Below are 72,089 nucleotides of genomic sequence, written 5' to 3' on the forward strand. Positions count from 1 at the left end.
TCTGGATAATATTATCTCTAAGGTCCATTTCAACTCCACATTTCTATGAAATGCTGATTTTAAAAATCTAGAGTAATTAAACTTATCACATTAGGACATTATGATGGGAGATCTCTTTCAGGAAGTATGTGAGAGCCTGCTGCAGAAGTCATGGAATCCAAGGGAGGTGTTAAGAGAAAATCATCAAGATCACCTCTAAGATTTTCCATTGTGATTTTTATCAGTAAAGATTTTGTTAGTTGCTTGTCCCTTCTTTAGTCCTCACATCCGTTGTTAATGGGTTATTTTGGAATTGAAGTATTTTTTAGATAATCAAAAAGCACTCCCTTTTGATGGCTACTGTTCAAAAATAAAGTCAAAAACCATACACCTCTTTATATTATCTTTTTAAAAATCTCATTTCCTAATCTATCAGCTGAGGAGAAACACCATGGAAGCTACTCCTCAACTATGAAGTTCCACCAACATTTTTCATGATTCTTTGCATGTTTCATGATGTTCAATCTCCAAGGATGTCCTCAAGACCAATTTAAATAAATGAAATTAAAAGGTAGCAAATTCCAGACTGACTAAGGGTCACTGTTGTTTTAAAATATCTCTACTGTTGAAAAGGGAATTGAGGGGAAAAAATTCAGAACGTTGAAATCCAATGTCAATAATAACAAAAAAAGGAAATTTAGCTAAGATAGCTCCCTGTCTGTTAAATTAATAAACTTCTTATATCTGCTATCCAGGATATATCCTAGTCAGTCATACCCAGCTAAGTCTCATCAGGTATTTATGACCACATAGATAATACATTCATGGAAGACATTATCTTCGACATCATGAGGAATTACCCAATAATACATTTAAACTGTCTTTCGAGATTGGTTATGGAATTTTATATGCTCTATGTCTTCATTCCTCCAATCGTTAGCTCAGTATCATGGATCCTGGAAAATAATACTGATATGAATAATTTTCTCAGATAAGACAAGAAATCTTTGTTGTTGCTATGTCCCTGAGTCATAAGGCAAGGGACAAAGTAATATAAAGTTTTGAAAATAACACATATATCTCTGTCTTTCTTATATAACACTGCCATCAAGACTGATTCAATAACCTCAAGTTTTATCATTAATACTACTTCATTGACTTCGGCATGAAGTTTGAAACTTTGTAGCACCTCATTCACAGGTTAGTTGTGAATGATGAGAAAGCCAGTTTTTCTGGTGGTACCTTTCTCCCACCTTTTCATATGTCTACATGTAGCTGTTCAACGACAAATCACAAACAATGTGATTTGAAATTTTCACAGAAACAAACAAGTATCATCTTTGTGGGTTGAAACAAGTTCAGAATGCATCTGTAAAAGTATATAATTTGTTTAAAATAGGTTCTAAATGAAGGGACAAAGGGGCAGCACTGTAAAAAAACTGCATATACACAAAGTGAGAGATAAATGGACAAATATGAACATCCCCTCTGAAAATCACCCCACAGTAAATATAAGGTGGGGCCTGGGCAGGAAGAAGGAAGACTTCCCTCGCTCTCTGGTATTTGGTCACTAACATGAAATTACTTACAGCTCCACCACAAAGAAAAAATATCTGAGATCTAAGTTATCTGCATTAGACTTTTAAAATCTTTAAAAAAACTAAGTGCTGATTTCACTTCCCATCTAGTACTTATTCTATAGTACAGTGAATATTTTCAAAGCTAGAAATTTCCCAAAGGCTTTTTAATTTTATCATGTATCTTTCCTCAATAGCTTGAAAAAAGAGTTGAAAACTACATACACTGAGCTTCCTAGTCCTACAAACCAACAATCTTACATACATTCTGAATCCACTTCCATTTACTTCACTGCACTACTGAAGGAAAAAGTTCATCTCTTCTTTCACAAGGCAGATGTCTCCTTGTTTACTGTATTCTACATGCTTCCCCCACTTGCTTGGGTATTTTTCACCATCAATTATTCTCCCTCTGTCTTTTATTTTTCAACTGCTTATTTCCATCAAATCATAATCCTTAGTATAAACATATTTTCTTCACGAAGGAAAAAAAAAAGCAACTAAACATACCTGACATCTCTGGAACATAGCTCCCAATAATAGCAGAATACACATTCATCTCAAACGCACATGAAACATTTTACAGAATAGACCACATAGTGGTCACAAAACAAGTCTCAATACATAAAAAAAGAGTGAAATCATATAAGGTATCTTCTCCTACCACAGTGGGATGAAGCTAGAAAGCAATAGCAGAAGGAAAACCAATACGTGGAAATTAACCAACATTCCTAAGGAATACATGAATCAAAGAAGAAAATACATGGATAATTAGATAATATTTTGAGATCATTGAAAATAAAAACATGACATACAAACTTTCCCCTTAAGATCAGGAATAACACAAGGATATCTACTCTGGCCACTTCTACTCAACACTGTACTAGAGATTCGTTCAAACAGGGCAAGTAGGCAATAAAAGCCAACAAAGACATCGATTTTGGAAAAAAGATCAGGGGTAGTCATTCATTAGTGATTCTTAGTTCATGTTTGTTTGGTTTAGTTTTCACTCATCATGTTTGACTTGTATGGTGATATTTATAGATGACATGACTCGCTTTCACTGCAATACAATAAAAATAAATGTTTATTTATCGATTTCAGTGTGGGCCAGCATTATTGATTGTTTCCAATTATTTGCTATTATAGACAATAATACCATGATATTCCTATACATATAACCCGTGTAAATGATTTGTTAAGGTTTTTAGGTAAGAGTCAAATTGCTGAGTCACAGGATATATAAATATAACCAACCTTAGTTGGTGGTAGAAAACTAGTTTTCAAAATTGGTTAAAGTAATTTACATTTCTATTAGCCATGTGTTATGACAAGTTGGTGTTTTCATGATTTATGCCAATCAGGAGGATATCAAATGGCATCATTTTGTGATTTTAATTTGCACTTTCCCTTTTTCCTAATGAGCTTGGGTGTCTTTTTTTCATATTTGAGGTCCATTCACGTTTCTTCTTCCGTGGGAAGTCTATTTGTGTTTTTTTTGAAAATAATGTCATTTACTTATTTGTGTTTTTCTTATTAATGCATAGGTATTTCTACATATTCATTATACTAATATTTTGCCAATTACATTTGTCATAAATATTGTTTTCCAATATTTATGTCTTATGTCTGAAAGAATTACTCATTTTCAGGTGTCTTTAGTTTATAATTTTAAACATTTTAATATATTCAAATAGCTGTCTCTTTTTTTCTATTTGGTTTTCTTCTTGACTTAAGGAATCATTCATTACAGTTCATGAAGATATTTTCTTATAAAGGTTTTAAAGTTTTTGCATGTCACACTGAGTACTAGTCCATCTGGAACTTATTGCTATTTATGATATCAAATAGGGATTTATTTCATTTTTTACACAAATAACCTATTATTATCTAAACATTATTGAATAGTGCAGTCTTTCCCAACTGATTGATCAGAGTTCTTATATACTTTTTGGGGACTTTTAATCTTGTTCCACTAATCTCTTTGCATATCCCTTCACCATTATCACACTTTCAAATTTGCTATAGATTTAAAATATTTATTATTTCCACCAGTACCCGATTCTTCTTTAAGAGAATTTTGCTTTTTGACCTTCTGGAAATGATTTATATATAAGTTGAAGTTTTCTAGTAGACTATCCTATCATCAGTGGACAATGACTGCCTATTTCTTCTTTTGTAATTATTTTCTTCTATTTTCCCCTCTTCTTATAGGTTGTGTTTGTGCCCTAGGGCTGCCATAAGAAATTGCTGTAAACTCGGCAGTTTAAAACACTAGAGATATATTCTCTCACAGGCTATGAGGCCAGAAGTCCAAAACTGAGATACCAGAAAATCAATGCTGCCTCCAAAGGCTCTAGGAGAGAATCCTTCCTTGCGTTTTTCAGCTTGGTGGCTCCTGGCATTCATTGGCTTGTGACAGTCTAACTCCAATCTCTGTCTTTTTCTCCTGGATCCAAATCTCCTTCTTTTTTCGCTAATAAAGACATTAGTCATCAGATTTAAGGTCTACCCCAAATCCTGGGTAATTTCATCCAACATCCTTGACTACATCTGCAAAGACCGTATTTCCAAATAATGTCATATTCTAAGGATCCAGTTGTGGACATGAACTTTGGGAGGATGCTATGAAACATTTTAACAATTTGACAGCAAATATGATATTTTGCTGTAGCTGTTGCAGGTCTTCTTTACCAACACAAGGACATTTTCTTTTCCTCCTACCTTGTTGAAGTGTTTTTTAAATTAATATGCTTATTAAATTATATCAGATAGTTTTTTGAATCTATTGAGAAGATAATGTTTTTCTCCTTTAATCTGTTTCTTAGTAAATTACAATAATTGTCTAATATTGAACCAAAAAAATGCATTCATATAATAAATCTAACTTAATTATGGTATACTAAAATAAAAATGAATTTAGCACTGAAACTTATTTTCCAAAAGTTTTATTTTTTCTGAAATTTTTGGTAATGTTGAATGGCCTTGATGCTTTTTTTGAAAATGTTGATTCAAAATTGTAATAATGATAATTGGATCACCTATATAATGTTATTTAGATTCTTTCTAAAATTAATCTTTTTACTGGGAATTTGATTGAACATTTGGCTTAGTTGCTCCTCTTTGTTGTAGGCTTTCTCTTTAGTTCAGTAGTAGCTATGGATATTTTTATATTTCCTTTTTCTACTTCCTTTGCATTTATTTTGTTCTTTTGTCAACTTATATAGTTCTTGTGTAATATTAGCTCGTAAGCTTGTAAATTTCCCTCTCAATACATCTTAACCATGTCCCATAGTTTGATAAGTAATTATTTATGACTCAGTTTTAGGAAACTCCTTATTTCTACTAAAATAGCTTTTTAACTTGTGGATTACTTAGAATTTTGTTAAAGATATGCTCATATATTTGTTATTGTTTTGTAATTAATTGTATTTATGTTGGAGAATGCGAGACTCTTGTAATTTTTTTTAAGTTTTGCCCTAATGTCTATTTTGTCCAATAATAATAAAATTACGCCAGCTCTCTTTTGGTTATTTTTTTTGCCTGATGATTTGCCTGTAAGCCTTTTCCTTTTAGTTTTTCTGAGTTTTGTTTTGTTTTAGTTGTGTCTTTTACAAACAGTATATATTTAAACTGTGTATTATTAATACAATCAGATAATCCTACCTTTGAGAGAGCATAGCTGTTGACATACTGAACTTACTTTGTGTTTCTCTCTAACCCACATTTTCTATGTATGTTTTTCTTCCTCTTTCTTGCTTTTTTTTTGGACTGATTGATATTACTATCCTTGCCTCCCTTTCCTAATTTTCCACAATTTCTCCCTGCACTGTTTTGGAACTTATGCACTTATTTTCTATTCTTTTAATAGTTATTCCAGAAAAAAATGTAACATAAACATATGTAACTTATACTTTAATGTTAAGCAATATGTTTACATTCAACACAAAGTAATACTTTATTTTTGATGAATACCGTCACAAAATAAATGATAATTTTGTCCAGGATTTCAATTTTGTCTTGATTTGTTTAGAGGTGGAGTCTCACCATGTTGCCCAGGATAGAGTGCAATGGCTGCTCTCAGGTATGACCATAGTACACTATATCCTCAAACTTTTGCATTGAAGGGATCCCAAGTAGCCGGGACTATAGGTTTCTGCCTTGATTTTTTTAACCACATAAATTAGGCATGATCATTATTCTTTTATAAAGTCCATGTTTATGTACTATTTTATACTACACACTAGTGTTAATTGTCTCCCAGTCTTCTCTATTAGGTTTATTTTCTTTTTTCTTGATGTACATCCTGTAGAAATGTTATCAGTGAGAAATTGTTGGTAGTAAGCTCTTACAGTTTGTCTTATAATTTTTTTAGTTTGTTCATGTCTTAAAAGAGTTCATTGAATGTACAATTCCAGTTTCTCAGCTAATTTCTCTGAGTGCATTGAAGTTAATATTGCCCTGTCTTCTACCTTCCACTGATGCTGTTGAAAAGTTAGCTGTCTAATAGTTATTATCTGTAAGTTGTCCTTTTTTTTCTCTGTTGGTATCGAGGTCTTCTCTTTATTTTGATGGTCTTCAATTTTTCTATAATGAGTCTAAGTTTGAATTTGTTTTTATATACACCATTTGGGGTCCTTTGGGAATCCTGTATCTGAGGATGGTTGTCTTTCATCAATTCTGGATAATTCTTAGACATCATCTTTTAAAATACTGCCTCTCTGCCATTTTCTACATTACCTCCTCCTGCAACATATAAAATATGTGGCATATACCGTATATATGCAATTAATATACTCTTGTACCCTGGACACCTTTTAATTGATCCAAGATATTTTACATTTTTATTATTTGATATAAAATATTTTACATATTTATGAAGTACATGTATTTGTTACATGCATAGAATGTGTAAGAATCAATGATCAAGTCAGCGTATTTGGGAATATCTATCACCTTGAGTATTTATCATTTATATATGTCATTGATCCTTCAAGTCCTTTCATCTAACTACTTTAAAATATACAATACAATATTTCTAACTATAGCCACTCTGCTATTGCAAATTAAGCCTTATTTTTTCTACTCAACTCTGTTTGTACCACTAATCAACCTCTTTTTATCACCCCCTTCCAACCACACACCCTTCTGAGCCTCTGATAATGGTCATTCTATTCTCTATCTCTATGAGATCAATTCTTTTCAGCTCTCACAGATGAGTGAGAACATGTGGTATCTGTCTTTCTGTACCTGGCTACTTTCACTTAACATAATGACCTCCAGTTCCATCCATGTTGCTGCAAAAGACATGGTTTCATTCTTTTTATGTCTGAATAATATTCCTTGTGTGTGTGTGTGTGTGTGTGTGTATCATTTTGTTTATATATTCATCTGTCGATGGACACAGTTTGATTCCATATATTTGCTCTTTGCAGCAATAAATATGCCAGTAAGTTATCTCATACACAGATTTCTTTTCCTTTGGATAAAAACTCAATAGAAGAATTAATGGGTCATATGGTAGTTGTATTTTTAGTTTTTTGAGAAACTTCCAAAATGTTTTCCAGCATAGTTGTACTAATTTACATTCCCACCAACAGTGTATAAGAATTCCCTTTTCTCTGCACCTTCACCAACATCTGCTATGTTTTGATTTTTAGTAATAGCCATCTACTGGGATAAGATGGTGTCTTATTTTAGTTTTATTTGCACTTCCCTGATCCACAATGATGCTAAGCATTTTTTCACCTCCTGACCATTTGTATGCTTTCTTTTGAGAAATGTTTATTCATGACTTTAGGCAATTTTTAATGGGATGATAATGCTGATTATTATTTACTGTTGAGTTATTGAAGATCCTAGTATATATTCCAGATGTTGTTCCCCTGTTGGATGAATGGTTACAAATATTTTCTCTCATTCAACAAGTTGTTTTTTTCACTTTGTTGATTATTTCCTTTGAGGTACAGAAGCTTTTTAGTTTAATGTAGTCAAATACAGAAGGTTTTGGACGGATAATTTAAGTTTTTCTAGATATAAGATCACATCATCAACGAAGAGGGACAATTTGACTTCTTCTTTTCCAATCTGGATACCTTTCATTTCTTTCTTTTGGCTGATTGCTCTGTCTGGGACTTTCAGTACTATGTTGAGTAGGAGTAGTGAAAGTGGGCACCCTTGTCTTGTTCCAGATCTTAGAGAAAAAGCTTTCAGTTTTCCTCATTCAATATGATGTAAGCTGTGGGTTTGTTATAAATGCCTTTATTATCTTATGATAAATTCCTTCTATTCCTAGTTTATTGAGAGTTTTTGTTATGAAGGGATATTAAATTTTGTTAAATGCCTTTTCTGTTTCTATTGAGATGATCATACAGTTTTTGTACATCATTCTGGTGATGAGATGTATCATGTTGATTGACTTGCATTTGTTGAAACATCCTTGTACCCCCGGTATCAATCTCACTTGGTTATGGTGTATTATCTTTTTGATGTGCTGTTGGATTCAGTTTGCTAATATTTTGTTAAGGATTTCAAATCTAAGTTTATCAGGGATATTGACCTGTAGTTTTTTTTTTTATGTTGCATCCTTGTCTGGTTTTGGTATCAGGGTAATTATGGCCTCATAAAATGAGTAAGGAAGAGTTCACTCCTCTTTAAATTTTTAGAATAGTTTCAGAATTGGCATTTGTTCTTATTTATATGTTTGGTATAATTAAGTTGTAAATCCCTCCAGTCCTCATTGTTTTCTTTGTTGGGAGACTTTTGTTACTGATTCAATCTCGCTACTCATTTTTGGTCTATTCAAAGTTTTTAATTTTTCCTTGATTCAATCTTGGTAGGTGATATGTTTCCAACATTTTATCAATTTCCTCTAGACTTTCCAGTTTCTAAGCATATAGTTGCTCATAATAGTCTCTTTTTTATTCTTTTTTATTTTTGTCTGACTAGATTATCTTAAAAGACTGCTCTTCAAGTTCTGGGATTATTGCTTTGGCTTGATCTAGTCTATTGCTGAAGGTGTGAATGTATTTTGAATTTCATTCGATGAATTCTTTAGCACCAGATTTCTGTTTGTCTATTTTTTAAAATAGCTACATCTTTGCTGAAGTTTTCATTCACATACTGAATTGTTTTTCTAGTTTCTCTGTATTGTTTTCCAGAATTCTTTTGTATCTCACTGAGTTTCTTTAAAATCAGTATTTTGGATTTTTCATCACAATTTCATGAATTTCTTTTTGATTCAGATCTGTTGCTGGAGGATTATTGTGTCCTGTTGTAGATGTCCTATTTCCTTGCTTTTTCCTGTTTCCTGTATGCTTATGTTGATATCTGTGCATCTGCTATAAAAGTCACTTCTTCCAATTTTTTGAAGTTGCTTCCATGGGGTGGATATTTTCCTGAAGTTGTAAAGATGTTTTTTGTTAGATAGGGCACTTTGGCTTTAACTTTGGGTGCATGCAGTAGTGTAATCTCTGTGTGATTTCTTCAGCCATAAACAGTGTCAATGGTGTCAGTGATTTCCTCAGTCACTTAGGGTGAGTTATTAGTAGAGGCTATGGTGAAGTTTTTCTGAGGATTGGGATGCCACGTGAGCCAAACTTGGGGCCCCAGTGCTTGCAGAAGTGAGTTAAGCATGCCTGTCCTGGGGACCCAGGGAAGAATACACTGGTGCAAGTGTTAGGGTGTCCCAGAGGGCCAATTCTTGGGCCTCCAAGTAGCTTGCTCAGAGCAAGTAGTGATAACAGTGGCTCAGGCCAATGGGCAGGTTCTCTGATCTCTGGGCAGTGGGTATGATGTGAGTGAAGGTAGTAACAGCCATGGATCAACCCACTGGAACTCAATCAGACAATGCTGGTGTTGACGGTGGCTGCAACAGGTTGGTTAGGCAGGTGCCCTGGCCTGCTAATAGGATGTATGGGTGGCTGCCAGATGTTTTCATATCCATAGGTCCTACCAGCCTAACCTCACCCTCTAGGAGGAGTGTACAGGCATCAACAGTGCTGGGGTATGTAGGGCGATCCTCCAGCACCTGATGGCATGCTCCAATACTTGGGGGATGGACCCCGGCAGGTGGACTTGACCTCAGGCTGCCAGTAGTGAATTCAGGTACTGTCTATGGTAGGCAGGGGTGGGGTGATCCCCAGGCTTCCAGCAGAATGCCCATGCATCACAGTGAAAGTTGTGCTGCGGGCCTGCTACTGGGGAGGACGGGGCCACTGTCAGTGAGAGCAGACTAGGCAGATAGCTATGGGATGCACAGTATCCTCGTGCCTTATTCCCACAGCAGCAATCCACAGCAGTGACCTGTAGCAGTAGCAGTGGAATTTTTCCTAGAAGTGCACGAAAGTGCTGGCTTCCCTGTCTCCCTCTTTGGCCTGGAAGTCAGTGGCAACATCAACACTGGCTCCTGGGCAGGATGCAGACGTTTGGAGGTTGGGCTCTCAGAATGGTGCTGTCTGGGTGCCTACCACTGGGAAGGTGGGGTCACTTTCAGTGGGAGCAGGGTAGGTAGGTGGCTGAGGGAATGTGGCTTGCTTGCTCCTCAGCACCCCTAGCAGCCCACAGCAGCAGCGGCAGGATTTGTCCTTGGAATGCATGAAGGTGCCCATCCTTTCTCTTCCTCTTTGGCAGGAGTGGCAGTGTTGCCATCAGGGCAGGATGCAGTCCTTTGGGGTCTTCACTGTCATGATGGTGCCAAGCTGCAGTTGCTCAGGGCTCAGAGGCCTGTGGGGCCCAGTGTGAGTTTCCTCTCTGTAGTAATTCTTCTGGATAATCTCTAGGCAGCTTCCTATGTTAGTCTCATAGTGCTTGTGGTTCAAGGGACACTCATGTAGCTAGGTTTACAAAAATCTGTGGCAGGAATGTGGTGTCCTAAGGGTCTCCACTTACCCTTTCTCCACATCTGGGAGCTTCCCCAGGCTGCCAGTCATTCCCAGACAAGCACACTGCCTCGCTTCTCTCTCCTTTGCTTTTAGTTCTTTCTGTGATTTTTCTATTGAATCTCAGTACTCCCTCTTAGGCAATCTATTCCAAGGGTACATATCTACTTGTTACTTTGGTTCCTCTCCATGGAGGAAGAGCCTATTGGCTTTATATAGTCAGTTATCTCTATCAGTTCTCCTAAAATACCCTGTTTATTTCATCTCAGTCTGGTGTTCCTAGAAGGCTGAAGTTGTGACAAAGGTTTGCTTGCAGCTAAATCAACTGGGTAAAGTGATTCCAAGAAACATAAGGAGGTTACCAATAAAAGAGAAAAAAAAGTCAGTGTCAGGTTGTTCTTTCAAACTGGTCAGTATTATGTAAAACTGGAGTATGATTCCACCAGGACTACATTAGGAAGTGTGTAGAATAAACTTTAGGGTCATTTACTTGAGGAATTGTATAAGGGAAAATTAATCCACTAGTTCCTATTTCTTCTTTTTTCAAGGGATGTTAATTCCCTATATTTCCAGTTTGGGTATGAAAGAATGAGTGTTAGGCGAGTGGAAGCTGTTAAGAGAAGTAGCCTATGCTCTTATGTCCAGGGAAAGTCTCCAAACCTGATAATATTACTGTTCTATCAATAGGCTTATTTCAGACAACGCTGGGATGGCCAATGAAAGAGACTGACTAACATTCACTGACAAGTCACCTGGTCAGCTGGTTAGTTGAGAATTTTCTCTGCAGTGGGTTCTTTCTGGTGGATATTAACATGAAACCAGAGATCTGCACCATTTGTACCCACTTATGTGGGTTCATCCTCATATCTCTTTCTCAAACTCCCATGTCTCCAATATTCTAGTGTTGTTCCTTCCAAACCTGTGCTAATCAGTTAAACGTCTACCACTGTCCAGGAGTCCACATTTATCTGTACCTCAGGCTATGTTTTCTTCATATAAAACAAATTTCCAAATGCACTATTTAATGTTCTTTCTACTAGGGGCATTCATTTTCACCACGGTCCTTCAGGCACCATGGGATCGGGACACAGTAGCACTGCAGTCCACTGACAGGCCACTGACACTGGTGTCAACATATCAGACCAATTCACTTTTTAACCAAAACTGAGTTTTCCACTCCCTGTCAGTTGGTCATGTAGAATCCCTCCCCTACTCACATGAAGGAATAGGTGTAAAATGAAGGAGAGTCACAGATACAGCAGAAGTGGGTAACAGAGGAGTCTGGTCACCACTTAATGCATCTTATTCATGCTTTTTGGAACTTCTTGGTCCTAATCTTGAGGGCACAAATCATTTCATTGCACAATGGGTAGTTACTGCACTCAGCTGACTTTAGGACTTACAAAACCCAGTTCATGTCAGGTCACTTTGGTGAAATAATCAGTTGGTATCTGTATTAGTTCATTTTCACACTGCTGATAAAGACATACCCAAGACTGGGTAATTTATAAAGGAAAGATGCTTAATTGATTCACATCTTTTAAGCATCTTTAAATGGCTGGGGAGGCCTCACAATCATAGTGGAAGGCAATGAGGAGCAAAGTCACGTCTTACCTGGATGGCAGCAGTCAAGAGAGCTTGTGTAGGGGAACCACCCTTTATAAAACCATCAGATCTTATGAGACTTATTCACTATCACAAGAACAACACGGGAAAGACCCACCCCCATGATTCAATTATCTCCCACTGCATACCTCCCACAACACGTGGGACTTGTGGGAGCTACAATTCAAGATGGGATTTGAATGGGGACACAGCCAATATCCACCCAAACCCATACTCAGTTTCTCAGAGTAGAGACAATAATATTCAAGAAGCTGCTTCCAAATAGTGAGTAGTTCTCTGCTATAGAGAACATTTATTTTCTTCAGAAATGTAGGGGTCTGTACTGTGACTCTTCTATTGGAACTTGCTAAAGATTCCAAACACAATATTTTCCACCACAGATATTCCTAGCACTGCTATATTTGCTCTATGATGTGCCCTAAGCAGCAGGACAGCCTGCAGTCCAACCTGGTCCTGCTGCAGTTCTCTCTTGCTCTTGGCCTCATTCAAAATCAACTGTTTTTCAATTCACTCAATAAATAGGTCAGCACAATACTCCCAAAGACAATGCCTCTAAAATCCAAACAGGATTTTAAATCTTGTCTCTAAAATCCAAACAGATTCACCAAGGACTGTATGGGTAAAAGTTTCAACAACTTGTTCTTCACTTGGAAGGACTTTCCTGACAAATTCCTAAAAGCTTCACTGATGTGACAGACCCTGAATCCAGGTGGCACATATCTGTCTTATTAGGCCATTCAGAGTATACATCCATTCCTGAACACCAGGTATGACTAGTGTGGTATTAACATAGTGAATAAGTACAGTATTCTGATGTCCATCAGTATGAACAAGGTGTTTTTAACCTACATTTTGAGAGCAAATAGGAGAGTTAACAAACTTGAAGGTGGACAGTGAATATATGTTACTATTGCTCCCATATAAAAACAAAGTGCCTTTGAGCCTCATTATGAATAAGGATTAAAAAGAACACATTTGCCATATCTACTCTATGGACCAATTGCCAGAAAATGAGTAACATTATGATGTATTTTCGTTGTGATATTGTTTCAAATATATTAGGGATCAGAGGAGGTTGTAATTTTAGGATTTTCACTTGGCCCTTCTAAGCATAATGGCTCTTAATGCAGAGGTCAGGGAACAGATGTCAGTATCTCCAAACTACAAAGTATATCCTTTCCAAGTATCCAGGAGGGGCCAGAGAAATAGTTCCCAGGTGGCTTCACAGGTCCATGGCTCAATGTGAAATCAGCTTGAGCTAATCTCCATTTATCATTTGGCCTCCACATTCCTTCACTCTGGACAGGGGACCAGGATGGTCTTTGGAGTCTCCTAATACACATATCAGCTGAAAACCTTTTTCTCCAGTGTTTAGTTAATTTGGTACCACAGGTCTATTCCGGGAAGATTAGGAGACCATTTGTCATGTATAGTTGTAGCAATATGCCATGTTTTCCATTCAAGGGGACCCAATCTCCACTTCAGTCAAGACGGAGTTGAAAACCAGCTCATGTCTAAAACTGATGAAGGGCCCTCATTTTCCATTGTAGCAGCTGATGTCACCCTTCACTTTGCCAGCTCTCAATTTTTGCTGGTTCAGTCAGTCAAATAACACCCTACTTGACTGCCCATCTCTGTAACCCCTAAGAATACAACAGGCTATTATCTATCACCACAGGTTCCTGCTGTTCAAGTCATTCATCTGCCACTTTGGTCTTGCTGGCATTAATATTATATCCACCTTGCCTCTGTTGGTTAACTGTCACAACCTGGTCTCTGAATTTTCAATCATTTTTCCTATTACCAAGGAACCCAACATTATGACACCACATGTAACTCTTAATTCTAGCATGTAGAGGATAGTTACCACCTAGTTTCTCAAGGAAACATTCCCTTAACATTGCATTACTTATTAACTTATTGAATTAGTGAAGTAAATCTTTTGTACCTTCTCAAGGAACCCAAGTGATGGGAATTCTGATCTCATGTAATAAATCCTTTTTATGATTAACATGTCCCTGAGACTTCTGACTCCTCTTCAACACTTTGCCAAGGCATCTCCTGTATCTATTCTTTATTTCATTTTCTTGTTTATTACTTTTATTTATTTTGTTTTGTAGAGATGGGGGGTCTCAGTATGCTGCCTAGGCTGCTCTCAAACTCCTGGCCTCAAATGATCTTCCTTCTCTGACCTCCCAAAGTGCTAGGATTACAAGCTCTACTTAATTTTCTTCAAGATAGAAGCACGTCCATGCATCAAGGATCCAATAAGCAGCATGAAGATCACTTGCCAGGACTTTAAAACCTGAGTCATGGGAAAATACTCCCATTACAATATCCATCCAATCTGCCACCCTCAAATTCCATTCAACCACGTGTTTTTGAAACTCCTGCTGGTATGTGCCTGTAGTATGGGGATGTATATTCTATTTCCTCCCAGAATAGGGACAATGTTTCTCCATTTGGGCTATCATGAGATCTGACTCTGGTTATTGGTCTGGAGGCAATGAGGAAAGGCAGTGCTAGAGCTTGAGGAAGCCATATCAATCTATGAGGCCCCAGTTGTGGCCTTTCCAGATTCTCCAGTTGAACAAAGCCTAGTTTAATTTAAGGTTCAGAAGAATCTGTGGCTTAAGATTTTCCAGCATATTCAACTCATCAGATGTCCTCATGCCAGTTCTGAAGATCCCACTCTTTATCTATTAGGGTTCTGCATTTAACACAGTGCTGTGAAGGCTGTGCATTGTCTTCTTTGCCATTCTGTTAACCTTACAATTAAATTCTGGGTCTGGCTTTTATCAGTGTTTGCTCTATGGCTATATGAGATTATATGAGATAAGAAGCCTTTCAAACAGGAACATACAGACCCTGTTACTTTCACAGCACACCTTGAAATGATAGTTGGTTAGCCTGAGTCTGTCATTTTCTTTCTTTCCTAGGCTGCTAAAGCAGATAACAAAAAGCAGCATCCTCCACAATTTTTTTCTTTTTTTGAGATGGGGTCTCACTCTGTTGCCAAACTGGAGTGCAGTGGTGCAATCTCGGCTCACTGCAACCTCTGCCTCCTGGGTTCAAGCGATTCTCCTGCCTCAGCCTCACAAGTAGCTGGGACTACAGGCGCGTGCCACCACGCCTGGCTAATTTTTTTGTATTTTTAGTAGAGACAGGGTTTCACCACGTTAGTCAGGATGGTCTCTATCTCCTGACCTCATGATCTGCCCACCTTGGCCTCCCAAAGCACTGGGATTACAGGCGTGAGCACTGCACCTGGCCCACAGTCTTTACAATTATCACAGCCCTTATATTTTTCAAGTGCCATTGCTACTGCATAAGCCTTCACTCACATTTTATTTTTATCTGCCAATGACAGTCTTAGTACTTGTAATGCTACTGCATGCCAGCAGTTATGCCACTCCACCTTTTCTTGTCAATGATAGCTCCAGAATTTCATCCTGATGTCTGTTTTTTAGGGCCACTTGCAATCCTAACTCTCTAGCCTAGGTTCCTCTTCCACCCATAGAAAGCAGTGTCTGGGTCCCTTCTCTTCTTCCATAAGCAGACCTGAGACACAGCCTTGTGTGAAAGTAGCTGCACACAGCTAGGGAGATGGGACGGAGATGGGAAGTTTGAAAGAAGCAGCCAATCAAAAGGCCTGCCATCAATAGGATCGCTGTTGTGGGCAATTGGGGTTTGCTCCTGTTCAGACCTTCTGAACAGCCATGTAGAAAGTTCTTCAGGATTTCTTCCTCCTCTCTCCCCACTGTGAAGAGATGAAAGAGAGGAGCATGTCCTTACTAGCTCCCATCCCTAATTGGTCAAAGCCTGCTCTCATACACATATACATGTGAAAACACGCCCAGTGGGTATGTGCTGGCATCCTACATTTGGCATCAGAGATGCCTGCAGATGAAAGCAAAAGATACATAGTTCAGCTAAGGCAAGACATATTCAAGTTATACCAATTGAAAGCTGGTTAGTGCAGTGAACCAAAGGTAGGCCAAGCCAATGTCAGGCAGGATGCGGGGCTGGGGTAATACCTTTATTTAAACTTTTAAAACATGTTTATTTTTGCACTCTGTATCTGATAATCCCAACATCCACAGTTCTTGCTGGTCAAATTCAGCATTTTGCTTTGCTAACTTGCGTCCATGGTAATTGTGACATCCTGTGTTTACTAATTTTAAATTGTGAGTTCATGTTTCTTGAAACTATCTGTGAGATAAATTTAAGACTTGCGTTTAAAAAGTGTCCCTCCTGAGAAGTTATCAATTCTCCACTAACAAATTTCTGTGGACATTATCAACCAGGGTCTACAATAAACTAATTTTTTTTGCTTGTGTTTTATTGGACATGTAAATTGTGTAACTTTCAGTCCAATCCTATTGTGTAAGCTTGGCATTTTTTTTTCTTTGCTGAGAGGCAAGTTAAGATAGATAAGTATTATTACCACCTTCTATTATGGGCAGATTGTTTTCTAGGTGCCCACTATAAATGTCACTTTGGGAATGCCAACTTTTAGGAACTCTCCATTTTATCCCACCACCTCTCTCTTTCACTGACATTTTGTCTCCTGACCCTACAACAGGTTGGCCCCTTAGCCCAGCCTCTAAGATGCTGAGGAATAACTGACTCCATTAAGGTCAAAACAGGCTCTACTACTCAATTACCTCTCCAGAGTCATGCTTTTTCACAATATCTCTACCAATTATTTCTTTGACTTTGCTAATACCTCAGTTATATTTTAAAAAATATTTTAACAGTATTTTCAGTGAGTTTTCTCTGAATATTTAATGTACCATATTGCCAAAATACAAGTTTCTAGAACTTGAACTCCTTGAATGTCTCATATAAAGTTTTAAAACTTCATGTCTAAAACTATACTCATCCCTTTGCTCAACAAACCTGCTCCACTTCCTGTATTATCTTCATCAACGTTAACCCCACCTGCTTAGTCACACATGAATTTCAGAAGCTCTTATATTGCTTTCCTTCCATCATACTACCACGTTAATTTTTACCACTTACATATCTTGAGATTCCCACACTCTACACTAGCATGCCACTGCACTTCTAATTCAACTTCCTTAATATTTGTCTCCTGGACTATTAACATAATCTAATAAATAGCCACCATATTTTCATTTATTTTCTAAACTGTTCTCCAGGTTGTTGTCATAGTGATATTTCTGGCACTTAATCTAGCCATGACACACACTTGTAATATCTTCGTCCACATTCTTCCTACAGAATACTGTCCACACAACTTAAAATGATCTAGGGAGTAATTTCTCACGTAGCTTCTGGACTTGCATACCACTACGTTTTGGTCTCTGCTCTTCACTGTGACTGCAATGCCCTTCTCACACCCCTTGATATACCTTGAATTCTGTCGATCATCCTTTCAGTCCTCCCTCTATAGTTTTAATAAGTACCCCTTTCTCCGGGCTCTCATGACAGTCTTGGCATAGCTCTATTTCAGTGCTTTTCACCATGTGGTGAAAATTTAGTCATTTGTCTGCCTCCACCACTAGGCTACAAGTGCCTTTATGTTTTGTACCCCTAACACATAGCAGAAGCGGTGGATTCTGGTATATTCAATTAATATTTGTTAAATAAATACATAAATGAATGAATAGGCTTTATATTTCCTCTGAGATCTAATGCTAAACAAGGTTGGAGGTGGTTACTGTTGAAAAGGAAGAGATAATACACGTTTATCTAAAACAAAAGATAAATGAAAAACACTAAAAGTATATCTTTATGTCCCGTACATTTCATTTTTATTCAATTTTGTTTCCTACATATTTTCAGTCTTTCATTAAATTTAATCATATTAGATTTTCATTTTAAAAAGACTATCAGATGATAGCATTTGTTTCTTGAAAATTATTATCTAGTGTATTTTTTCCAGAAATTACAATTTATACTACCTAATAGAAACACTCTTTGAGTAGAATATTTTCACATTAATGTAAGTTTAAATTCTTTTACATGAAACAGTGGCAAGCAATAATGTTCTAGCGTTACTTTAATGTATCACAACGTTAAATTTTTCTCTCTGATTTCACAATGCAACTTACAATTATATAAAAAAGAATATTTAAAATGATTTTTGTATTAAAATTATGTCAAATGTTGTTATTTTATAATAAGGATAATGAGATTAAGCAATAATAAAAATATATGGGATACTAAACCTCGTGTATAGGTTCAGAAGAATAAAGAAGATAAAGGGAGGTAGAATTCACACACTATAGTACATAGCATTACTACAGAAATAAACAGAAGATAATAATACCAGTGGATATAAAGTAAATGATGGGAATAAGCTCACCACATGACCTTAAAGAATATAATTAAATCTCTCACTAAGGTTGTTGCTTTATATGTAAAATTGATTGTAAATATAGGTAAGATATAATGCATACACACATATATACACATATGTATTTAATATGCCAGTCAACATTATGAAACACTTTCTTTCACAATATAGTACTGCTAAAGCTTCACTAATGAATGCATGTAGGATAAGACCCCTCTCGCCTTAACAGTTCCTATCTTCCTTTTGTTGCTTTTTGTTTTCCAAAGCATTTTTACTCTTCCAACATATGATACAATTTACTCATGTGCTTTCATCATTACTCTCTCCTCCATGCACAATTTATGTGCCAAGAGCTTACAAAGTAAATGTTCAATTAGTATTTGTTGAATAAATGCATATTGTTGTTTCACTCAGTTAGTCTTCAATCCATGCTTACTATGTGTCTATATTACTCTCCTGCCTTAACATTGCCTATCATTCTATTAAACTGAGAAAGGTAAAACAAATTTTGTATGTAAAAGTAAAATGTAAAATATATTGTGTAAGTATTGTATAAAATATATTGTATATGTAATATACACAATTATTTATGTATAAAATTAATATATAATATATATTAAATTTTATATATAACATGTAAAAATATATATTATATGTAATTACTATATATAATTTTATAAGTATATTAGATATTACCAAATATTTAATTGTTTTCTAATTACCTAGAGTGAAATGAACAAAATTCATCCCTCATATTTTTAAACAAAAAGAAGTAATGACTACAGTAAAAGCAGATGACTTGGCTAGGTATTTGTAGGGTTCTAATGAAATCACCACTTACGTCGTATGTACTTAATTGTCAGTTTTAAAAGAGCAGGATGAAAGGCCTCACACAGCACCCTCCATTTAGGAAACTTATTGAAATTGATATCCATTTACTTGGAGGAATTACATTAACTATATTATAAAAGGGATCACAGAATTATGTTAAGAATTATTTCCAACTGCTTACTCTTAATTGATTCTATATTAGAAATGGAAAATAAAGAGGACAGAAACACCATCCAACATTTTACCAATTAGACTATACTACCCAAGAGAAAATTAAAAACACTCATTTCTTTTATGTTTCTTATCCATTATAAGTAGTATTACCACTCAGACATTCAAAACCAGCAATCAGTCAAATAATTATTTACATTTAAAATGAGAAATAGAGCTTTTTGAGAGCTCTTATGACAAATCAAAAATACCAGCTAAATTCTTGCCAACAAAATATTAATTTGTACATGTTTGGGAAAATATTACCCACCTGCTTTTCTAAAAATGTTACTACCTCATGAAAAATTAGTGTTTTGTAAGCTGTTAGTCAACCTTTAAACATATATATATTTTATCAAATAATTCAGAAAATTTCAGATGAAGCATATTTAAATAAATCAATTACAGAATTTTTCACATCACAAATTTACTTGCTGTAATTGCCCTGACTACACACACACAGACACAAACCACACACACACACACACACACACACATGCTCATGTTTGTGCACATGCCAGGATCACTTATCTTAAGGTACACTTGTGTTTCAAGAACTGCAGCATCAGAATAAACATCATCAAAATCACACATTATTTCATTGTTATTATTTCTATGGAATTCTGGCTTAAGACAATGAGAGTTTTTTAGGATGACAAATATTAAAGTGCAGTAGTTTGCACAGCGTATTATTATTATTTTATTGGAGAACTAGACTAAAATACTGGAACTTGAATTACAGTAGAAAAAATTTTAAGTGGTTATAAAGAAAAATGACGGAAAGACATTATTTGCAATTGGTATCAACAGGGCTTATATAGATTTTTTAAAAAGGACTTTTTAAACTTTTGTTTCAGGGGTACATGTGCAGGTTGGTTCTATAGATAAACTGCATGCTACAGGGGTTTACTGTACATACTATTTTGTCACACAGACAAAAACATAGTACCCAATTGGTAGTTTTTTGAGACTCATCCTCCTCCCACCCTCCACCCGCAAGTAGGACCTGGTGTCTACTGTTGGCTTCTTTGGGCCCATGTGTACTCAGTGTTTAGCTCCCACATATAAGGGAGAACATGAGGTGTTTGATTTTCTGTTCCTGCATTAGTTCGCTTAGGATAATGGTCACCAGCTTCATCCATGTTACAGCAAAGGACATTATTTCCTTCTTTTTTATGTCTGTATAGTATTCCATGACATACATGTACCACATTTTCTTTATCTGTTCTACCATTGTTGGGCATCTAGGCTGATTTTCTATTGTGAATAGTGCTGTGATGAACATACTCATGCATGTATCTTTATGATAGAATGATTTATATTCCTTTGACTATATACCCAATAGTGGGATTGCTGGGTTGAATGAGTTGTTTTAAGTTCTTTGGGAAATTTCCAAACTGCTTCCTATTCTACAGTGGCTTAACTGATTTATATTTCTACCAGAAGTGTATAAGTATTCCTTTTTCTCTGCAGCTTCATCAACATCTATTTTTTGACTTTTTAATACCAGCTATTCTGACTGGTATGAGATGATATCTCATTGTAGTTTTGATTTGCATTTCTCTAGTGATTAGTGACATTGAACATTGTTTCATATGCTTGTTGGCCGCATTTACGTCTTCTTTTAAAAAATGTCTGTTCATGTTCTTTGCTCACTTTTTAATGGGGTGGTTTATTTTTTGCTTGTTAATTTAAGTTCTTTAGAGATTCTGGACATTAGTCCTTTGTCAGATGCATAGTTTGCAAATATTTTTTTCACATACTGTGGGTTGTATATTTACTCTGTTGATAGTTTCTTTTACTGAGCAAGAAGCCCTTTAGTTTAATTAGGTCCAATTTGTCAATTTTTGTTTTTGTTGCAATTGCTTTTGGTATCTTCATTACAAAATCTTTGCCAGGGCCTATGGCTAGAATGATATTTCATAGGTTTTCTTCAGAAGTTTGTTTTAGACTTTACATTTAAGTAAACCTAGTTTTAGGTTTTACATTTAAGTCTTTAATGTTCAATCTTGAGTTGATTTTTGTATATGGTATAAGGAAGGGGTTCAGTTTAAATCTGCATATGGCTAGTTATCCAAGCACCATTTACTGAATAGGGAGTCCTTTCCCCTTTGCTTATTTTCATCAACTTCGTTGAAGACCAAATGGTTGTAGTGTGTGGCTTTATTTCTGAGTTCTCTATTATCTTCCACTAGTCTATGTGTTTATTTTTGTATCAGTACCATGCTGTTTTGGTTACTGAAGCCTTGTAGTATATTAATAGTTTGAAGTCAGGCAATGTGATGCCTTCAGCTTTGTTCTTTTTCCTTAGGTTTGCTTTGGCTATTCAGGCGCTAAAATAGGACTTTGAAGGCATAAGTGATGATAATACTGACTTTTGGCTATGTCTTAGAGAAAAGGAAAGTTTTCTACCTGGATGGATGACACACTCTTATATGTGGCCAAGGGGCTTGTACAAGAAAGCTGTTTTCAGCAATGTGTATGACAGTAAAAAAGTGGAAAATTTGTGTTTTAATCACCATAAAAATGGAGATATACATGACCAAATTTTAACACAATGGAATATTATACAACATAGCTAAATTTTTCACCATTAAGAAAATTCACATATAAAATGAGCAAAAAATTGTTTTACATTTGCTATTGTAAATAGTGCTGTGATGAACATACTCATGCATTTCATTCACCATATGTGAATATATGTAATATATATTCACCATATATGAATATACATAATGTAATGATTTTATTATAGTTTTAAAGCATGCAAAATAATGCCATATATATTTTGCATGCTTTAAAACTATATATGCAATATATAATGGATATATAATATACATTATTAATTGTAAAAGCATATAAACACCAAATCTAGGACGATGGATAGCTGTTGGAAGGGAGGGAAATGCAATTAGGGAAGAATAAACCAAGGGTCTCAATTATATTTGTAATATTTTATTTCTTATGTTGTGTGGTGGTTAATGTGGTGGTTAATGAACTCAGATGTTAATTAAATAAATATACAATCATCTTTTTATTTTGTCTGAAATATGTAAAATTTAATAAAATATAAAGGCTGCTTGGTGATGCTTGCCCTAGGGAAGAGGAATACAATGAAAAATCTTTCAATGATATGTTATATCCAATATTTTGACGAAAGTAACAGCAATTGATTTTCATTAAGCTAACAATTCCTTTTTTTTTTTTTTTTTTTTTGAGACGGAGTCTCACGCTGTTGCCCAGGCTGGAGTGCAGTGGCGCGATCTCGGCTCACTGCAAGCTCCGCCTCCCGGGTTCCCGCCATTCTCCTGCCTCAGCCTCCTGAGTAGCTGGGACTACAGGCGCCCGCCACCGCGCCCGGCTAATTTTTTTTTTGTATTTTTAGTAGAGACGGGGTTTCACTGTGGTCTCGATCTCCTGACCTTGTGATCCGCCCGCCTCGGCCTCCCAAAGTGCTGGGATTACAGGCTTGAGCCACCGCGCCCGGCCACAATTCCTTTTTTAACAACAAAAAGAATATTTCATTCTTTACTTATCATGTCCCCTCAGTTCTCTCTGCTTGGGCTTTCATTTCCACTACTGTATTGAAACTATCTCTATCAAGGTCATTAACTTGTGTACATTTATGGTCAATACTTTGCTTTTACATGAGTTAACATTCCAACAGCATTTAAGACACTCATGTCTTTGAAACATTTTAGACCCTGTCTTCTCTGTAATTCAACTAGTATTCATCTTGCCACAATGGCCAATCCTTCTTTACTGGTTCCCCATGTTCTAAACTGCTCTGGAGTTCACACATGACCTCCATTTGGCCAAATTCAATAGTTAATTCAGTTCTAATCTGTCATAGTTAATTTTACATGACAACTTGACTGGGCAATGATGCGATGTCCCAATACATGATTAAGTATTATTTTGGGGTGTTTCTACTGGAAGCGATTAGCATTTGAATCTCCTAATTACGTAAAGCAATTTGCTCTCTCCCAATATGGGTAGGCATCAGTGAATTCATTGAGGGCCTGGAATTTTTTTTTTCTTTTTCTTTTTCTTTTTTTTTTTTTTTTTTGAGATGGAGTCTCGCTCTGTCTCCCAGGCTGGAGTGCAGTGGTGACATCTCAGCTCACTGCAAGCTCCGCCTCCCGGGTTCACGCCATTCTCCTGCCTCAGCCTGCCGAGTGGCTGGGACTACGGGCACCTGCCACCTCTCCCGGCTAGTTTTTTGTATTTTTAGTTCAGACGGGGTTTCACCGTGTTAGCCAGGATGGTCTTGATCTCCTAACCTCGTGATCCACCCGCCTCGACCTCCCAAAGTGCTGGGATTACAGGCGTGAGCCACCGCGCCCGGCCGATATTTTTTTAAAGGGCAGAGAAAGGAAGAATTATTTATCTCTGCTTAACTGCTTGAGTTGAGACATTGATCCTCTGTCGGTGGACTGGGACTTACACTAATGGCTTTCAGAATCAGCCTAGAACTACATCACCAGTTTCTAGGTCTCCAGTTTGCATATAACACATCATGATCCTTCTCAGCCTCCATAATCTCATGAGCCAATTTCTTATAAGTCTTTTTATATATGTATATATCTATATTTATATATATCTATATCTATATCTACATATTCTGGTTCCATTTCTCTGGAGAAATCATACTAATAACTTTATTTGATTGATCAGTAACACTTACCATAGTGAATCACTACCTTCTCCTCAAAGTAATTTTTCACTTGGCTTTCAAGATAACATACGTTCATGGTTTTTCCTCCTGCCTTATTGCCAGGTTCTTCTTCTTATCCCACACTGGCTTCTCTTCATCTCCCTAATATCCCATACTATGTGCTCATTTTTTTATCTGTACTCCCTCTCGAGGTGTCCTAACCAATCTCATGCTTTTATACGCCATCTGTAAGCTGATGACTCTGTACTCTGTGCTGATGATTCTCAAATCTACATCTCCAGTTGTGACTTCCCGAAGACTAATATATACTATTGCCTACGTGACATTTCTACTTTGACATCTAGCAACCCTATTCAATTAATGGGACCTACACTGAATGTTTTACTTTAGTGACTGAAATGGAATTGTCTCCCGCAACCTCTGTACAGCTTTTCCTAGATGTCATCCCTATCTCCACATATGGGGCCACCATCTGCCCATACCTCAGGCCAGCCATTTGTAGGCATCCTTGATTCCTCTTTTTTCTTTCAAACTTTACTTCTCATTTAATGGCAAGTCCTTTCAGTTCTGCTTCCAAAAAATATTCTGAATCTGACTACTTTTTACCAACTCTACTGCCTCAGCTCCAATTCAAGTCACCAAAATTATCCCTTGAATAACTGAGAGAGACAGCATTGTAAAAGTCTCTCACTTTCCACACTTCAATTTTACACAAAAATGCCAACGTTAACTGTCTAAATCATGAACCAAATCATACCTCTCCCGTATTTATCATTATCTAATAAATCCTTATTACATTTAGAATAAAATCACGATCCTTTACCATGACCTTAGACCCTATATGATCTGGCCCCTAACTCACCATATTGTTCTACACTTGTATTACTCCATTCTCATGCTGCTATAAGGACATACCCAAGACTGGGTAATTTATGAAGGAAAGAAGTTTCATTGACTCAGTTACACAGGGCTGGGGAGGCCTCAGGAAACGTACAATCATGGCAGAAGCAGAAGCAAACATATCCTTATTCACAAGGTGGCAAGAGAGAGAAGAATGAGAACCAACAAATGGGGAAGCCCCTTATAAAACCATCAGTTCTCATGAGAGCTTATTCATTGTCACAAGAATAACATAGGGGAAACCACCCTCATGATTCAATTACCTCCCACCAGATCCCTCCCACAACACGTGGGAATTATGGGAACTACAAATCAGGATGAGATTTGGGTGGGGACACAGCCGAACCATATCAACACTCAACCCACAATAGCTTTTTTACTGTCCTTTTAAACCTCTAAGCTTGTTTCCTTCTCATTCCTTTTGCCCTACTCCTTGTCAGGTCCATCCTATTCTCTCACTCAGATCTTTACGTGGCTGTCTTCTTTCACCAGTCAAATATCATATTCAAGGTCTCCACTTCAGAATAGTCTACTATGAGGCCCCAACTACAGAATCCCCCATTGCTTTACATCACATTAACATCTTTTATTTTCAGATGAAATAGATTTTCATCTGAAATTATCATTTTTTACATTCTTTGCTTATTTCTTACATTAGAATATAATCTCTTTGAGGGGAAGGACTTTTCAGTTTCATTTGCCAATGAATCTTCATTACCGAGAAAAGTGCATAGCACAAAACAGATGCTTAACACTTATTTGTTTTTTCTTTTCCAAATTTTAAGATTCAGGGGGTATATGTGCAGGTTGGTTATGTGTGTGTGATGCTGAGGTGGCTCAACAAATATTTGTAGACTTACTGACTGAACATTCTCACAAGTTACCAGGTGAGTAAATCATTTAATCTCATTTACTTTTGGGGTATTTTCTTTGCTTTCAGTAGTCATGTATTGGTCCTAGGGGTTTAACAGATATTTACAGAGTCTTTCAGCCTTCAGTATATACTGGTGTGGTAGCCAGACTGCAAGATAGTCTCTAATGATTCTCATCTTCTGCAGTTTATACCTTTGTAGAATACTCTCCCACATTGTATCAGAGATGGTCTATGTGACCAACAGAATATGGCAGAAGTGACACTGTGACCTCTAAGGCAAGCCACAAAAGATATTGCCACTTTCACCTTGGATCATTCATTCTATGGAAAGTCAGCCATCATGTCATGAAAATCCTTAAGCAGCCTCTATGGAGAAGTCTATGTGTTAAGGAACTGAAGAGCCTCTGGCCAATAGCCAGCAACAATTTATATCCATATGAATAGGCCATCTTAAAAGCAGATCTTCCAGCTCCCATCAAGTCTTCATATGACTGCAACTCTGTACAACATCTTGGCTGCAACTTCATAAGAGACCCAGGGCCAGAACCTCCCAACGAAGGTCCTCGTTAATTCTTAATTAACAGATATTATACGAGACAAGTGTTTATTGCTGTTTTATGCAGGTAAGCTTGGAGGTTATTATAATACAGCAATAGGTAACTAATAGGATTGATCTCCACTGATATTTTCATTTCCAAGTCCCCAAATGTATTTGAAGGTGAGAAATAATATGTGAATAACCACCTTATGCTGCTTCCATGCCTTTTCCCCCTATTTGGCTTACTGCTCTGTCTTAAAATGTTAGGTCACTCTTTCCTGCAATCCTGTACCTCAGTGAACCTAGGATATTACAATTAAGAGACAAGAAAAGAGGTTCTTCTGGGTATCTAATGACTTTGCTTACAGCTCTGTAGCACAATGCTACTCAGCCATAATTTAAAAGGTTGGCTAGTTTCTTGGGAAGGAAAAAAGAAAATAATCACATACTCAAAAGAATCTGCATATGTAAAATGGAAATAAGAACAGTACTCACTTTATAGATGCTTAGAAAGGAACGAATGAGAGAATGCACATAAAGCTGTTAGCATAATGACTGATCCATGGTTAGTGCTAAACAAATATTGGCTATTATTATTGACTTTTATTTTACCTGGCTCCTTTTTTTTTATTTGAATAGGCTTTTAATTCACTAAAATAGATTAGTGAAAATAGCATATTATAAACTCCTAACACTACACAATAGCTGATGATTTATATGAGAGAAATGTTTTCTAAAACCTGTTATCATAAATTGAGAATAGACTTTTCAATACATACATATTCAGAGAAAAAAAAATTAGCCTGAAAATTAACCAAGGGCTATGTTATCTAAATTATAATAAGAGATTGTCATCTTAACATATTGAAAACTAGAGAGGGATGAGCAAGAGACTAAAAATGTAGTAAGAAAGCAAAAGCAGCAAGAGATTGACTTGAATGTCATTATCTTATTGCCTTTTGGAACTAAAAATGTATTGTTTCTCATATAAAGCAAAGCACTGAAAACTATTTGGCAGCAAGGCTATTATTTCACATATAATTACATCTCATACAGAGGTACATTGGCAGACATGTGGTGGCTAAATTGTCCATTTTCAACTGGAAAAAAGAAATGCAGTTCTTTTTTCACTTACATTAGTCAAGAAGATAGCCGCCCACAGGAAGAGATAAAGACTTATTTGACACTAGATCTATAACCAATGATTTTAGTTATCACTTGAAATTAGTGAGAATTTTGAAATAGGCTTAAGAATTTTTGAAGAGCAAATTTGGCACCACAGTGTAACAGCAGATGAAATGCAAAAGTTAAAAAAATTAAATAAATAAAGAAGAAAGAAAAGTTAAGAGAAAATGCGATTTTCATGTTTTGACTGTGTTTAGATTTAGGAGTTTCTAAAATAGGATTTCTCTTAGGCAGAAAACCTCTGAAAACACAGATGTATTAATTTACCATTTTTGAAAATAAATTAAGCATTTGATTAAATTATCTTCTATATAAACATATTAGATAAATCTTGAGTCAATGAATATAATAAAACATTTTCCAGGGCGCCAACAACTAAGAGGATTATTTATAAAAGTCAGACAACTAAATTCTAACCCTCTCAGCTGCCTATTCTGAATATTTATTAAGTCATCAGAAGAGTTCTGGTAATTACAAATTTAGATGAGTACAGTCTGCAGATATGTGTAATATAATATCAAATGTTTATATACTTGAAAAATTGGAGAAAATGTTACCATCTGAATTCCTCTTAGGGATAACTCATAGCTATATGAAATAAATATTTATGTTAACCAAGGTATGGAGTGTAACGTTCCTAAGTATATTCAAGTTATAAAAATGTGCCAAACAGGGTGGCTATAGTCAATAAATGTACATTTTAAAATAATTTGGAGTGTAATTGGACTGTTTGTAACTCAAAAGATAAATGCTTGAGGGGATGGATAACCCATTATCCATGATGAGCTTATTTCACATTGCATGTCTGTATCAAAATGTCTCATGTACCCCATAAATATACATACATACTTTGTAGCCACAAAACTTTTAAAAATAATAATAATAATAAAGTACAAATGTGCCTATAAGTTGCTATGTATGCGACATGGAGAAGAGAGGATTTTTTCCACTTTTGAGGCTGAGAGAAAAGAAAAGAAATAGAGATGATGGGAACAGAGACTGGAACTAAGGAGAGGGGAGATGGCTCAGTAAGGTCAAACATACAAAATGCTGAGTGTGCATGTGTGTGTGTGCATGCACACGAATTGTTAAAATATTTTATTTTCAAAGATAAGAGAGCAAGCAGCAGAAAGGACTTCAAGAACATAAACCCTCAAGAAGTCTTAAGAATCATGGAGAAGGATCAATTTGGACATTCTCAGGTCCTAGAACTGAGAATCTGGGATAAATTCACTTTGCTCTTCAACGAACAGAGAGACATTAATCAGCTACACTGTGCCTGTTGCTTCGTAAATTGTTCCTTCCTTTATGCTTATGATCTTCCATCATTAAGTAAACAATTTTTGTATTAGTTGGGCTTCTGAACTCACCTTTTTTGAATTCTATGAGTTTTCACTATATAATTTATGTCATAATTATACAGTAAACCACTGAAAGGAATTTTAGAAGACTTTGGGGAAGAAAATGAAAGTGTAGACAATAAGCAAGTAAACATAAGAAGGATAAGAGAATAGAGTAAGCATATTGAATTAATTCACTCTAATTTTGTGCTTGCTCTCCTGTGAAATTACCTTTTCCTCCAAAAATCTTCAAATTCCCAACTGTTCACATTTTCATGATCACTTTTATTCAGAGTTCTGATTTCTGCTGACCTGTCTCGCCTTTCACAGTTTGCATACACTATTCACAAACCTGGCTGTGAAAGAATCCCTTTTCAGGATTCTGGGCAGGTGAGTAGTATATATGTGTAGAGCATATAAGTACAGAAAATTTTACTGAAGGTTTGGGGTAATATGAGAATAAGATTTCAGAACCACACAGCAAATGTCTTACCATATAATATTAATACAACATTCTTGATCACCAAGAATTTTCACCACCTGTGCTTTCATTAGCCCTCCTGACCCCTGCTCAGAGGGCCTTTCTCTTCATTCTCTGTACATTACCATCTACTCTTTCTCTTTCTCCCTTAAATTCATCTCAGTTTCTTACATGGAGAAGCCTATCTTTTTGTTTTAGAATCTCCCTGTATTAATCCATTCTCACACTGCTATAAAGAACTGCCCGTGGCTGGGTGCAGTGGCTCACACCTGTAATCCCAGCATTTTGGGAGGCCCAGGTGGGCGGATCATCTGAGATCAGGAGTTTGAAAGTAGCATGGCCAACAGGGTGAAACCTCATCTCTGCTAAAAATACAAAATTTAGCTGGGCATGGTGGCGCGTGCCCGTAATCTCAGCTACTCAGGAGCCTGAGGCAGGAGAATCACTTAAACCCCGGGGGCGGAGGTGGCAGTGAGGGGAGAGCGCGCCACGGCACTCCAGCCTGGTGACAGAGTCTCAAAACAAAAAACAAAAGACATAAAACAAAAGGAAACAAAAAAAGAAATGCCTGAGATTGGGTAATTTATAAAGAAAAGAGGTTTAATTGACTGACAGTTCAGCATGGCTGGGGAGGCCTCCATTCAAAGTTTAAAATATATAGCAGTTTTATGATTGATAGTATTTTTTAACTTAAAAGAAAAATATGGTTTATTACATTATAAAAAGCAAACAGAAACATATACAAATTGCCAGATTTTTATCCTTACTCTTTCTATTTTTTATTTTTAATTATTATGGGTACATAATAATTGTGTATAATTATTGATGTTTTAATGCCTTTTTCCTGATCTGAGAAATGAAATTAAATGGTAATATGCAATGTGTCTCTTAGAGGGTACTTTATATATCAAAATAAATATATATATATGAAATTATTTTGAAATCTAAGAAGTTTCCTACAAACATTTGGCAGTATTACTAATGGTTTCCTCACTGTAAATAAGGCTGGTATATAGAGCACTTAAGCATTTTGTGAGAAGTTCTGCATATATATACACAGAGAGAGAGAAAGAGAAAGGAGAAAAAGAGAGGTCAGTTGAATCGGGTATACAAATGAATAAATCTGTAAATTATAATGGCATGCATATTAGGGTAATTCTCATGCCAATCAAATAATATATTTCTTTTCTCCTCACCCTGCAAAAGCATCTCTTTAGTATCAGTGGCATGTTACTTCTGAGATGAAATTTTGTCAGCTTAACATATTTTTTTCTTGAATTCTCCCTTGTTATGTCTTGCTAGATGCCCGTAAAGGACAAAGCTGGAACACTAAAGGCCCATCATGACATTTATCTAGGTCTCTGGGATAAAAGGAAAGTTGGGGGTGGAATCCATCCACAATTAATCATGGATGGTGATATCTTTATTGGCTACTGACCTTGCAATGAGTTGCATGAGTTATAAGAAGGTTCTCTGTTACCCCAATCCCTATTTTCTTGAAGGAGGATATAAATCACTTGAGCCTCATGAATTTCTCATATTTACAGAGTATACTTCCAAATTTTCCACAGAGGATGCAGTGTAACCACTTATTTTTCCAATTTAAAAAAAATAATTTTTCAGCTTGTACATGTGTCACATAAGGAGGCTGATGATTGAGATGATCTGGCTGAGAGTGACCCGAGGATCCAAGGTGGATGTCAGCACGAAGCCTAGAGAGAAGCAGATAGTTTCCATCATCCTCATTTTGAGGTTGTTTGCATTACTTCTTCTCTAACCTTATGCTCGAAGCAACAATCATGGTAGATTGCCTCATTCTGTTCCATTAAGAACTGAAGCATGTAATAAATCAAATTCCATAGTGACATATCTTGCTTCAGTGGCATGATAAGTTGCTTCTTGGCTGAAATTCACATGAAGAATATTGGGATTTTGTAAATATACTTCTCCACATCCCCTTGAAACTTAAACTTAAAATTTAAGAATTATATGGGACCTGGAAAAATTAATGGAAAAAAAGAGAAGAGAGAGGGAGTGCATCCCTCAGAAATATCCAAAGATTTCAGTGGGCAAATACCACAGTATAAATTTTAAATAAATTTTTCTCTATATATATAATTATACATATATTCAGCCTTGCTTTTAAAGACTCTACTTATTAAATGTAGATGTCCAAAACCACTGCACAGTAACACACTACACTCTACCATGTAGAAAAATATAACTTTAGCAAGATAGAATTTTTCTTAAAAAAATTTCGAGTTTTGTTTCATGAAGTCTAAGAAAAACCTATGCTGACCAAGATGACCTATTAGAGAACTGTTAACCAAATTTCAAAATTTTAAGCTGTAAAAAGGATTCTAGTCACAGACTAACATAAAAGTCATATGTTGAAATATATAGTATTAAAATATTTGGACATTAAGGAGATATTTCTCAATATTTACCCTCAATGATTGCTATTTTGACATATCCAGAGGCACAAGAGTGTATAGAATGTCATTTCTGCTCCTAATGGTTCATTCACCCATGGGCAAGATAAAGGCACTTGTAAATACAACTAGGATACAAGGCAGGCTAAGAAGAGTGCATTATGATTGGAATAAACCATGATTTAGTAATTGAGAGCATAGCCTTTTATATTAATAATAATATATGTTCATGATATATAAAACATCTGACCCTGGTTTTAAAGAGGAGTGGTAATTGGATATGCAGAGACTGTGAGACTTGCCAGGTAGTAATGACAGCAGGAAAAATCCACAGAGAAACCAGAAATAATAGTAGTATCTGGCATCTAAGCTATGCTTACTGTATGCTGGGCACCACTATAAGCATTTACATGAGTTCCTTCATTTTATGTTCACAAAAGCCCTAGGAGCTGGAACTATTATTTTCATCTCCATTCAATAGATGAGCAACTGGAGCACGGAGTGTGTAAGTAATTTGCCTAAGTGAGTGAGTGCTGAGTTTGTTATTCAAATTCAGTCTGGTTCACATCCAGGCTATTTTCCGCATTCACTGGACCAATCAGAATTTGAGAAACTAAAGGGATAAAACTAAAAAACACATATTGTAGGGGGTCTCAGATAAAGAGGAGTCACCGATTTTTTCTGAGCTGAGAAATGACTAAAGTCTTCAGAAAGACACCTGATATCAACATGTATATTAGACTTGGAAGGTAAGCTTTGTAATCAAAGGGGCTGCATAAAAAACTATTGCATAATCTAAGACATAGAAATAGGAAGGTCCAATTGTGAAGAAAAAAATGCTAGAATGCATTCCAATCTTTTTTTCTCAATTGAAAATGATATTTACCTCCTTCTACCACTCCTGGATTATGTAGACTATTTAGTCTTACTTTCTCAGTTAGTTAAGTTGCTTTCTCAGAGTAAATTATAAACCAATGGAGATTATTACTTAATTCCATAAAATGAATAATACTACAGCCATGCATGCCTAGTGCCCTGAAGGAATTAACACATCTTTGAAGAATTAACTGACCTGTATGCAATAAAATCAAAACTTATGAACACACAAACATTCTGGGTAAATATTTTTTCCAATATTTTCAGAATGCCCACATTTTAAAAATTTTACAAGAACAATTTATTATTGATTGATACCCAGTAAACATGACATTTTAATGGCAATGGATATTATATTTTTTTCTTTACTATAAAAATTAAAGTCCTAATGATTTCTGTGAAATTCTCACTCTAACATTATGTTTAAAAGGGATTCTTCTCTAATTAAAAAGTTTTTATGAAAATTTTCATTTAATTTTTTTTCTGCACAAGAAAGCAGAATTTCACTTCATTTGTTTCAGTGCCATCTGTGTTATTAACAAAGAAAAGCTAGCACAAGCTTAAAACAATGCAAGGGAAATACTATGTAAAATTAAGCTAAAACTGTCAAAATGAGACTGCTAAATTTCACAGAGATCAAATTCCAGTACACTGAAAATGTTTCTGGGGCCTGCCTAGAATTTCTCACCTCATTAGGTGTGAAAAAACATAAATTGAGCCCTGGTTTGATTTTTTTTTCAAAATTTTGTCTATGAGGAGAACAGTTGGGGAAACAAAGCTCTCCATAGTTTTAGGTCTTGTATGTGGAGGACTGAGGAAAATGATTGAAGGCTGCAGCCTTTATAAATTCCGGGCACTTGCTCAGTGATTGTTTTGAATCTTCAAGTCATTTATGAAATAATTAATTCAGTCTCACATTTCCATTTTTTTCTAGAACACAAAATAAGCACTCTCATTATAAAAGAAAATGCAGGGAGATTGAGAGTCAAAATACCTGGTCAAGTATACTAGGCCAAGACCAATTCCAAGATCCCAAACTCATGTTTTCTGAGTCAAACTATTCAGCTCTAGATACTGCATTTCTTAAAAGTCCCCATCTCTAAATTTCAGGAATACCTGTCTGCTTGCCAGACATCTAGGTGGGATTTAGCTCTACGTGCATATTAATACATTCAATTTATAAAGGTTGAAAACTCTGACTCATTGCCCATCAAGTTAAATCACAAATTCAAGATTTTTAAGTACTTAATCTGTACCATGTAATGAGATTTATATTACAAGTTGAAAAAGGAAGTGCATTTAGGATACAGTCCAAAATCAAACTACCTAACATAAGTGTGAATGTGTGCTTCCAAACTGTTTCTTTATTTTCCACACATTTTCCCCCAGTGTCTATAAATGGAACAGCTTTTATTATCCCTTAATCCTGTACCACAAAATCTGACTGTCCTGCAAGGCATGTAAAATTCTACATCATGCCACGAAAATTGGGCATCTTTTCATAATAATGTTTAATAACATTCTGTATTCTCTACAGTTTAATTCAAATATTTCTCTTTCCTTACCAGAAAAGCAGAGACCACTGAACACACACCCACATTTGATACATAAAAACCATCATACATTTCCATGGCAACTTGTACTTTTTACTGCTAAAAGTGAAACATAGTTCAAAAGTGAGTAATACAAAAGGTCATTTCATCTTCCAATATCCAAAATATTTTCACACTCTACTTCCTACACACTCCCACCCTCAAAAGCAAAGGACTTGGAAGACTGTAATAATAAACGGTAATTATAATAGAGTTTAATGAAGTTGGAAACTATGGTATTTTATATTAGTGAATGTGTTATAATTAACTCTGGTAAATGATACCAAAATGAATATTTTAGCCTTCATGATTCCAGGCAAAAACCTGGAGGGAGAAATCATTGTAATCATACTATCTTTTATAAAATAAAAGGGAGGAATAAATCTCTGTTATTACTCTAAAACACAGTTTCTAATGTATTTTGTTGGGGGGTAGGGGTAACCTGCCAAGGAAGGGCTATCTCAGTAACAGTGTTTATAGAAAAGTGGTAACTTCCAGCCACTGGGGTTAATGCTGATAGATAATGTCCTATGGATATTTTAGAAGACAGTATTGATCCATTGTCTGCTTACTTAACTAGAGGATAATAGGCTGGTTTCACTGGGAGGTTGAAATACTTAAAATTTGTGTCTTTTTTCTAAATAAAAGGAATCTACTTTTATGAACTGGAGAACAGAAGAAGAGGAAAAAGGATGAAGGATGACGCACGTTTATTGCCACCCTGGCAACGAACAATGAGAACTGAAAACTTACTACATTAGTGATAACATACTAGAATTTGCAAAAGAGTACAAAAGACATCTTGTCCTCTCTAAGCTTCTACAATACATAAGGAAGTACAAAACCAAGACTATAGAATACTTATGATGCATCTCATCCACCTGAATGGGAGCGTTTTCCCAATGTCAGTTAAGCAAATGTTCCTACCTCTGTTAGGATTCTCAGATGGAAGGGGTTTACAAAACCTGGGATCTTAGTGAACAGGGCAAGTTAAGAACTGTAACATTTAATTTTCATTTCACAGGTCTAATAGAAAAATCCAATGTTGAGACCAGAAACTAGAAACACATCATGTCTTTTTTTTTTTTCTGTTTGCTCTAAAACTGTGTGTGTGTGTCTGTGTGTTGAATATGCCCATTATCGGAAACATTCATCTTCTTCTTGATATTTTGAAGTTCTTCCCCCACAAGATATTTTTGTGCAAGGAAAATTGTCATTGAAACATACAATGTAGTACTTTTCTATTTAGGTAAGTAGAGTTTAAGTATGTTTTCTTAATGCATCTCAGTAAATGTTGACTGACAAAATACCACAAGTAAGGACACCTTACCTCAATTTGTTTGGTTTGGACCTACACACACATCCTGCTGAGATGTGTTTGATTCCCCTACTTATCCAATTGATAGCTTACTAGGCCTCTCCACTCAATTCTATCTACAGATTTAACAAGGCGTCCCTGTGCTTGGAGAAAGAGTGAATAAGACACAGTGAGTTTTGTAGCAAAAGGCATAGGACTCCTCCCTTGGGTTTATATGTGTTTGGGTTTGATGGGCAGCCAGTTATGAGGGCACCTCCTATAAATCCAGTCACCATTTTCCCATTTCACCCACAACACTTTCATGGCAAATTGCCAAGTACCCTTTATGACACTTTATCTCCCAATCTAGCAAAACTATAAGGAAGGAAATGGGATTAACATAGCTTTTTAAATTCACACTGACTGCTGCTGTCACTTCCTTTGTTCACTATTCTAGAATACTAGGGACTATAGATTTGCAAATTTAAAAACATATCATTTTATTTTTCTAAAATTAGAACAATTTTTTGTCTATATTCTTCTAACTTATTCTCTTAAAGACTGTTGACAGTAACATTGAGAACACATTTAAAATTTCTTTAGACCTCAGAAAATAATGGTGCTTACCTGAAACCAGATCAGATGATGCAAGAATGCAGAAATATTTCACCCTCAAAGTGCTACCACCAGAAGTTCTGTCATATTATACGGCAAGGCTTTCTCTCAAGCCCATCTAATAAGTTTATGACTTAAAACCTATTACAGGAAAGATATGTAATCACTGCCCTCCTGGAGCTCTCCTCTCTGCTCGATTTCAAGTTCTTTCTCTTTCTCTCTTCCATGTCTGTGGAGGATGGTCATAATAAGTCATGTTGGCATGCCTTATAACCCTAAGGTTAATTTTCAGACACAGAAACAGAATTGCTTCCAGGTGTACGAGCCCGGACAATTCCTGGTTGAACATGTTAACATGCCTCAAGAAAGAAATACAAAACATGAAAGTGGGAGTAAGTTGGCAGCCTCAGGTGTTAAGGAAAAGGAGTGACGGAGATGAACATTAGTCCCACCCACCTAGGAGCTGCCCAGAGCACAGAAAATGTCACCACTTGGACTTAATCGCCACAATTCCTTTGGGATTCTCATCCATACAGGTGTCTCAGCTAAAAAAATTTAAGACCAACCTGCCATTGGTTTTTATTTCATACCCATCAGAAAAAATTTCGATACTGCTTCCCAAATAGTTTCTCTATTGAGAGAAGTACATTTTAGTAATCTCTATCTATCTATCTATCTATCTATCTATCTATCTATCTATCGACCTATCGACCTATCGATCTATCTATTTATTTACAGGTTGAGCTATTTCACCAAATCAAGTTCTCGGTATTGAGTACTTAACCTACACCATGCACAGGTCTAAATGCTAGGTCTGAAATAGTTAAATCTTCACAGCAATCCTATGAAGTAGTTATAGCCACATCTTTTTGGCTCTTCCTGTTAATATTTTGAAAACCCAAACATCACTCTTTTAAGCAGAAAGTTCAGTCTCTTCTTTGTGGCCCCCTTGGAGTCTGACTGTCCAATCATCCTGAGCCACACTGGGTCTAAAGCAGCCAACCCACTTGCTAAACCCCTCAACAAAAAGGAAATGGAGAATCTGTTCAGTTCACTACTGTTGCTATTTCCACATGCACCATTGTTGAAGACTGATTTTGGACAGTCTACCAGATACTCTTCCATGACCGCTCTGGGCCTTAAGCTATGCCGAGTTTACATTCATACATGCAGTAATTTTCCTGTAAGCACAATATAATGCCAGGCGTTCTTAGTCCTAACAAACCCCAGCCCCTGACACACAAGTATAGGTTCGCCCTCCTTCTCCGCACTCAGAACTTTGGATTATGCCCAGGTTATCAGATTAAGGATCGCTTTTGAAGCTATTGATGTCTTCTCTCACCTACAGCTTGAATCTTAGCCACCCAAGTCCACCTTAATGGATTTCCCTAACTTTTAACCCCATATATCAGCAATTTGAGGGCTCAATCTCTTATTCTCCAAAAGGTTCTTGTACGCCACTTGCAATTTTTTTCCTCCTCCATATTTAGCATATCAAGTGGTGTTTTGTAGGGCTTTTCTTCGGGTACAGAAGATTCTGCTACCCTTTTCTCCTAAGGGGCTAAATGGAATCTCTACATAACCAGGAGGCCACATAGTGTCACTTCTATGAAAAAGATAGATGATTTCGTAAGTCTTTCTTAACCAAAAATATCTGAGGTTATTTATTTTTATGTAAACTTACAATACTTACATATAATTCATTATGTTTAATTAATGTACTTATTTCCGTTTTCCCCTAAGAAACTGATCTGCTTTTTGTGCACTACTGTGAGCGACATATACCGAAATGAGAGAACAAAACTAGAATCATATGAATTTAGGAGAAGGTGCCACTATGCATCCTCCTGCCATACTAAGCTAACCCCTTAAAATATGCTGGACTCCCTCTGCCCTCAAGCTTTTATATATACTACCCATCTTGTCTCAGATGCTGTTCCATTCCCTCCCTTTGGCTGATTCACTCTCCCTTACCCCAAAGATCTTAGTTGGATATCACCTCCTTCCCTGAAGGCAGGGAATATGTATTTGTTTTTCATTGTTGGGTTGCTATTACTTGGCATGTTATCTAGCACAAGGTAGTGCTCAATAAACAATATTGAGTTAATTAATATTATGCCAAGATGGCAAACAGATTTGCCCAAGTGACCCCAGCTGTGTCTACCCAAAAATCCAATTCTGTCCTCTCCCTCAAAACTAGTTTTCCCTCTACACTTCTCTAACAATAGATACCATATTCTCCTTATCACTCTGAATCGAAACCTTCTAATCACCTTTGACATATCTCTTCCCTTCATCTACTCCAGTTACTTAAAACTGTCTGATTTTTTATAACATCTTTTGGAGTCTCTTTCTCTATTCTGACTATGCCATTATGCCCCTATGATCTAATATACGAATTACTGCTATTATTTCTCTTAAAATAATCACCCAGATTTCAGACTCCACCAACATTCCAAATGATTCTAAACATTACTGCTACATTCATGTCCCTAAAATACCATCTTCATTGTATCACTCATTTGTCTACTAGATCAGAAACAAATGTCCTTATCTTTTAAAAGTACTTTTGTAATGGTACCCATGCTAATCTTTAAATTACTTTCCATTTACACCATCTACTTTAGACAAAGAAAACTCCTTAGACAAAGATGTCCCCAAAGATAGAACATCTAGTATCACTTCTTAGTTCATGGCTACCCCATGTTAAAGTATACATATAATATATAACATGTCATCAAGGTTATGCTCAAGTCCCAGTGCCTACATGAAGACATCTGTCTCTAAACCATGTGAATCTCTGGGTATCTCAACACCCTTACTAAAAAAGAAAAAAATCATTTTGCACAATTCTCCTGTATTTCCTTATAAATTGTTCTTTAGGCCTTACTAATTAGTATAAGTAAACTAGTGGTCACTTTTTACATAGTGAGTATCTTAATGATTTCTTTTTAATCCCCCAGGTCACTAAAACAATAATGTACACAATAAGTATTCCATAGATTCTTGGAGAATGACTGTATTCATTCACTCGGTAAATACTCATTGGGTAACCAAACACTGGGGATAAAGCAGAAAATAAAACAGAGCTCATAGTCTAATGGTGGATATTGAAAACACAAAAGGAAACAAATTAAAAAAACATAATTTCAGGTAGTGGTGTGTGGACTGCATATCAATAATATCCTATTTACATTAAATCACACTATGTTGCAAATACAAATAAGAGCCTCTTGGAGTCATACTTTGTACTTGACAATTCTCCCTTCCTCTTACCACTACCCCAAAATCAACTGTCACTTTTACTGCTTTTCAGGCATGAACTAGGTCCTTATTTGTGCAAATAAATATTGGTGAGACTTAACGTCTTTAAGCCAGAATGGAACTGAAATATTATTTTTAAGAATTAATTATAATTGAACATATGCCAAAAGTACATAAAGAAAAAAAATTCTGGCATGCTACACTGCCAGAATAGAAATAGATTTTGGACTCAATTCAGTTTCTAGTAAATTAATGCTCAAAAGCACACAGGAGCAAATGTGCACACATTTGTAATCTTAGCAAAGAGGCCAGGGTACACATGGATCCTAGAATTTCATCTTTCCCTCGTGTCCAGAAGGTAATCTCATCCATAGTCTCTATACAATGTTTACCAACCTCTCTGTGATGCTTCCTGAAGTCCATCTTTTACAGGACTCTGCATACATGAATTAGGAATGCAGTTTTATTGCTATTTCTAGTAAGGGACACATTTTACCCCTTCTATATAGTAAAAATGAGTCACAATGCATTTAGCTGATTGGTTTCCATAAGGATCTGCGATGAGATACTCATTGAACTATTTATGTTTATTAGAAGAATAACAGTTGTGTATATACATTCATCATATCTTACCAGGTTATGCCTATGTGCCAGGACTGGTGCTCAGCTCTGAGTATGCTGAAATGAAATGTTACAATTCCTGCTTGGGAAAAGGTCACAGACTAGTGGAGATGATGAAACCCACAAATGATTGACAATGATGTTGACTCACATGTGCAGTACTAGAAATATAAATAGTTTCACTTTCAAGGAATTATAGAGCTGAAAAAAACTTTAATATTATTGACTCTAACCTAACTGAGAGAACGGAGGTTCCCGTATGGTGTTTGCTCCCAAAAGACAACTGGAACCCAGGTCCCTTAATGTCAGGAGGATGATCACTTGACTACCATTTTCTAGTTCAGCCATTTGCTAAAAGGTTGATTTTGTTTTCTAAAAATGGGTGGTTTGCACAATCAATCAATGAATTAGTTAAAACATAAAAAACAAGATTTAAAGTGTTTTCAGATAGTAACACAAATTACTTGGGGTTAATATCTCACAAACTGATGATAGATATTGTTACATGTGACATCCATCACACTATTTGTTAGTCCTGTCTAATTTCCTGGTTCCTTCCACTATTGTGGGCTAGGCAATTTACTAAATTAACTTCAGGGTTTAGTTCATACTGAACCACTGCCAAATTCTGTGACAGAGGGATAGATGTAGGAGTGACTGTATATGATTGCTGTTGGATTAAATGTATTATTGTTCTTTGCTCTTAAAAATAGCATGCTCATCTGGTGAATTTTCTCACCCAAATATCCAAGATTCTTATCATATGAGTTTGTATGTTTAGTCCCTCTGAATATATAGAATACATTTGGATTTTTTTTCCTTTATAATTGCATGTATTATCCAAAAATTTGGGTGTATATGAGTAGTTCTGATATAACAGTATCAGAGTGTTTTCAGAATCTACCTTTACAAACTCAATAGAACTTTCTGTTACGTTTTATGAGAAAGCCATGACTAAATTGAGCCATTTTCAAATAATTATTGTAATATCACATTAGATTTATTAAAGTGACTTTGCCAGTGCTTCTTTTCAGAAAACAAGCTTTCTGATCCCTCCTATGTTTTTTAATGAAGATGAGTTTAATATGATTGTTTCAGATTTTAGCTACTTACGCAGTTTTAAACTATACGCAAGGCTTCAAAAGAGCCACATAAAAATAAAGCATATGTATAAGGAGCAATTATATCAGAAAGAACACAAAACAATTCTAAAGCAAAGGAGGAATGTTACTTATTCAAAAAATATAAAATATTGCTTAACCAATGCTAGAGATTTCTAAATTTACAAAGAAATAAGACTTCAAAAACAATGTTATGTTCCAAAGCATGTTTTAAAAAATAAGCTAAACTACAGAAATTAGTTTAATATCCTATTAATTCCAATCAAACATCTTTTCTTCTTGTGGAATATCCAGATAATTGGGGTAATTTAAAAGAACTTTTTTAATTACCTGAGAAATTGCCTCAATCTTTCATCACAATCTTCTATTTCGTTTTGCAGATTAAATAGCCTTTCATAAAAATAGAACTGTTTCCCCTTATCTCTACTTTTGGGTCATTGTAAGCTCCCTGTGGAGTTGTAAGATTAAAGGTGTCTAGGATGTGTAAGGAGATCCCAACTTTTAAATAAATCTGATTTCCAGATGATTTCCTGTTTAATCAGGTAATTACCATATCAAACCTTCACAATTTCTGTTTCCCCAAGCCATGAAAAAATGGAGTCCTGAATAGTTTCCATGGTAACTTCTACATGTCATCTTTCCAGTGTTTCAGTAAACTAAAGTTTTCTTAAACACAATTAGCAAGGATAATAGTAAAATATATTTCTTACTCTTTTGAATGCTAAGTTAAAATGTCTCCACTTATGAAATGTTTAAAACACTTGCTTTCAACATCTACTTTCTGTACACTGAGACAGAACAGCAGTCGTTTTTAAGCCACAGGCACATCTGTAACTATATAAGCCTTACAATTATAAGCCTATTCTTTGGAAAGTAATATTTGAAGAGTAACAAAAATCATAGTTTATCTGACCTGCATATAAAACCATTCAAGTATACTACATTTATCATATTAAAAATGCATCATTAAAATTTAAAAGCAGGTGCAGTTGTTCAATAAGCTAATGGTATAGTCTGAAGACTCCACTCAAGATTGTATTGTTGAATTCCCAGTTGGATAAAGCAGAAAGAGAAAAACCGAGGGAGGGAATTTGAATGACCTTGCACCAAGGTGGTAGGGCCCTAAGATCCTTTGCTGTAGGCTGTGGTTGAGCTCCACACTGAGGCTCTTTACTGCACTGCATTCTGACGGCTGAGAATGAAAGTGTCCTTCTTAACAGATGAACTTGAAATTGCCTCACCTCAGAGCCGAAACCTCTGTGAGTCTCTACACGCATGTGAATGTGAGCGAATATCTGTGTTTATGGGGTGAATTTATGGGCTGTTCGCCTGCGTGCACCAATGACTCAATGCTTGTCAGAGAACGCATTGTAGAAAATGGCATAAAGAAATTTAATGAGAAAAAAACCAATGGAGGAAAATTTAACCTTTATAAGAGTCGTGTCAATCTATAAACTATTAAATGATCACCTTTATTACTGGTTGGTTTATTCACCTCACATCATCTTAGGAAGAGCTAGATAAGATTCCTGAAATCTATTAATTAGTTTCCTCTAGCAAATATTAACTCAGCAAAATCCTGTTCTTTCATTAAATATGTTTAGAATTTTAAATTGAAATATCTAAATCTGTATACCTATTTCTTGATTAGATAAATCTAACTTGTATAACCTCTTCTTTAAAAGTATAATTCAATGGCAAACTTACTTGTTTTCCATAATTCTTCTCAAACAAAATGTGCACATCTAAAGTTACTATAGTTAACATATCTACTCATTGGTAACAAGAACAATACACAATAACAATAAATATAATTTTCACCTAAAATCTTTTGCAGAGAGGTACCCACAGAGTAAAAATTAAAGAGAGAGAGAAAAAAGTAAAATAGTCAGCAATTGCCTTCTCACTTTTTGGGACTTTTTTTTCTAACGTGGTAATTGTGACATAAAATAGCTTGTGTATCTGTACAGGGTCTTGTGGAATGGCATTTTCCGTGATGGACATCTTAAATATTTTATAGGAAAACTGCATTATTCCCTTGTCTCTAATATAAATACCATGGTATAGAAATCCAGTTGGTAAACTAAAAAGAAATAGATCACTCACATATTTTTTGCAGTAATAGAATCCCCTTGGCTTTCGACAACTATCCTCAATTATCAAAAATAAGAAAACCACATCGAAATATCTATTAAATTGCTATATTAGTCAAATCATCAGAAATATTATTTCTCACTTTTAGATAATCAGTTTATGTTTTGAATCTCGAACACTAAGGAAGTCTTTCAGGGCAGAGGCATTAAAAAATCTCATCATTTAAAGTAATGTTTATTACTCTACTAAATAAATAGTAATAAAGAAATATTCATTTCTTAAATAAATTACTCATTATTTAAAGTAATCTTTCCATTTTTCCCAGATTTCCTAACACTGTTTCTGAGATTTTTGTTTTAGGTTTCAGTGATTTTAGGAACTGTCTCTTCCTTCTCATCTATCATATTTTCTTGATCTTTTCACAATTACCTTCCTCTGGTTTTCTCTGTAAGCAACTATTTGCTTGCATATATAAGCTAATCTAATACCATACTGTAGATAATTTACAGTTCTTGTGAATTATCTATCAATGTGCATTCTTTTTTAATGTAATCAATTTAAGAGATACACAGCTTGAAAGATAATCTTCAGTAGATTCACTTTCTATTAAATATTAGCAACTCTTGCCTTCTAACACTGAACACCTCAACATTGCCCATGACACCATTTTCTCTTCACCCAACTTTGTCTCCATCTATACATGCATCTCAAATAACAAGATGTTCCCCTGTTTACTCTCTCAAAAAACATATAGATTTCACAAAATGTGCACAGTTTTATAAAACAAGGAAATGTACCACAGAATATGAAAAGTTAGATTAATTGTTCTGTTCCAGTGAGATACTTTTGTCAGTTATTATACTTTGTTAGTAGGGATTAAGTTCTCAAAGACTCACAATAATTGACTGCTACTAAATATTACTTGGGCAGAATATTTAACCAAGATAATAACAAAATTTTCACTGAAAAAAGACGGGCTGAATGAACTAAGCATCCACTCATTTACTTATTTTGTTTGTTTGTTTCATAAACAATCGTTTAGGATTTTCTTTGTGCCTGCCACTATAAGGTGCTTATTTTCATACATGATCTCTTCAGGTAACAGAAGCCTGGAAATTCTCAGCTGGGATTTTGAAGAGATTATTTAGTCTCTAAATTTGTAGAGACTATTTACAGAGGTATGAGCAAAGTTAAGAAAAACCAACTATGATTTTTCAAGCCTCCAAGACAAAAAAACAGTAAGAATTCAGAAAGTCATTAATCTCACTATTAGGCTTGGAGGGGCAAAAGGAAAAAATGTATAACCAGAGTTTAGTTAGGTGTGTAGCCATGGTGGCCTGGGGAAGGAATGCTTCTAAATAGGAGCTGTAGTCCTACAGGCTTGCAGCCACAGCAGCAGGCAGTTAGGAAGCAGCAGGAGACAAACTAACTGAACATTCCTCTCCTGCTCACCACCTCCCTTCCATGCTTCTCATTGGCTGAACTCAATGGGAAGTCAGAGAGAAGGGAGCCTAAGTGATGACATTCACAGTCAGCCTTCAAGGGCACAGGGCAGGGAGGGCATAGTAAGGCAGAGAACTGAGGAAAGGAGTTAGCAACCAAGAATAACCACCATGGTGCTGAAGATAGAACTTGAGTAATAAAAGGGGCTCACAGATTAATCAGGTAGTTGGAGACGTAAGTTAACACAGGCAAATAATTCCAATACCATGAGAGAGTGCTATATTAGAAGAAATGTATTAGTAATACCCAAGGCAGGCAGGAATTCATTTCCATTGATTGGGTCCATGTGCGCTTTACCGAGAATCAGAGCAGTCAGAACTAGAAACACACTGAGCTGAGTTCTCTTCATGGGTACAGCAAATGAATGAGCTGCAGTGATATATCTTGAGGGTGAAATTACAGATAGTCAAATTTAAAAATTTAAAAAGTAGTAAAAGCCTACACTTTGTGCCCTTCAAAAATTCATCTTTATTTCTTCAATCAAAAAATATTCAAAGCATTTCTACATGTATCTAGTATCTAGCTAGGTACAATGCTAGATTCCCACAATGTCTAATATCTAGTAAAAGATATCAGCAGATTGAAGATATGAAGGATGCTTTGGGAGCACAGAGTATTGACAACAAATCTACTCTTCAGGTGTCAGAGATATTGTCTCTCAGGATGCGATGATAAATTGAGACCCAAGGGATGACTAGAAATGATTCAGTTAAAGAAAGAGGGAAAGATTTCCAGGAAAAAGCATCTGCAAAGGTGTGGAGATGAGAGGGAGCATGGGAAACGAAAAGGATTTCAGTTTGAGGGAACATAGGGCATCCACAGGAGGCATGAGCATTTTGGAGGCACTTACTGTGCACTGGGCACTTCTCCTGATGTGTCCCACTTAATTTTGAAAACAACAGTATGAGGGAGTACAACTGTTATCTGCATTTTGCAGTGGAGGCAACTGAAAAACTGAGACGTGAAATCACAACGGTAAGAAGTCTTAGAAGTGACATGATCCATTTTGAATATTAGAAAGATCCCTCCAACAGCAAGAGGGGGAGTGGATCAGAGGGGTGTAGGCCTGGATACTGGGAGGCAAATAAGGAGATAATTGCATTAGAGCAGATTATGTTTGATGATGACTCAAACTAAGGCAGTAGGGCTTATGTAATGTAGCACAGAAAAAGATGTGGCTGATGTCACAAAAACAGAAACACAGGATAGAGTCATGTAAGAGGAACAGGATACAGAAAATGAGAACTGTAGGGAAAGACTAAGTCTCTGGTTTGCTTAACTGAGAGAAAAGCAATACCATTAGCCAACATACGAAATAAAGAAGAAACAAGTTTGTCAGAAAAGAAAATTGCATCCCTTTATAATAGAAGGGGCACTTGTGAGACATGAAGTGGAAAGTGTCTTGGAATGTAAGATAAATGTAGAAATGAATAGTAGATAAGCTGGGCTGAAGCTATCAGTGGGGAAGCTATCAGCACAGGTGAAGCACCCGTTTGATGAGAGAAGATGAAATCCCTGAAGGAGAGCATATTGCATAACAAGTCAAGAGAGTCAAGGATAGAGTCCTGGAGAATACCAGCATCGAAGGAAGAAGGAATGCCAGACAAAAAGCAAGACAAAAAAAGTTACAATCAGAGATAGGAGGAGAGGCAGGGGAAATTATTCTTACTGCCACTAAGCAAGAACAGGATTTCCAATAAGGACAGAGAGACACCATCGAACGCAGGAATGACTTCAGAAAAGAGTCTATGGTGTTGGGAGCTTGGAGGCCATTGAGAGGTGTTTCTGAAGTGTGAACTTGTTAGTACCATAAGACATCTTGCCATAAGCCAAAAAAAATGAACAGAGAACAATTTCCCCATTCTCTCTTGTACCAGATAAATCCAAAAATGAATAAAACACACACAAAAAACCTGTCTTTAGTAAATGTAAGAAATAGACACAACTCCCGCCCACGAATTCTGTGAAATGGCTCCAAATGACAGAGAAATGTGGGTGAAATCAGTGGGGGTGACCCCCATTCGTATAGATCCCATGTAGCACCAGGTTTCTCCCATGTGCATCCCTGTTCCTTACCCGAAAAAAGAAGCTCCAAGTCATGGACAAGCTTCAAGGGGTTCCCTAAATCTGATTCTATACATCAGAGCAGCAGAGACACCCAGACTGAAGGAAATTTATGGACACATAAGAATATAGGGTGTGATTTTGGCAAAGTGGTAAAGGGGGCGAGTGGCAAAGGGGTTTGCAGCTGCTGATCACAATCAACTGAAAGTGATGATTGATCTTCAAATATCCAAGGCCACACAGGGCTGTGCATACCCGGGTTAAAGAGCAAAGTAGATGTGGGGAAAGAAGTTGTCCAGAAATACGGTATCTAAGCTGAAGGTGCCTGATCATTTCTTCAGTTCCTCAAGCTCATTCCTCTCCTCCCTCATTCAACATCCTGCAAAACACCCAGCTTTAAAATGTTTCCTTCACTCAAACATGAGTAATTATTATAAGAGAAACGACGAAGTGACGCATGCCTGTAATCCCAGCACTTTGGGAGGCTGAGGCAGGAGGATTGCTTGAGTCTAAGAGTTCAAGACCAGCCTTGGCAACATAGGGAGAACACATCTCTACAATAAATAAAAAAATTAGCTGAGTGTGGTGGTGCATGCCTGTAGTCCCAGCTACTCTGGAGGCTGAGGTGGGAGGATCACTTGAGCCCAGGAGATCGAGGCTACAGTGAGCCTTGAGTGTACCACTACACTCCAGCCTAGGCAACAGAGTAAGATCCCAACAAGGAAGAAAGGAAGGAAGGAAGAAAGGAAGGAAGGAAGGAAGGAAGGAAGGAAGGAAGGAAGGAAGGAAGGAAGGAAGGAAGGAAAGAAGGGAGGGAGGGAGGGAGGGAGCGAGCGAGGGAGGGAGCGAGCGAGGGAGGGAACAAACCAGCATGGAACTAAGCAAAACTAATTCACTGAACCACCTACACATGCATGGAGAGAGAGACAGAGAGGAAGACATTACACACCAGTCGATAAAATAAACCAGAAAGCAAACAAAAGGACAATTCAAACAGACCCTAAGTTATTTCCAAAAAGTTAAATAAGCAGCAATATATAGTGGTTTGACACTCATCCAGACTGCATAGGTTCCATTCTACATTTGCAGTTTGTTGGCTGGATGACCTGGAAGATTGCTTTCATTTCTACGTTTCAATTTTCTCATTGGCGAAATGAGGAAGACAATAATAGGTTCTTAACAAGAAGTAAATGATTTCATAAAAGTAAAGTGCTTGGAGTGGTAGCCAGTAAATATTATGTCCAATGTAAATGTAAGCACATACTATTATTATTCTCCTCTTTAAAATAAAAGCTCAAAATAAAAATAAGGATTAAAAAGCCATTATATGACAACAGAAGATTGAAATTGGGGTAACTGAATTTAGAAAAGAAATAGTAAATACAAACCGAAAGTACATAAATCATTGCAGAAACTATAAGCTGATATGGCAAATACATAAATATTGCAAATATGTGAGGTTGACAATTTCTGGCATTAGAAAGCATTTTAAAATATCAAATAATTAAATTTTTCAATTTGTTAAATGCAAAGGCATTTACAGTTTTTTCTTCTTATATGTATTTATGAAAAAATTGTACGTTTCAGACACTTTTACATTTCTTCAAATTATTACTTTAAATGCACACTTTGAGGCTTTTCTTTTCAATGTTAATAAGCTCTTTTTCTCAACCTGCCTCAGTTAAATGAAGGAAGAGAAGAGCCAAGTCATAATCAATCAGTGAAGACACTAAATCATCATATTTTTAGGTCAAAGATTTCTCTTTTTCATTCATGGCAGCTTATTAACATATTTAATTTTTACTTTACCTTTTTAGTATAGATTTAAGACATAAACAAAATGTGTAGCTCTCATCTTAACACCAATGTTTCTAATTAGGAAAAAAAAAAAAAAAGGCACTTCTAAGATTTTTTTTAAAAAAGGTGCCCTTTGTCTGGAGAAACTTAGTCCTGGCCATTACCTCCCTTGAATAAAATTTATTTATTATTCTTAAACCATCTCACAAAGGAATGTCATGTATTTTATTGATAATATCTTATTTTCAGTTTTGTTTGAAAGGTTAATCTGTTAATTAATGAGATAATAAAAATAAGATAAATGGTTATTTTCGCCTAGTCTTGATCTCATTTAAATGTCTATCTTTATTGCACATGCATATTTTAATTTTTAGAACATTATTTTATTTATACTTTTCTATAATGTTGTATAGTTAGTCTTAGACTCACATCTGAGTTTAACCAACACTTTAAAAAGACTGTTAAGGTAGTTTCAATTCATTAAAAATGTAATGTTCTTGCTTTTAAGCAGTCTTACTTTAAAAATGTGATTAATGGAAAACCATATATAACAAAAACCTTAATTCTGGAAATAGATCGTGAATGTTATTTTCAAATAATGTGACATACTCTGCTTTTAATGTATCTATGTGTATGTGAGTGTGAGTGTGTATGTGCTTTTGATATAAAAAGAACTGGGACTCTGACAATGTGATTATTGACAAAAATATCTTTGTAAAACCTTGGACATTTTTTAGTACCCAAAAGAGATTTCACTGTTTGTTTGTGAATTATCATAGGCAGCACATAAGTTAAACACGTTACCTGATTTTCAATGTAATTAAGAAAAAGTAAGGAGACAAAGCACATAAAACTCTTGAACATCAAATGAGCCAGTGAGCAACACTGAGGATAAATAATGTCTATGAGGGTAAATACACTTGGGTGTAGCTAGTAGTTACATAAGTAAACAGCATCAGTCATCAATGAAGACTTTCTAGAGGAAGTGGAGCTATGTGAATGAAAGAAAGGGAAAACACTCCTAGATCCCTTTTTTCTTTTGTAGGTGGTATTTCAAATCAATGTGTGTGGGTGAGATCACCCTGACAGAGCGTGAATTGAGAAAAGTGAATTGGAAAGCAAAAAGAACCAATGAAACAACCTAGGTGAGACACATGTTTTAAAAAATGAACAAAGACAGTAAAGAAACTAAGAGAAGTAACCAACAAAACAGGGCACGGATCAGATAAAAGCAGCACCTTGAAGGAAAAGTACTGAAGTGAAAAAGCACTTGGAGCACAGTGAAAACAGGTATTAGAAAAAGAGCAAATGTTCAACTTATCAGTGCAGGGAGGGGAACATCACACACTGGGGCCTGTCAAGGGGTTGGGGGCTAGGGGAGGGATAGCATTAGCAGAAATACCTAATGTAGATGATGGGTTGATGGGTGCAGCAAACCACCATGGCACGAGTATACCTATGTAACAAACCTGCATGTTCTGCACATGTACCCCAGAACTTAAAGTATGATTTTTAAAAAAAGAAGAAGAAAAGGGGCAAGTGTTCAACTCATCAATGCTACAAAGTTCAAGAACAAAATGTGCCTACTATTGGATAATTAGAAGTTCATTGGTGACCTTCTCCAAAGGAAAGAGGAATTAGAAGTATCTGTAACCATATTTCAGTGTGATTAGCATTGATGAGTGTTGGTGATTAAAAGTAGAGAGAGACAGTTATTATAGACTAGTTTTTCTAAAAATTTGGCTGTGAATGAAAGGGAGTATCTGTGTATGAGGATAGGTCACATAACCCTGGAGTAAACACAGGGTCATAATAATGATAATAAAGAACTGTTTTGACCATCACCTCCTTTCAATATTTCATGAAGTCCCTGACTTTGTCTCACCCGCAATTAAAACTCGAGTTCCTGAGTACCATGGAGTCCACTCTTGCCTCCAGTGTGTGTGCGAGTATAGTTCTTCTGGTTTTGATGGCACGTGATTTCTCTCCTGTTTTGGCTGCTTTCACTCTTGCTGCCATGTGCTGTTACCAATTTCTTTCATTTCAAATACATGTTAATTCCATCATAACTTAGGTCACTGAATCCTCTCTTTCCTCTCTTCCAGTATGTGTTATCTTCTTCCACCTTTTTAATTTCTGCTTTAACAGTGTCTCTGAAGTGGGGAAAAAAAACATCTTTTCTTTGCATTATTCTGTCTCTATTGCATGGACAGAGTAGTTGGGATTTTTTTCCCTCTGACACTTGTTGTTGTTATTTTATGTTATTGTATTATTTATGTTATGTTATTTTAACATCCTCTCTTCTCAGGCCTTGAGGAGAAGATGTTGAAGTAAATAATGGAACCACAAGATAGTCGGCAACACACATTCTGCCACTATGGGTGGTGCAGATTAACTTAGACAAGCAAGTTAGAAATTATCTATGGCCTTTGCAATGCAGGATGAGAAGCAGATTGGAAATGACTGGATACGGATGCACTGAGAACATGTATGCATTTCTTGGGTTTTGTTAAACAAGTGCATGTTACGTGTCTATTGCTTTGGGAAGAAAATTAGGAGGAATGGATTTTCTCGGTAAATCCCCTGCAGCACCTAACACATCGTAGTAGACAGGCACTCAATACATGTTTGAGACTAATTTACTCTAAAGATCCAAATATGATATTGACTGAATGGTCAAATTAAATATATAATTAAATATCCAGCCAATATAAAGTTACACCAAGTAAATCAAGGTATGCAAGTCCCAAAAACTTCATAAGAATTATAGAATTATGATAAATACATACAATTTTATCAATTAAGTTTTTAAAGAATTTCAGATCAACATTTGATAGGATAAGATATTCTTATTTTCATTAAAACACTGAAAGAAAATTTAATTAAATTTTTAAATAAACATGAAATTAAATGTTTGCTTTTCAAAACTTGTTGTCGTTATTCACTAAAGAAAATTAACTATGTCATTATTTCTCATTAGTGGCCCATTTATGTAATGTGACTGGTTGACTTTTCATTTTTAATCTTTGAAAGTAATAATGAGTTAAAATTATTTTAAGCACCAAATGCTTATAATTATATGTGAAATTATTTACAGAATCTGTTTTATGTGATTCTTTTTAAATAAAACATTAAATAAATATTATTCAGTAGTTTCTTCCTAAAACCTTTTTATATTCTTATAAAATTCTTATCCAGATGATTTACTCTTTGCTGATTAAAAATGAGGACCATAAGTTTATTAATTGTTAGATTTATATCTGCAACATGAAAGTGAATAAATCAAATGTAAATTCCATGTTATATGCAAATGTATTTGATTTATATAATCTAGCAAAAATTTACCAAGGAAATGTAAGGGTTTGCTGCACACATGATATAAAATTTGTATTATAAACCAACATACTATCTGAAACTTGCACACACAAAAAAACATGTTTGTGGTCTCCAAATCATTTCATCCTACAAGTATACATAAATAGCTTTATAGTATGGAGAAAGCATTGAAATTTCTTGAATGGAAGTTACTCATTTCAATCCATAAAACCAAACTAAATCTCATCCCCTTTAAAACCTTCAAACCTAGAATCCCAAATGTTCTTCAAGGCTAATATCTTGCTTGAAATTCAAATCCTACCTGGATGCATATATCCTCTGGATTGGACAGTGTCCTTGTCTTCCTGGAAGGATAGGAAGTCCAATGCTCTCAACATTTTATCTTAATTTTCATACTTTCTCCTCTCTGTGCATTAATTTTGCTTATATTAACTTTAGAAGTAGAGGTGATAATTCATTTATTTTAGATCTTTTAGTTTATTGATAGCAAGCAATTTCATATTCTATAAAAATTAAAATATTATAAGACTTTTAGTCAAGAAAAAGATTGATTGTTGGGAGACACTGAAATTATATTACATAATTTTATAGTCATACCAAAGGGTAGATTAGTTTCATAGATAACTATGTTAACAATACTTTTTAATTTTCCTATTATTAGTATTAGCTTTATATTTAGAAGAATTAGTGAACAAAATAATTATCCATCTTGAGTACAGAGATTTTCTAACTGTCCTACATAAAATCTTTAGAAAAACAATCAAAGCTTTGTAGAACAAATGAGTTTATTGAGAAATTAATTGGGCCATGTTTCTACTTTTAAAAACCAAGTTACGTTTTAGTAAGTCTATGAAAACTTTTACCAAAAATATCCATAATTGGGATGAATATACCAGTAAAACTGGCTCCCTATATTTGTTGGAAATATTTTCTGTGTTTTTTTGTTTTTGTTTTTGTTTTTGTTTTTTTTGAGACAGAGTCTCTGTCGCCCAGGCGGAGTGTAGTGGCGTGATCTTGGCTCACTGCAAGCTCTGCCTCCCGGGTTCACGCCATTCTCCTGCCTCAGCCTCCCGAGTAGCTGGGACTACAGGCACCCGCCACCACGCCCGGCTGATTTTTTGTATTTTTAGTAGAGACAGGGTTTCACCGTATTAGCCAGTGTGGTCTCGATCTCCTGACCTTGAGACCTGCCTGCCTCGGCCTCCCAAAGTGCTGGGATTACAGGCGTGAGCCACCAAACCCGGCCATTTGCTGTTCTTATTATCAAGGATGTGTAATAGATATTATAGAGAAACAACAAGAAAAATTGGTAACAAAATAATGGCAAAATATTTAATATGCTTTTATATAGATTAGAAGTATTACTAGTGACACAAGTTCTTTCTGCACTAGCTTTGGCTTGGAAGGTTCAATTTCCAAAGATTTCACATTAAGAAATGCTTCTGATTCTACAAATACTAAATTTATAATAAATATATACAAGAAGGTATGCTTTGTATCCCAACTAGGTAATATTACACTCATCAATTTTTGTCTGATTTAAAAAATTTCTCTTTAATATCTTCATCATAAAAGTAGAGGTAAATTGAGACATTGTAGGAGAATTTTGCAACACTGTAAAACACTTCTAAATTTTTTTCTGTGTTTTTCAAATGGAATCAGAGTGTCATTCTTGTGCCCTTTAATTAAGAAAATACATCATAGTTGTTTTTTAGTGAGTTTCTGGGGGCTCAGACTTAGAATGCTTATTTCACATCTAAAGATCAAGGTTATGTCTTACAAAAAAACAGGGCTGTGGAAAAGAAGGAAAGGAGGGAGAAAAGGAAGGGAGAAAAGAAAGATGTTCTTATTTCTTGCCAAAATACGTCTTTTATCTTACATGGCTACATATGGTGTTTTAATTTTCTTCCCTCAAATTTATACTCTCATGTGATTTCTATAGAAGATGTCCTCAGAGTAACGTCTTCCTAACAATTTCCTCCACTATTGCATGCCCTGAAAATGTGACGTCTGGAATACTTTAACACTCCCACATACACAAATGTAGAAAATAAAGAACTCACTATATCCACATAGAGTGCAACAATTCATAAATATTTATTCAGAGAGTGAGGAGAACTTTCAAATAATAATATGGGCTTTGAAATTCAGGTCAATATGAGTTGTGTCCTGGAATCCCTACTTAATTCCTGAACGACTGTGACCAAGTTTATCATTTCCACCACGCTGGTGTCGCAGCATCTATGTCCACTTAGTTTAATTCCTGTTTTAAGAACAGTATAAAGCCTGGTTCTAAGTAACCATTTGATGACTCTATTAATATATAAAGGCACTCCAAGGATATCATCCAAGTAACAAAACAATAGGTGTAACAGATACAACTAAAATTCTATGATCAATATTTCTAAATGAAGAATCAGAGATTTCTGAGAAGGAACAGCATTCCACAGTTGATAAGCCTGTGGATTATGAAGGACCCTGAATGATAGATGAGGAGTCTGGCTGTTTTCTCAAGCAATTTAGTGTACTTTTTAGGTTATTGCCTTCATTTCTACTTTATCTATGATTTTATCAAATGCACAAAACCAGTGAGCTGGAGTACTGGACAAGGAAAGTGAGGCAGAGAAAGAGAGAGTGCAATCTGAAGAGGCATTGCAGGTCAGCTGAAACTGACAGATTGCTCAATTTTGTAGGAACTTTCTCCAAGAACTAACAGCACTACAAGTCAGGCCAGTTGTGTCTAGGAGAAGGAGCAGAGCAAGGTTAATCTACTTCTCCCATGAATCTAATGGATGTCTGAGGCTCACTGATTCTCTTGAAGTTCCAAGTTTGGCTTGCAACCCTAACAAGATGAGCCATATCCTTCACCTCCACATCAACAGGGAAGCCAGAGCAGTAAGAAAAGGAGTGCTTTCCTGGTTTTGAAATTGTCCATGAGATGTTTTGCTGAGATGCTGTAACCACAAGGTTGATGCAGCAAGAATTGCTACAGGGAGTGGCTAGGCAGTCACCTTGCTCCTTGTTTGAACTCTTTAGGAAACGGGAATCCAATTTACGCGATTAAGCTGCTGATATTTAGAGGTTGTTTGCCATTGTAGCATAGCCTAGTTTAATCTTGACTAATACAGAATTTACACAGGGAATGGAGTGTTATGGTAACAAAAAACCAAAATATATGGCTTTGGCTTAGCAATTGGATTGGGGCAGTAAGGGGACAGATATTGGAATGTAGAAAGATGGCAATCCATTCTTTGCAGAAGCAAAATATTTGGTAAGATTGTTGCCTGCTATGATTTGTGAAGCAGCATGTGTGTTTAATGAACTTGCCACGTTAGGGTGGGACGTCAGAGAACAGACCATTTACGGTGTTCTTTTTGTGCAAACGCCTGTATTTGGCATTATATTAAAAGAAGGTGTGCATTCAGGAAAAGAAAAACTATCTAGATTGAAAACAGATATGAAAGATAATGAAGCAAGTCTAAAAATCTGGAGAGTTACAGTTTTAGAATTGATGATGTTTGCACAACAAAACCAGATTAAAACCCAGTTTTGTGACAAAGATCAGACCAAGAAGATGGCCTTTATATCTACTGTTAAGACACCTTAACAGTTTAAAGTGACTCAGAAAAATAGCAGGTTGAGGTATATGTTTCCTTCAGAAGCTGGATAACCTCAAAAGGGGCTTCTTTAAATTGAGAGAGAAGTTAGGAGCTGTGAAAGCAGAGTAACGTAACAGATCTAGGAACTATTTGAAGAAGAAATGTTTGTAGGTATGCTTACTGCCATATGGAACTCATTGAAATCAGTTTTTTGAGAGGGTTGGACTTCCCAAGAAACTCTGAGCCTGGACTACAAAGTTTGTGACTGTTAACAGATTTAGGTGCCTCTTTGTCTCCAACCTTTCTCGAGCAGGAGGTTGCCTGAGAAATCTCTTAAGCTATCAGGTAGAGTGTATTGCCAATACCATTTCTGACATGGTCTTAAAGGATAATAGGAAAGAAAGAAACCTCTGCAGGGTGGAGGCAGAAGCCAGTGAGAAAACTGGAGAAAAGCCTGTCACCTCAATAGAGTGGAATTGTTTCTTAATCAAGGGACAGCCTTACCAACCCCCAAGTAGGGGTCCTCACAAAATCTTACCCAGATAGATTTGAAACTTGCTAGAGACTAGAGACTGCCATTTGTCTCCTACTCTTTTGTTTCCAGATAGAAGTGCTGAATGCAGTTTTCCTGCCCTGTATGGTGATTGTATATTGTGTAAATTTGTGTGGTGGAGGGTGGGAAAGGGACAGACAATTTGTCATATTGTTCTCTTCAGAAGTATGTCAGCCAGAGACTCCAGATTTCAATCTCAGCAATATGACAAGATTAAGTTTAAGAATACAATGCTGGGTACGAAAGTAAATGCTACAGGTTAGCTCAATAGCACTCACATAAAAGTATGGTCTCGGCTACCCTATCTTCAAAATTCTCTAAGGTCGTCAATGCCCTTCTAATTTCTAAATCTAATCATCTATACAACACCATTCAACTAAAATGTCTTCACTTTCCTTTATGTGCTAAGTATTCTCCTAGACAGTATAGATGACAAAAATAAAAACACCCAAAGTCAGCCAGCCACAGTGGCTCACACCCGTAGTCCCAGCACTTTGGGAGGCCAAGGTGGGTGGATCCTGAGGTCAGGAGTTCGAGACCAGCCTGCACAACATGGTGAAAACCCATCTGTACTAAAAATACAAAAATTAGCCAGGGATGGGTGGTGGGCACCTCTAATCCCACCTGCTGTGGAGGCAGAGGCAGGAGAACCGCTTGCGCCCTGGAGGCGGAGGTTGCAGTGAGCCAAGATCACACCATTGCACACCAGTCTGGGTGACAGAGCAAGACTCCGACCTCAAAAAAAAAAAAAAAAAAAAAAAAAATCCCAAAGTCCTTGGACTCCTGAAACTAACATTCTTATGGGACGGAGGGAGACCACAGTAAACTTTAACAACCTTATTATAATAATAATACTTTGTAAAATTAATACACCAAATGTATATGAATGGATTGATTCAGCTATATGAAAGAATCTATTAGTACTATGAAAATAAATTAAGTAGATTAAGAGGGTAGGAGAGACAAGGGGGTTAGGAAATATTTCTTTGAGGCTATGATTTACCACATTTAACACACGATAGCTATCTTAACTGCAACTTTGAAGTTTATGACATGACACTTATCTCTTTTATTTTTTTAATGGAGATTACTTCACAAGAATTTCCATAAAATGAAGATAGTCTCCAGCTCTGTTTTTCCTTAGCATGCTCTACTTACAAAATATTAATGAGCTTCTGTTTATCTCCTTTTCTCTCTCCACTTACTCTTTCTGGGCAATTAAATCAATCATTCATTCATTCATACATTCAACAAATATTTTTGAATGGCTACTATATGGCAGGCACTGTGTTTGGCTCTAAGGAAGGATTATTTGCTATTATGGTATTTATAATTGAGCAGAAGATATGGCTGTCAAATAAACGATTACATGAATAATTATTTAATTATGATTGTGAGAGATGTAAAAGAAAAAGTAGAGGCTGCTCTGAGAGTGTGTTAAGGATACCTAGAGGGGATGGGGTAGTTGAGGAGTTTTCTAGACAGAACAACCTTTGCAAAAACCCTGTGGCAGAGAAGAGCCCCTCCTGGGCCAGGCACCCTTTAAAGGCAAGCACTGAGAATGCCCCTAATTCCTGCTTGCATCTCTAGCACTTACACAAAAATATGGAACAGAATCAACACTCAACACATTTTTCTTGAGCAAATACCTTAAATAATTAGTGAAGGGGAAAAATGAAGCCAGTGAGAAATCTATTGGAACAATTGTGAAATTAGCAAAGAGTACATTCAGTAAAATTTATATAACATGACTTGCTAATGAGAATCTGTTAATTCTTTTGTTAGGGGAAAAATATTATTTAAAGACAAGTGTTAACTTTATGAGTAACCCATGTGCTAGACAGAACTAAACTAATTCTCAAATTCAAATTAAATTCTCAAGGCTTATAAAAGAAATTATTTTTTCTGGCTATCTGAAATGAATGTATGTTAAAAAGAAATATGGGTTAGGTTTACTTATGTAGTACTTCTAATATAAAGTTGGGATTTATAGCCTACATTAATTATATAAGCTATAAAACAATGGTTCTGTGCTCTGGCTTTAAAATTCACTTCTACTCCATAGTAGCAAGAGTTTCTTGCTGTCGTCGGTTCCATTTTTTGTTAAATACATAAAAAGAAAGAATGAATTTGCGATTCCCATATTTTCCCAGTCTGAGACTTACCACTTTACACTATGTAGTTCAATTTAATTTCAAAAAATTTTTAATATATTCTTGGTTAATCCTAATCTGGGGACACATAGTATAGTTATTTCTATCCTGTGTTAAAGCTGAGTGTTTTATAGATTCCAGCAGAGTTGTATGGGTGCCACAGTAAATCACGATTGCAATTCCATCTTCTAAATAGCACTTTGAGTTCTCCAATTCCTACCATTCCCATTACCACATCCTTCAAGGCTCTGAGATCTCTGGGAAAGTGTCTTAATGGATCCTGCAACTAGTTTTGTTGTCTCAATAACTGGAGTAAATATTTGATACATATAGCTATTCCTCCTGATGGAAGCTGGGAACAATTCATTCTGTGTTAAAGAGAAATAGGAAAAGGAATACTATTGAAGTAAGTTAAGAAAGAAAAGTAAAGGAAATAGAGGTAATGAGTGTAGATTGAATTTTCAACAAATTTGGCCAGGAAGGAAAGAAAATGAGAGGTTAAGGGAACCAAGGAACCAACAGAAAAATGTGCTACTTGTGTCTTAGAAGAGGATCTTGGAAGGGTCTAAAGGAAAGGGAGAGAAAGCATAGAGGAAGGCCTTAGTCTAGGAGAATGGATAGTTAGACTGAATATGTATCCTGCTGTTAGATGAGAGAAAGGAGAGAAGTGGTAGATGATACGGAGACAGTGGAAATTTGAAAAATGACAACATAAGGAAGAACATATTGGATGACTTTTTATTTTCTCATTTATCTCCTAGTTAGGAGAAAAGATTATCTACAAAAAAAATGAAACTTAAAATATATGACCTCTATGATCAAGCAGGTGTTAAAATTTCACTACCTTTATTTTATAAACGGAAGAAAATACATTATTTTGCTGTAAGGTTAATATCAAACAACTTCTTCAGATGCCTCTCCAGGAAACCTAAGCCAAAATGAGCAAAAACCATGAATATAATTCAATTAAAGATGAATTATATGCCTATGCCAATCCCATAGAAAAATAATCATTATAGCAGTCAAGGTCATGGTCAAAGACTCTTGAGTTTAAATTGAAACTTTGCCTAGATCAAATGTGGGACACTCATAAGGTCATTTAAGCTAATTTTTAATGATTATGATAATAGGTAATATATTTTAAAATCTCAGTTTGGAATAAGATTTTTCTTTTCAAATTATTAATATTTATTTCATCCAAAAATATCAAACAACAATTTCTGTATAATGGTGATAATAATAGGTGGTAATAGTATTGTTTAAATTTGCACAAATTATTAGAAAAATCTGATTATAGAAAGGCCAAGCAGTTTAGCATATGGTCATATTTCACATCATAACTGAAATATTATAATTCTATTATTTATGCTTTCTGTGAAAGGTAGGTCCTTCAGGATTGTCTTAATGAATAATAAAACTGACTTGATTTTACCCACTACAGTCAACTTTTCTGTCACGCTATTAATGATTAATAATAACTGTATGCACAATTGTTTTGTTTCTTACCCAGACAAAAGTAGCATTCTAACATCATACTTGTATTTTTTAGTTTTATTGGGCTAAAAAGGTACTCTGAACATACAGAAAAGCTGTAATAGAAAGAAAAAAAGTCAACTATTAAAACTTTTTATAACATGTAGACCTCAGTAAAGCATATTTTAGAAGAAACTATCTTTTTTGAAGGTATTATATTGTCTCCATTGCCATTTAAATTATAGTACAGTGGATTTGAACTTAGAACTAGACTCTTTTTAAATAAAAAAGTACAGTACCAATACAAGAATATCTTAGCCAAATAAAAAATGACAATCCATTTTTTTAACTGTAGGAGTTCAGGCTTGTATAAATGTTTCTCAACACATTTACAGGAATACTGTCCTTTGACAAAGGTCTAGAAATGTATGTGAAAGCCAAACATAATAACATTGTTATTCTGCTACTTACTAACAGAACAACACATCCTATAGCAATTAGATATGAATATTGCAAACTTAATTTGATATTAAGCTGTCTTTGAAATGCCACTTTGCAGCAGGTTTTCAAATGCTTAAAGCACAGCAGGAGGTTAACTCCATCTTCAAATATTAAATCAAAACCTTTTTTTAACCTGAGAAATCTTACTGAAAGCAAGGGCTTCCTTTCAAGAGAGAATTATTCAATTCAAAGAAGAGAAAACTAAACCTCCCAAGTATTGTTGGCACATGGTCTGTTTCTACAATGAAATGAAAAGATAGAAAGATTAGAGAGACAGGATGAATGGACGGATAGATAGATAGATAGATAGATAGATAGATAGATAGATAGATAGAAAGAAACAATAGTCATCATTCTTCTGAATTGGTTTCAACAAACATGTTTGCACCCACTCTTGTGACTAAAGCCCAATTTTTGTCTGAAAATGATAATTAAGTACTTCGTCATTTAACTTTTGCCATATTTAAATATTTTCTCTCATCTACACAAGCCCATTGAAAGTCTTATATTTCAATGGCCAACATTTATTGGCTTCATGGTCCTTCATAAGATGTTACGAATGCATTTAAGCTCAGTATAAAGATACCTAGAAAGTAATTTTCTATCGACATATTTATTTATTTCCTATCCATCCAACTAGTTTCTACCTATCTACGTATCCATCAGTTATAAACTTTCTTAAATTTGCAAAGTGATGTTATTTCAGCCAAAGAGACAGTATTCAATCCTTAGGCTCATCACATGCACTCGAGGAGTCTGTCTTCAATCATGTCGTACCTATGTCAAAAGCAAACTGCCCTAATGCTGACTGGCAGCCTAATGTGGGTAGTGCAGTGCTCCACATTCATTAATTCCTTTGTGGAGCTGGGATTATCTTAATACCTACAGCTCCAAACACCAAGAAGCTTGAAATAACTATGCCATTTGCAAAATACAAAAATGCAATAAAAAGCCAGAATAAACATATTGTGAAATATTACTAAGTGTCTTCTATTAAAAGGGTCATATTTAACTCATTTGAGTTTAGGGAGAAATGCTAATATAACAATACTATTTTCCTTCCTTTGGTTTTGCTGATCCTCAAATTTATTTTTTTCTAGCAGAGAAATGCCAAGTATGAGGCCAATAGAAGAAATTATTTTTAAGTAGATGTTCATTTCCAATAATTTATAATAAGATGATCAGTTTTATTTTTTAAAGCCAAAGAGCTCAGTGATAGATAGTTACAACTCACCCCTAACTTATCAAATATAGACAGGCAGATTCACTCTCTACACACGGTTATTTGCTTTCTCTATTTTATAGGCAGTGCCACTCTCTTTAAAATTGAGTCTATAAATAATATATAAGTGGGAATCTATCAGGTGGTGCTTGTTTACTTGTATAATACTAATAATTCAAGATTTATGTCTTGTGTTTTAACTGGATCTGATTAAATCATAAGCCTACTGAATATAATTCTTCAATTCTATACATCTGTGCTGAAAAAAAATTAAATCTGTAGGAACTAAACAGATTTACTTGTTGAACTGAAATGCCATAGTATAAATGTAAAAGTGGTTTCAGAGAATGGCAGGTGTAATTCCCAATCTTAGCAAGACCAATGATCAACTGTGTAACATCAGTCAGATTTCTGTATCTTTAAGAGATCCCAATCTCCTTGTCTCTGAAACTGAAATATTATTCATATCTACCTCATGAGATAGAGCTAAATATTAAATTTGATAATATTTTAATATAAAATTGAGAGGAATTTTTCATATGTCCTGGGATTGGCCATTCCTCCTCAAAGCTCGCAGAGATAAGGCACTAAAAGTCCTGATTTCTTTAACAAATCCACCAAGCTGAGAAAAAAAGCAGTACAGATTATACCACTACCAGCCGCCATCCAACCCAACTTTATTGGCTATGTAAGAAGACACTGAAGAGAAATGAGTCATCTTCTGCACAGTAAAAAGTGTAGTGTTTGAGATGAGGAGCTTTATTCAACCCTTCCTCTGGGAGAGAAAAGGAGGGTAAAACCCAACAAGATACTTTGGAGAGGACTTCAAGAAAATCACTCATAGAGAAAAGGCTTTCAGCAAAAATGGGAGCTCTTAGGCTGATGTGCGCTGAGTGGAAATCTGCTGCCTCCTTCTGGTGCTGCGATTACTATGGACCTTAGGAAAGTGTGATAATGTACCTTCAAGTTTGGAGGATGTAATAATTGTAGACACTGGTGTCTGCTTAATATCTCGATTTAAAGATGGTATCAGGCTATGAAGTGAAAAGCAACTGTGGTATGTCATATGCGGGGAAAAAATCAGGTCCACCTCTGGACCCAATTCAGTACTTTCCAATTCAGTACTTTCAAAAAGCATAAAAAGAGAGCACCATAGTTTATCTTTCTCCACCCCAAACCACACAAAGATCAGAGGAAGAGGAAGGACTTGTGGGGCTGCTCAGTGAGATCCTAGTTCAGACAAATCTTCAGTTGGGGCATCGGTTGGTTGCTTAGTCTTCAGGTAGGACAAAAAGGAAGATCAGTGAATTGCTTTTTGTTCTGACTAGTTCTGCAAATGTGGGGTGGGGATGGTAAGTGAATACCACCCAACAAACAATGGACCACATCAGCAGAACCCACTGGAAGAAATGAGAAGAAGCCTTGGTATAAAACCAGAGGATTTAGCAACAAATATTCAAAACTTTTACTTGATAAGCAGTAATGCACTGCAAAATTTTAAATGATAAAGGCAGGAAATTAAGAGGAAAAAAAAGCACAGGAAGACTAACACTAGGGTTAGTTTAATAGCTTCCTGGTGGACACTCTCACACCAACTTATGTGACAACCATGCACCAAACAAATCTTTCTTAAATGTGAATGTGTCATGTGTGTATGTCTGATTTGACTATTCAGAAAACTAGAGATTACTAGTGCCTCAGTTTTTAAGGAGATATATATTCGATTATTCTATTATTATTATTACTACTATTGCTATTTGATGCCTACCATAGGCCAGGCATTTGGATAAGTGCTTTATGTATATTATACTACTTATTTTTTATGATCCCCATTTTTTAAAGATAAGAAAATAAACACTTGGAGAAGATATGACAGTTGTCTAAGATTGCATAATTAAATGTAGACACAAAAATCAAACTTTGCTGACTCTAAAAATATATGGCCTTAACCACTATGTGTCCTAATTTCCAATTTTTCTCCTTAATGCTCCAAAATAAATGTTTCTCAGTATCAGACTAGCTTTATTATGTGATGGTTTTCTCATCTTTCTTCATGCTCTTTCCTCTACCTGAAATGTCCTTCCTATTTATTTCTATACAAATCTTCACCAATATTCAGAGCTCATATTAAGATCTATTGGTCTTTTAAGAACACATACAAGCACAAAAAATTGTATGTCGAGGGTGGGGTGGGGTCTACACACATATAAATAATTTGGAAAAACATATTTGACTGGATCTACAAAAATAAAACATTTTCGGCCGGGCGCGGTGGCTCAAGCCTGTAATCCTAGCACTTTGGGATGCCGAGACGGGCGGATCGTGAGGTCAGAAGATCGAGACCATCCTGGCTAACACGGTGAAACCCTGTCTCTACTAAAAATTACAAAAAACTAGCCGGGCGAGGTGGCGGGCACCTGTAGTCCCAGCTACTCGGGAGGCTGAGGCAGGAGAATGGCGTAAACCCAGGAGGCGGAGCTTGCAGTGAGCTGAGATCCGGCCATTGCACTCCAGCCTGGGCGACAGAGCGAGACTCTGTCTCAAAAAAAAAAAAAAAAACCGTTTTCAATTGTTTACTTTCACACTGAATTACATTTTCCATCATTCTAATTTCTTTTTCTGCTTTACTATCTTCTACATAATTTTGAAATTTCTGACAATATCTGACATTCACTAACACCTTTCTGATTAATTGATTTGAGGGATGCATTCTTCCATTTGCAGATTTCTTTCCTAGGTTCCCCACTATTCAGACTATTCAGAAAATTTTATAGACAATGTTGTAATTTATGGAGAAGGAGATCATCCTGTAACAAGAAACCAAATAGATTTTTAACTACTTAGTTAAGACAATCTATAAATAAAACAAAACACAATGCCAAGATAACCTTTGTAGTTAAGTTTCTAACAATTACTTTTTCCCACTAGCGGCAGTGATATAATACATAAGAAATAATTCCCTTGTTTCACTTTTTAAGCATTCTTTTCTCCTGAATTGACTCACTATCCAAGGTACCCAAATATGATTAAGTATATTATCAATCAATTTTCATTCTTAATCTGTCCTGATTTTTTCCCCATTCTTGAAATGAGCAGAACAATTTATGGCGGAGCATTCAGGGGTTAAAATACCTGTATTCGAAGTCCTGCTCCCTTCGTGTTTGAACGTTGCCCAGCTGTGTGATATTTGGCCAATTTCTCCTCCACTTGTTTTCCTTATCTCAAAAACAAGAATACTCCTGTTTAACTCATTTAAACTGTTAGGAGGTTTATAAAGTCATATGAATTTAGTAAGCTGTTCAGTTCATGTGTAAGAGCTAACCTTTTATTGATTTCAAAATGTGAAAATGCCTCTAGTTCTCACACATTTTCATTGATGTACTCATTAAATATATTCTTCAGTTGTTATTGTTTTTGAGACAGGGTCTCATTCTGCCACTCAGGCTGGATTATAATAGTACAATCATGGCTTGCTGCAGCCTCGACTTCTCTGGGCTCAAGTGATCCTCCCACATCAGCCTCCCAAGTAACAGGGACTACAGGCCACCATGCCTGGCTAATTTTTTTTTTTTTTTTTTTTTTTTTTTTTTTTTTTTTTGTGGAGATGTGGTTTCACCATGTTGCCCAGGCTGTTTAAATACATTCTCGTGGGTAACCATTAACTTTATCCTTTCATTCCTTAAGCCTTACATCATAGGACATTGGAATCGCACAACAGAAATGTAGCCCAACTAACACTTTTCAGTGGCTATGAGGTGCAAAGCACTGTACGAATACCTATTACAGATACTCTCATTTAATCTTCACAATAATCCTATGAAAGAAGAAATGACAGAGGCTAATACTAAACCACAAAAATTTATATCCCCTTCTTTCCAATCAAATGTCCTCTCAGCTAGACTGTATTTCCTAGACTCTCTTGCAGTTAGATACTGCCATGTGATGAAGTTCTTGCAAAGGGACTTTGAGCAGAAGTAATGTATACAACCTCAGACTTGGGTCTGAGGGCACAGAATTTGCAACCTTCACAATATATTTTCCTTTTATTCTTACAGGAATTCAGACATTGAAGTTACCCAACTTCTACCATGCATATAACATTATCACCCTAGGAAGTGGCAGAGTAACCTGAGATCACTCACTACAGAACTCTATAATAGAGTGTATATATATATATATATATATATATATATATATATTTTAGACGGAGTCTCACTCTGTAGCCCAGGCTGGAGTGCAGTGGCCGGATCTCAGCTCACTGCAAGCTCCGCCTCCCGGGTTCACGCCATTCTCCGGCCTCAGCCTCCCAAGTAGCTGGGACTACAGGTGCCCGCCACCTCGCCTGGCTAGTTTTTTGTATTTCTTAGTAGAGACGGGGGTTTCACCGTGTTAGCCAGGATGGTCTCGATCTCCTGACCTCGTGATCCGCCCGTCTCGGCCTCCCAAAGTGCTGGGATTACAGGCTTGAGCCACCGCGCCCGGCCAATAGAGTATATTTTTAAGTCATTATATTTTGGTAACTTTTTAATCCCAGTAACTTAGCCTACCCTAATAATACAAGCCTACCCTAATAATACAGTATTATCCCCTTTTACAGATGTAGAAACCAAGGCTCAGCGAGTTTGTGGAAATTACCTAAGGTTCCAAAGACAGCAATTATTTGAGTTCAAATTGAAAACTTAGCTAAACGACACTATTTTCCTCTGGTAGCTCTATTCACTGAGAATGGCTACTCAATATTTGATTGTGTCAAGTCCTGCACATTTGGGAGGTAGAGGGTATGCTTGGTTTTTCTAAATGTTATGCCTCAACATTATATTTGAAGTTTAGATATTTGAAAGAGGGAAAAGGAAATCTTCAAGCAGAGTATATAAAGTGAAAATTTAAGACAGAAATGGTAATTATAATATAAAAACTAAAATTTACCAGGTACCACTATGAATCAAGTACCTTACCCACATGTTATGAATATCCATTAATAGTACCCATTTTACAGTAAAAAAGAAAAATCCGAGTCTCAAAGAGGTTCCACACACCTCCACAGGTACAGCAAGATGTTGAGAAGAGTTTTAAATCCAAAACAACTTGGTTGCAAAGTTTATGATTTTTCTATCATGCAATGGTGCCTCTCTAAGTACAGGTAGATCTATGCACTTGTGTGTGTGTGTGTGTGTGTCCCACTAATATGGATGTTACAAGAAGAATGTACTTTGAATCTAGATTCAAAGTTTACATTCATTTATCCTTATTTTACCTTTTGCTTTAAAAAATTCTCTCAGTACATGCACTGGTATGTATTATATCTTGAAAGCAGAAACTGTAAGCGAGATCTAATCCTACAACGGTATGTCTAATTTGTGAGGTTATGTATGTTAACCCTTGTGCATAATTACACAGTAAAAAATTACAGATTGAGAGTAAACAAGAAAAATGCATTTTTGCCACTTCTTGAGTAGCTAGAATGTATAAATTACACAATATAGAAGTGGAACAAACCAAACACCAAAAAATAGAGTTCTAGATAAATATCTGCAATAATGTGTATGACTAGTACATAAATATTTATGTTTCTTTTTTCACAGTCCAAGATGCATTCATGCAGCCCCGTTTTCTGAACTCTGGGGAATAAAAAGCAAACATGTCTACATGAATGGATTGGGTTTACCCTAAAGTTAACAAAAGGCAACAAAACTCAGACACAAAGTTCATAGACAACATCTGTAAAAGCAAAACAAAAACAGTGCAGTTCTTAATTACTTATAGATGTAAGTCTTCCTTTCCAGTGCAGGCTGTTAAAGACAATTTTGCTAAGAGTTTAAGAGGACATGTCGGAATCATCCTTTCTGACTGCATTCTGTTGCTGGCATTCAGTCACTAGAGGACCATGGGCAAGTTATTCAACTTTTCTCAACTTCTTCATTTGTATAATGAGGTTGTTTTGAAAATTCAATAAGATGATACTGATACAGAACCTAGAATAGTACCTAGTAAACACTAAATAAATATTAGTTATTTTTCATAATACTTATTGTACTCCAAGTAATCTTTCCTGGTATATGGCCTCTCTATTTCTGCTAAGTCAGCTTGAGCAGAGAGAAAGTCTTAACAAAGAAACATCCTATATTTAGATTTTCCTTTATTATTGAAATTAAGAAATATTTAAATTACCTTGTCACCTCCCATTTAAGCAAAGTTATGAGCTCTTTAAAAAGTGAAATTTTTCTCTCTTAAAGTAGTATTTCCATTATTCTAGAGGAGCTATTTTCTATTCTAGTCATAAATGACATCAGAAGAGACTTTGGAAGGGGGATACCATGGTATTGAAAAATTTCTTAGACCATGCTTTATACTCTTATTAAATTTTAAATGAGCCAGGGCTGTTCATTTACAAGCAACAGTGAAAAATCACATGTATTCTGCCAGCGTGGCAGTCAGACAATCTCTTGACGCTGAATTTATCAGCCCTCTAGATCTAATTGTCAGTATACAAGAAGTGCACAGGACAGAGGAACATCTCAAACTACACCATGGAGATGCAATCTGCGAAATCGAAAGAGAGGAAGACACTAGAGAATACACAGCCTGATTTCTTCAACAAATAAATTGTAAGTCAAAGAATGAGATGGGGAGAGGTATAGGTTAAAAACTACTTAAGATACATGTTTCTCATTCAAAATGTGTACACTTTATTTGAATTCTAGTTAAACATGTTGGCAAAAATATGACATTATGAGAGAAATACAAATTTGAATACTTTCTGGATATTTGACAGTATTAAGATATTTTCAAAGATATGATAATGATGTGTTTATTTTAAAACAAAGAATCCTTTTAATTTAGTGCTACAATATATATGAATTTATATGAATGTGAAATTTGTTTAAACATAGTAGGAATGAGGAGGGAAATAAGTGAGGGGTAGATAAAACAAGATTGGCCATGAGTTAATAATCGTTAAAGGTGAGTGATCATAAGGACTTATCATATAATTTCATTTTTGCGTATGTTTAAAAGTTTCCATACTAAAAGTTTAAAAGTTAGAAATAACTTCTGATCTTATAACAATGCAACAAATGAATATGTAAAAAATAATATTTTAAATGTAGAAGATTGTCTAGTTTCATCAACCACAGTTTCAAAGCATATTTGAAGGTGGGAAATCTAAAACACTTATGCTGATTTTTTATAGGCTACAATTCTAGTGTGTCGTAATTTTCTGATTTTCCTCCAATATTCCTCAGTGGCAATTTTGGAATAGTATTGGGAGAGATAATTTTTCTATAGTTCTCTGGACATTATTGATACATATTTAGCAATAGAAACTATCCATGTATATTATAGTTAGGTGCCCAAATGTACCCAAGTACATTTTGTATATTAGTTTTCTATTTTGTTTCAACAATATTCTCAATGCATATGTTGAAAATGCACTCCAGAACAAAAATTAGTTAATAATTTTTAATAATTTTAAGTTGTCAATTACTAAAATTTTTGCTGGAAAAAGCAATTAGAAGTGAGATTTGATGGAACTCATCCAAAAATGTTTTCTGTAAAAAAATCAATCTTGTAGCATAATTTTAAATATCTGAGATTAAATTCATAGAAAGAAAAAGTTGAATAATGCTATATCTTATTTAATGTATTGCTCAAAATGCAAAGTTTTGTACAAGGCTAAGAGTAAACACTGTCATTTTGGGGAAAAATTTAACTTTGTTTCTAATCAATTAAAATTTGAGAAAAATTTGTCCTTATTATTCAGACACATATAAATCTTATTTTAAAAATAGTATTAACTAGCTTCTTATTGTTGCTCTAACAAATTACCACAAACCTAGTGGATTGAAACAACACTCATTAATTATCTTACTTTTCAGGTCAGAAGTCTGAAATGGGTTTCACTGGGCTAAAATGCAGGCATCGGCGAGCCTGTGCTCTTTGTTGGGGTTCTAGGGGAGAAGCTGATTTCCTGCCTTTTCTAGCTTATGTTGCTGCCTGTTTTCCTTGGCTTGTGGCCCCCTTACATTTTCAAAGCCAACAACGGCCAAATGAATCTTCTTCACACGGCATCACTTTGACATTAACTGTTACCTCTCTCTCCAACGTTTATGGCTTTTACAATTACACTGAATCCACGAGATAGTACAGGATCATCTTCCTATTTTAAAATCAGCTGATTAGCAGGCTTAATTTTACTATACCTCAATTCCTCTTTGTCATGTAACCTAACATATTCACAAGTTACAGGAATAAAGATGTGGACACAGACATCTTTGTCAGGGGCATTATTCTACCTATAACATAGCCCACTAAACTATAATTAGGAAGGCTTTGTTTCATAAATCCTTATTTTTCACATATTTTTACACTTCTATTTTACTGGTAGGAAAATATGGCTGCTTGGAATTAGTAGTGATGCTTAGTTCTTTCAAGCGACTCAAATAAAAGAGCTATAAAAGCCACTTTGAATGCATATTCAAACCCTGAAGAAATGTTTACTGATGTATTCAAGCGACATCTATAGTTTCAAAACATCGAACAAAGTACAGTGGACTAAGGAATATCCTTACCTCAGCAGCATTTGTTTATGACTTAGGCATAATGTATGATGCAGGTTCTGGGCTGTGTGATTTACCCAAACATCTGAAAGAAAGACATAACATTGCCAGAAGCCTATTCTGAGGTGTCAAAGCAGATTCAGGTCTTTGCATCAATGGCTGACAATCTTGGATCTTTTGCTGAAGAGGCTGTCAGAGCTTTTCAAAACCTGCTCTTTTAACAAAATTTCACAACACAAAATAAAATGTCTTAAAAGAAGCCATGGAGAAATTCCCATTAGTCCTCAAGATGAAATGACCAAAATTATACATAACAGAATCCTTTAGGAATATTATTTTTTCTAAGATAAATGTATGCAAAGTCATAAACTATATCAGAGATTAACATGTCTTCTGAAAACCATTTTGATACTGAAACCAAGAAGGGTACAACTGCACTCCGGCCCACTTTCTTATTTGGACAATTATAGTATCCTATATCAATTGGATTTTTAGATTTAAGTCATAATGATTGCTTTCTGAAAGACACTTCTTACATGAACCTAATGATCAGCCCCTAAAGTACTTGCATTTCAATGGTACCCTCTGCAGATCATTTGGTGAAGTATAATATAGAAACACATTATGTTTAGCTAAACTCATATTAAACATTCAATATATGAGTAAGACACAAAGTAGCCTAATGGATTTTAAACTAAATTTAGAAGCCTAATTTAGCATCAGAAGTCCTCTTCACAGTACAGTGTAAATCATCTATTTGAGTGTTCCAAGGTCCATTTATTTTTTCTGTTTTCTTTTGTAGAAGTCTATTTCATACTAAGAAAATGCACTTATTTGTATATAGCCATGCTAGCTATTGATTAAAGATAATTTAAGAAAAGTATCATCAATGTGATGGATACATTACAACTAATTCAACCTTTTGCCTCCCTAGTCCTTTGAATGGTACCACAATTCCTTCAGTTTCTGATGTGCAAAACATCACTTGTCTCCCACTTTCCCATCTCATCTTCCCATCTTATCTCCAGATATAACAATAATAAAAATAATGATGACCACTGTCATCTATATTCAATACATAAAGTTATACATCCTCTTCAGGGCTTACCATATTTCAAGATGAATATGAAATGTTTCAATAAACAACTTGGCCAAAGCCATATACCTAGTATGTATTATACTTAAAATCCAAATGCATGAGGTCTGTTTTGTTCAAAGTATAAGCCAGTTCTACTGAGCAATGATGCCTCTACTCCACCAAGTCATATTAGTCATTTTTCTGAAGCTGCCTGTATTGGTTCCTTCCTTTCCAGTCTCGTTGCTTCATTCCCTTGTCCAGGCCTTTATTACCTCTTATTTAGACTCCTGCAATTGCTTCTCAACTAGTTTCTACGTTTCCAATATTTCACTCCTTAACAGTCAAATTAAACAACTTTGATCATGTCCATTCCCTGCTCAAAGCCTCTAATGGTGCCACATAGCCTAGAGGTGGGTTTTCCAACAGGCTGATCACAGACTTTCACCAGATGGATCATGAAACCACATTGCCACATTCTTTGCCACTTCCCCCTCTTCAATGTTGTGATTCACACATTTGAAATGCACAGGGAGGGCTGCCACACCAGTCACTTTCTTGCATTTCAAATGCCCCAGATTAAAGAGAATATGAATGACTAGGAGCTTTCAGCATGTCCCTCTTCACTGCCACATCCCATTCATTAGGGGGAGCTGGCTAGAAACTACACAAATTGAAATACCAAAGCCTGCCTGCAGATTCCTAATTCTTCCCTTGATCCTTGTGGTTTTCTGACAGAATGTTCCTTTTATCAAAATATCTGTTACCTTCTCAATTTCTTTCCTGAACAATACTCAAAATACCAGACTGCCCAATTTGAAACGCATGCTCACAAAATTCCAAAGATGTCAGTCTACTAGATGTAATGCAAATTCCCTACCCTGTATTCAAAGTTCTTCACAATTTGACCCATCTCCCATTTA

The sequence above is a fragment of the Macaca fascicularis genome, chromosome 17 (genome assembly GCF_037993035.2).
Source record: "Macaca fascicularis isolate 582-1 chromosome 17, T2T-MFA8v1.1".
Classification (NCBI taxonomy): domain Eukaryota; kingdom Metazoa; phylum Chordata; class Mammalia; order Primates; family Cercopithecidae; genus Macaca; species Macaca fascicularis.